At 33.7% G+C, this 72,089-nt stretch overlaps 6 protein-coding genes across 8 annotated transcripts; 1 reads left to right on the forward strand and 5 right to left on the reverse strand.

Moving 5' to 3' along the window:
• The first annotated feature begins 281 nt into the window (after positions 1-281).
• On the forward strand, positions 282-1,008 carry LOC108661391 (uncharacterized). The gene is made up of 2 exons (XM_018117821.2): positions 282-687; positions 950-1,008. Exons 1-2 carry the CDS (start codon positions 282-284, stop codon positions 1,006-1,008), a joined length of 465 nt encoding a protein of 154 aa, XP_017973310.2.
• Positions 1,009-1,440: 432 nt separating this feature from the next.
• MCM2 (minichromosome maintenance (MCM2/3/5) family protein) lies at positions 1,441-7,641 on the reverse strand. The gene is made up of 16 exons (XM_007049940.3): positions 7,125-7,641; positions 6,552-6,730; positions 6,292-6,481; positions 5,901-6,120; positions 5,603-5,810; positions 5,198-5,332; positions 4,919-5,110; positions 4,617-4,789; positions 4,342-4,530; positions 4,090-4,206; positions 3,719-3,803; positions 3,480-3,626; positions 3,255-3,380; positions 2,982-3,164; positions 1,979-2,140; positions 1,441-1,883 (listed from the first exon to the last, which is right to left on the reverse strand). Exons 1-16 carry the CDS (start codon positions 7,513-7,515, stop codon positions 1,758-1,760), a joined length of 2,823 nt encoding a protein of 940 aa, XP_007050002.3. The 5' UTR covers positions 7,516-7,641; the 3' UTR covers positions 1,441-1,757.
• Positions 7,642-21,413: 13,772 nt separating this feature from the next.
• LOC108661813 (transcription elongation factor) lies at positions 21,414-22,248 on the reverse strand. The gene has a single exon (XM_018120303.2). The coding sequence runs from the start codon at positions 22,151-22,153 to the stop codon at positions 21,617-21,619; it is 537 nt and encodes a 178-aa protein (XP_017975792.2). The 5' UTR covers positions 22,154-22,248; the 3' UTR covers positions 21,414-21,616.
• A 9,206-nt stretch (positions 22,249-31,454) lies between these two features.
• LOC18612949 (uncharacterized) lies at positions 31,455-33,259 on the reverse strand. The gene has a single exon (XM_007049943.3). It carries the CDS (start codon positions 32,711-32,713, stop codon positions 31,901-31,903), a length of 813 nt encoding a protein of 270 aa, XP_007050005.1. The 5' UTR covers positions 32,714-33,259; the 3' UTR covers positions 31,455-31,900.
• Positions 33,260-34,151: 892 nt separating this feature from the next.
• On the reverse strand, positions 34,152-35,814 carry HYD1 (C-8,7 sterol isomerase). Of its 2 annotated transcripts, XM_088807620.1 has the most exons (5): positions 35,583-35,814; positions 34,952-35,098; positions 34,733-34,841; positions 34,496-34,602; positions 34,152-34,391 (listed from the first exon to the last, which is right to left on the reverse strand). In XM_088807620.1, the coding sequence occupies exons 1-5, from the start codon at positions 35,713-35,715 to the stop codon at positions 34,333-34,335; spliced, it is 555 nt and encodes a 184-aa protein (XP_088663746.1). In that variant the 5' UTR covers positions 35,716-35,814; the 3' UTR covers positions 34,152-34,332. The 2 variants fall into 2 exon arrangements, with proteins under 2 accessions (XP_088663746.1, XP_007050006.1); XM_007049944.3 differs by having other exon boundaries at positions 34,152-34,602; positions 35,583-35,811.
• Positions 35,815-38,499: 2,685 nt separating this feature from the next.
• EMB2785 (elongation factor family protein) lies at positions 38,500-54,433 on the reverse strand. 2 transcript variants are annotated; one of them, XM_007049947.3, is made up of 19 exons: positions 53,999-54,433; positions 53,824-53,898; positions 53,197-53,347; positions 52,932-53,000; positions 52,633-52,805; positions 52,300-52,437; positions 50,769-50,894; positions 46,516-46,614; positions 45,686-45,806; positions 45,480-45,543; positions 44,527-44,581; positions 44,325-44,449; positions 42,895-42,968; positions 42,210-42,259; positions 40,887-40,973; positions 39,867-39,917; positions 39,699-39,782; positions 39,199-39,249; positions 38,500-38,865 (listed from the first exon to the last, which is right to left on the reverse strand). In XM_007049947.3, the coding sequence occupies exons 1-19, from the start codon at positions 54,317-54,319 to the stop codon at positions 38,782-38,784; spliced, it is 1,998 nt and encodes a 665-aa protein (XP_007050009.3). In that variant the 5' UTR covers positions 54,320-54,433; the 3' UTR covers positions 38,500-38,781. The 2 variants fall into 2 exon arrangements, with proteins under 2 accessions (XP_007050009.3, XP_088659093.1); XM_088802967.1 differs by having other exon boundaries at positions 39,699-39,917.
• Positions 54,434-72,089: the final 17,656 nt, after the last annotated feature.

Genomic DNA, 72,089 nt, shown 5'->3' on the forward strand with positions numbered 1-72,089 from the left:
AAAGAAATTTGATCATTGTTCTCACTATTGAAAAAAATAGTTCATGTGTTAACCACAAATTCACCTAAACTTCATAAAACTGATGTCACAGGTGAACAAAAGAATGCATTTAACAAGTGGCATGAGGCAGCACCCGAGCATTTGTCTCATTGCTTGGTGCATAATCTCCCTGCCCAAAGAGCAGGGTTTGAATCTCCCTTCCCCCAATTATAAAAAAAAAAACAAAACAAAACAAGTGGCATGAGGCAGATGAGATAGCTAAATGCTACATATTAGCTTCAATGACCAATGTGTTGCAAAAGCTGTATCAAGGCCTAGCTACCGCCAAGGATATAATTCATAACTTGCAGGAGATGTTTGGAGAACAAAATCGTAGTGCACAACAAGCAGCTATAAAAGGCCTTAGGTCCACTAAAATGGTGGAAAGTAGTCCAGTTTGGGAACATGTCTCGATGATGATTTCATTCATTAATGTACCGGAGATGCTTGGTGTAGAGATGGATGTTGAAACAATGGTTGATGTCATCCTATTTTCCATACCAAAATCCTTCAATCAGCTTGTTTTGAACTATTACATGAATAAGATGGTGGTGACACCATCTAAGCTACTCAATATGTTGCAAGTAGCGGAGAATTTGATAAAGAAGGAAAAGCGTACTGTCATATTGATTGAAGAGGCAAGTGGCTGTAAGTTCAAGGCTAAAGGCAAGAACAAAAATAATAAGTTTAATAGCTATAAGTTTCTAAAAAGAAAAAGGATGGAAAATTGAACTGAGAGGAAAAAAAAGTGAAGGAAATTGTTTTCATTATGACAAGCCTGGTCATTGGAAAAGGAATTGTCATCATTAGTTGACAACTTTGAGGAAAGACTAACCTCCAGAAGGTATGTTAATTGTGCTTAATACAAAAACTAATTTGACTATTGATCCTTCTAATTTTTGATGGGTAGATTTTGACACTTTTCATATTTGCAATATGTTGCAAGGGCTCAGAGAAAACCCAAAGTAAATGAAAGAGAGGTGATCTTATGCTGAGAACATGTGCAACCTTTGGTAATAATTTCCATAAGAACTTATGTTTTGGAATTATCTCACAATAAGACTACTGTTTTAAAAGAATCCAATCATGCTCCCGGTACTTATAGAATCTTGATTTCAGTTTTAGAACATGAACTTATTGATTATTCTTTAAATTTTACTACCAAAACTTGTGATTAAATTTAATAATAAAATTGTGATTTCTGATTTTCTATAAAAATAGGAATTATTACTTAATTGATAATGAAAATTAATTTCAAAACTATTAAATTAAAAAGATATACAGAGAGACATTTGGATTATTTTTTAAAATATTTTTATCTTGACTTATAATTTTTTTTATAAAAAAATCCTTGACTTTTATATCAAATAACAATTATCGTTATCGTATGAAAAATTAAAATAGACAGAATCAGCATTTAGGCATCGAAAAAAATTGTGCCAAGTCGACAGAATCATTTTTGAAGGTATTTTCGTTGCTAATGAAACTAACATCCATATAATATATTAGCCAACAATGCTCACAATTGCACAATCTTAGGTTTGTGATTTGCGAAGCGTCAGCCCTTATCACTTGCATCATCGCAAAATTTGGTTGGCCTTCCCATTCACATAGTTGTCACCCAGTGGCACCACAGGAGCTATATCATCTGAAACGGCTGCCTAGGAACTTTTAACCTTAAGAACCATAAGGACTGACCTATCCATCCAATGCCACAGCTATGCTTTGTCATCATCTGCAAGGCGATGCCTAATAACTCTCCTTTGTTCATCCAACTTGTAATAGGCTTTAAATTCAGAGCTAGAAAAGAAGGTCTCCAAATCCGTGATTTCATATTCTTCAGCCTGCACAAAAGTTCAGTAAATCCAAAACTTAAATATGGTCAAAAGGCCTACAAGTCCATCACCATTACTAGGGAAAAACCTGTAAGTTTTAGTACCTTGGCTTGCAGATCTGCTACTTGCACATCAACATAGCTAAGCCCTGAAGTTGATCCAGAGAGTATTTCTTCAAAGCGCATAGCATTATTCACAAGCTCCCGAAGAAGTACAAGGAGCAGTCCGTGGTAGTCCTTCTTGAAGGTTATGTATTGCCTAAAGCTCTGCAAAATACATATCAGATACTTCTCAGCCTATTCCATGACAAATGAACTGTCTTTGAAATAATGAAACAACCAATTGTATATATATACCAGGAGAGATATGGAGACGAGAAGTTTCAAAAAAAAAAAGATATGGAGACAAAAGCATAAGCAAATTTTTAGGTTTGAACACATTAGATTCCTCTCAGCCTAGTCTGTCACAAATAAATTGCTGACTTTTCATATGATATGTGTACCAAAATAACAATCAGCAAATTCAGTGAAGTACATAAAAAGACAATTTGATGGTTTGAATTCAGATACAGCTTAAACAGAATTGAGTAAAGCAGTAAAGAATCATATAAGAAGCTCTTAAAGAGAGCTTTCAAGGACATGAAAGATTGTATTGGCAAATGCCCAGTAGAGCAATGCCCATGGATGCATATGACTCCCAAATATAAGTGAAAGCCTAAAAATATGCTTGACATAGCTTGACCCACAGAATAAGAAGAGATCAATTTAGACTGCAATAAATTAAAAATACTATACCAACCAGTACTGAACTTGTCAATACATACATGAGGAGGCCCAACTACATCAATTAGCAATTATAGAAATCATCAAAATAACTACATTAACGTACAAGTGTCATGCTTGAAAATGCAGGCCTTGAGAATACTACCTGTCACATCTTATTTATACTCAAAATAGAGATGAAAAAATAGAAAGAAATAGCATACTCGATCTTTGTGCGTAAAAACCTCGTAAGATAATGAACATACTGCACTAAGGTATATTAATAGAGGTATTTTGCAACTTATGGAGAAAGCTTTCGTAAGAGGATGTGAACCTCTTCCTATACCTTTCTTAGGGCTTTTTGTACCCCAAACTTCTGTGTTGAAATGAATGATTCAAGAAGAACCCGAATAGCCATGTCCACATCTTCTTCTGTGACATGCGGCCTATGGTGCATTCTGGCATGTGCTTCAGACATCCGGATCATTGATTCTATATGCCTCACTGCTATCGGGACTCCTTGTCCACGCTACACAGGCAAAATGAATACGAATCATTGCAACATCAAAGTAAAAAAAATTTTCAAATCCACTCTAGCAAACGAGAAAAGGAATCTTACAGAAGATTCTCTTCGCAGATCAGCATAAACTTTCGTAAGCTTAGCCATATCTTTATCATGGAACCTCGGGAATACATTCAACTTGGCATATGTTACATATTTCCTTAACAATTCTTGAGGAAGTATCTGAAATGCAAACATTAAAATCCATATTGATTAGTTTTAGGACAAGGTCTCAAAATCACAAGCAGTTTAGAGAATGTAGATAGGATCCTGAGTATGAACCTCATCTGGTCTAGCAGACACTTCAGTCTCTTCTTGGGATTCACTGAAGGCTTTGTCATCTATATTAGCACCCTTAGGTTGTGACCTGAAGTGGCTGTCAACTACAAACTTTGCAAGCATCTCATCTATTACAGGGTCAACAACATCCTGCATTTGAAATCAAGGTTCCTATACTATTAAGATCAGCTAGCAGAAATTTCCAATACAAAAATTTAATATTGAGGGAAGAAGAGAATAACCTTAACAACACACAGGATGTCAAAACGAGAAATGATGGGATCCGTCAACTCAACATTTTGAGAAAACGTTTTTGAGGAATCATATCTATAAACAAGCATACAATATTAGTTTTTAGAATAGATTCCTTACTAAAATATGATAAAAATTTGCAGGGAGAAAAAAGATTACAACCAAAAAGAAGGGTTCTAGGCTGGGGGGTGGGTTGTCATTTGAATGGCCAAAGATGATAAGTACACAAGAATATGAATCCTAAGAGCGGATTCAGAAATCTGCTTTTAGGTGCATCCATGGCTAGTGAAGGATGTTCTAAACTCTACAATGAAGACATTCACCAAATCAACATCATATATATAAACCATCAACTGCATACCTTCCTCCAATTGGATTTGCTGCAGCAATGACAGAGCAACGAGCCTGGAGAGAAGTAACGATCCCAGCTTTTGATATGCTAATGCTTTGCTGCTCCATTGCTTCATGGATACTCACCCTGAATAAACAGATGTTTCAATGATTTTATTGCTCAATTAATTCCCCTCTAAACAAGAAAAGAAACGCAAAGGTGGAAGGGTGTTTGTCAAGTTATCTAATCATATTGCCAACGTTTATGCTTGCCTTCCCTTACCTATCTTGATCATTCATTTTATCAAACTCATCAATAAGACAAATCCCTTTGTCAGCTAGAACAAGGGCTCCTCCTTCAAGGGTCCACTCCCTAGTGACTGGATCCTTGTGCACTGCTGCTGTGAGCCCTACAGCAGAAGCTCCTTTGCCAGTAGTATAAACAGCTCTCTGCCCAGTCTTTTCAACATACCTTAGAAAAAAATCCTTCAAATTGTAAATGCATGTCCATTATTAAAGGATTGGAGTCACCTAAAAATCGAGCGTGCGAGCTCTTACTTAAGGAATTGTGATTTTGCTGTGCCTGGATCACCTAGAAGTAGTACATTTATGTCTCCACGAAGCCGATGTTTCCCTTCTACATTTTTCTCCTGGCCTCCAAACATGGCAAGAGCTATTGCAGTTTTTATGTCTTCATGACCATAGATTGATGGGGCAATGGACTTGATAATCTGAAAAATAGCTCATTAAAGCAATCAAAATAGATATTGCCCAAAAAAAAGCATTCCAAATAGATATTGCAAAATTATATGACAGGGCCACAGTTTACAAAAACAGAAAAATATTGTAAAATAACAAACCTTTTCTCCGATCCGTGGATCCTTAGCCAACTTCTCAATCTCTTCCTTATCTTCCTGAGTGAGTTTGTAGGCAGAAAAGAGATCCTGCTTCTTTGTAACATAGTTTGCCTCAACCACAGTGGCAAAGACAGGAAATCCATTTTTTGTGTTCAACGACATGTCAAAGTTGTTTGTGTAAATTCCTGTAACCTCCTGGAAAAAGTGACATGGGATGAAAACAAAATTAGTGTTCCTATCACAAGAATTAGGTACGAAGCAATTATATCAGGAGGATCCTACAATTTCTTCCCCAGGACGGGCACAATCAATCAGATCATTGAGCAATATTATTTCCTTGTATCTTGGAAGCCGTCCTGCAGGCACAATTCCTGGGCTTTCTTGGAGTGTGAGTTTCTGGTAGTTCCTGTATACCGTCTACAACAAAGCAAGGAAAAATATACAATGAAAATCTAAATCTTAAATTACACTTTTAATCTATATTGATTGGGACAGGAAATTTATTAAAATAAAATAAACACCTCTACTAAGATTAATCAAAACTTATTTGTGGTTTAGGTGGGGGTGTTTTAATTTGGAATAACAAATAGAAGCTCAAAAAAAGAATCTAAGTTATAATTCTTTCTTTCCCACAAAAAATATACAGAATTCAAATGCAGGAACACAGAAAGAGAGTAAGAACTTCACCTGCTCAATGTTGACAGTGAATGGCCCTTTTGATTGGCATTCAGGGCAGGAACCAACTTTGACCTCTGAATATGAATTTTGAAAGAATGGTCCCAAAATTGCTCCACACTTATTGCAATCATATTTTACCTGTTGCAACTGGGGAAAGACCCCTGAGCGTCTGGTCACAACACCTCCAATACGAACCATGGTATTCAAATGGATTTGCCTGGAAATAACCAAATGAAAAGGTAAAACTAAAGCTATAGAGAAAGTAAAATTATCAATGTTGTGATCAAAAGTGAATATTCCCCATTACCTAATATTCCGAATCTGATCATAAACTGGAAGGTTTGTAATGCGGACATATATCTTTTGGTGAATGTTCTTGTAGTTTGGATGCAAATCAAAGACCACCCTTTGGGCAACATCTTCCATAACTTCCAGGACAGATTGAGGGGCATCAGCCAGCCAGATTGCAATATTGGGGTGTACATAAATGAACTGTTTGTAATCAATCTCCAAGCTACACTTGTTAGCTGCAAAATGGAAGAAAGAGTAAGTCAATAAGTAAAACAATTAACGATGTGGGCATGGAAAGCATATGTAGCACGTACAGAATAAGGAACGGTCATTTTTAATATTGATCAAACTTTGTTGTGCATTTAAGCTTTTGGAAACTTGAGGCTAAAGATGAACTGATGCTTTACCTGACACCATCTCATTTATGAGGCGTACATATTCAATGTCCCCATGTCCATTCTTTGGGTTCACATATGTAAGTAAGAAATCCCTGAACTTCTTGAAAATGAAGCGACGCACTTCATCTCTAGTAACCCACTCTCTCAATGTTCCTTGGACGCGGTACATCTCAAACTCAACTTGATCATCATCTTCATCCTGGATATAATGAGGAGAGTTAGATGCAATTTGAAATGCCAAATGATTGAAGTTGAGGAGAGGACAGAACCTCATAGGGGTAATCATCAGTACGATCAGTCATGGGCACATCGTCCCTTGAGTGGCCTTGCTGTGACCTTCCTGGTGAACTCTGCATGCCATCAGTGTCATCATAGCTTCTTGGTGCAGCTGGAGGTCTGAAATCAGCTCTTGATCTCTTAGATGGCCTATAATTGTCATCATCTGTATCTGCAATCATCATTTCAACTTCATATACAAACTACTTTATATACAACGAGAGAAAAAGTTAGACCAGAAACAGAAAAATGGTAGGCCATGGAGCACTTCATATGATTCGAAAAGTCTTGTTTGTATTGACAAGCACCCCTCTTCGTTTTTTCTTACTGTTAACTTTTCAAGTTTTAACTGACAGAGAGCTAGCTAAACTAGTCATAAACGCATTGTATTGATTGGAGCAAGAAGGCCTAAAATGGGTATTATAGGAGAGTTAGATACAATTTTGAAAGGCCTAAAAAGCATGCTCGGAAATGAAATAGGTAGAATAGTCTAGGAACATGATTTCTACTACATATCGTTTAGTGCAATGAAATTTTTACATATATATTATATTTGAAACACCAACCTTGGTCATGGAGAAGCTGGGGGAGCTTGCGATTGGAGAGGCGAGCATCACGGGCTTCAAGCTCCAACTCCGCAGCCCTACGATCCTGCATGATCTGATCCAAATCTCTCTCATCCTCCAGAGAGTCATCCAACCCCATCGACTCGTACTGGTCATGCTCATTCATCCTCCTATAATCATCCATGAAATTATCATTGTAGAGATCTTCTCCTTCGTCCTCCTCTTCCTCCACCACATCCACCTCGTCTCTTATTATCTCTGGATCCACCGCCGCCTCTTCCTCGTCCGATGAGTGGCTGCTGTCATGGGGCAACTGATCCGTGTTAAACCCCGCAGATGTCGGCGATTCTGGCGTCGACGGCAGCGGATTCCCCGAATCTTCTCCCGCCATTCTTCCCCGATTTTCTTTGGCCACTCAGCCGTATCAGAATTAGAAACGAAAAGGGAAAATGAGTCTCTCTTTCCGCAGGGCACCCAATACGCACACTATGGTAAAACCCTCTCCATTTTGGCGGGAATGTTTGGCGCCAAAATGGGGTACGCGTCATACTGCTTATCCTATCCAGACTTCGACTTGGCCCAGCCCAACGTCTCGCTACTTAATCACCTCTAAATGGTCTGCTCGGCTTGCAGCCTTTGATAGGTCAAAGTCTCACCGTAAATGAGTTTAGTCTAATTTTATATTAATTTTATTTGAAATGTTAATTGATTTTTTTGTTAATATTATATATATATATATTAAAACTTATTAATTTAAATATGAATGTGATTATAATTTCTACTCATAATTTATAAGCCCATCAAATAATTTGATAAGTAATAAAATTTGTACTAATTAATTGTAATAGTTGAAAGAATTAGTTACAATAAGAAATAATTTGAAAATATAAAATAGTACTAATAATTGTTTAATTATTGCTCCCTTATTTCATTTTTATGGTCACTTCCATGGAGCTTTTTGAAAAAAAAATTTAATTTTACTGTTTTTAATATTAAATTACATAGAGTAAAATTTTGTTATTTAAATAATTTTAATTTATAAAATTACTAATTATAATTTTTTTTTTTTGAAAACATTATATTTACTGCTATGAAGCTTAATATATGTTAATATCAATATAATTATATGGTAATAATAATAATAATAATAATGATTTTACCGTATCCAAGCATTTGGTTAATTCATTAATATATGATCTCTCTACTTAAAGAGTATGAGTTCGAATTCTCTTCCTTAAAATAATAATAATAATAATAATAATAATAATTTTATCAACAATTATATTTCTAATAATGAAATAAAGTTAAAGTTAAAAATAAAATATATTGAAAGTAATAGTTCATAATCTAGATAATTTTTAATATTGTCTTACTTTTGAGTTTTTATAGTCAAACTTTTTCCAATTTGACCCTAATTAGTTTAAATTTTTTATTAAATAAATTTTAGCAAAAATATATTTAAAAACTACTTTGATTAAAAGTTTTGAAAGAAAGTTTATTCAAATTTTAATTATTAATAATTTATTAATAAAAGAAAGTAAACGTGAAAAATGTGATAAAAAAAAAAGTTAAACTCAATAGTATAAAATTTGAATAAAATCATTTGTTTGATCCGATTCAATTGAAGATTGACATATAGTTGGTATGGTTGGAAGAATCAATCAAAATGCAAGTAATCTGATTAAGTAAGAATCAATCAACTTATCAATTTGAGTAGATCTAATTGGTTTTTTTAAATCATATTTTACAATTTAATTGTTGTTTTTATTTTTAAAAAAAGTTTCATAGGTGGCAATTTTTTGAAATAAGATTTTACCATTTAATTGTTGTTTTTTATTTTTAAAAAGCTTTTGCAGTTGGCAAGATTTATCTATTCTTTTTTTAAAAAAAAATTGACATAACATTCAAAAAAGTTTCTAAACTATTAAAAAGAATTCAAATAAACTCTTTTTTTTTTACTACATTTAATTAAGTCATTATATTTTTATTTTGAGTTAAATAAGCCTTTTTAACTAATGATTAACTAATTGTCATTAATCGAAATATCACTTATTATTTTATATTCATATGGCACGTCATTATGTTATCATGTCAAAATAATATATTATGTCATCAATAATTATGATATGTAAGTATACCACATTATTATCAATTATGATATATTAGCATACCACGTGACATAGAATAACAAATGATATTTTAATTAAGTCAATCATTAGTTATAAAAGCTTATTTGACTCAAAATAAAAGTAAAAAAAAAAAAACTGATTTAGTTCAAAATAAAAATATAAGGACTTGATTAAAAGCATTAAAACTATAAAGGCTCATGTGAATTTTTTTAAATAGTTTAGAAGCTTTAATATATATTATGCCTAGATTTTTCAAAATTATGTTCAATTTTCCTTTTTGAACACCTAATAATGTTACTCTTTTATATTTCAAAATTTATTTTTTTTATTTTTTGTTACTTTTTGACATTAAAAGCTATGCAACAAAAACATCAATAAAAGAATTTAAAAGTTTTAATATAAAATACATAAAAATAAAAAGAAAATTATCTTCATAAAAATAAAAATTGAGAAAACAATTTAAGATGATGATAGTAATGGAATTGTTTCATTTAATACTATTTTGAAATAAGTAATGATATTCGATTGTACACATTTGTCTGTACTATATATTTTGCTCTCTTGATATGACAATATTTCATTGGATAATCTAAGATAGCTTTTGGTATGAGGGAAGTGAGAGCACATTCTTTGTAATGTGCCTAATTAAATTACATTGCAAATAAGATTGCAAAATAATTACATTACAACCAATAGATGTAATGTGATTGCAATCCAAAGTCAATAGAATCAGATTGCATTGCACTCTGTAATGTTATTAAAAACATTTTTACCTTTCAATTTTATTCCTTTGTTAAAGACACTTTGTAATATTATAATTTATTTTTTTATACTTATAAATTTCAACAGATATCTCTTTGTTACTCTTAATAGTCATTCTCTATTGGATAGTGGATGATGACTGTCAATAAAATTTATATTGTCTTTTAAAAGAAAAATAAATTAAAATAAAATATATAATATAGAATTATATTAAGAAATGAAAATAAAATATATAACATTAAAAATATATTTCAGAGATAATATTATATAAAAATTAATAATAAAAAATATAAATATTTTAAACATTCATTTTAATAAATATGGGTAATTTTGAATATTGACATTACATTCCCAACAAAATATTTATAAATCAAACGCTGCAAATTTATCTTCTTTACATTTTAATCATTACTTTACTTATATACTAAATACTGCAATGTTAGCTTATCTACAATTATATTACTTGCAATTATATTACCTATAATCATATTGCATTATAAAGTACCAAACGTCACGTAAGAATAATAACCAGTGGCTAAAGGGGTTGGTGGTGTGCTTTGTGATAGTAACGAGGTTGTGTCTTAATTACCTTTTCTTCCCCAATGGATGATCTTGATGCTATAACTGCTATAAGGTCGGCTTCACCATAAAGCCACCAAAACCCTTACTTTATGACACACAATTTTATAATATTCTAATTAATTATATTAAAAATATTCAAAAATTAAGATAATTAATAAAATATTTCTTAAATTAAGTGCCTTACAAATATCTATTTTCTCTAACTTCTCACATTTTATTAATTCTCAACTTTTTTTTTTTTTGAAAAGCATAAACTTTCATTAAAACAAAGGGCATGAAAGGCCCTTGGACACAAAAACATGGCCATGAAGGTCACAAAAAGCTTAAACCTTCCCAGAAGACCCTGTACAGACACCATTGCCAACTCCAATAATCAAGTACCACAAAAAATCAAGGTGCCTAACCCATAAAAGTCCCCAAAAAACCAAAAACAAAAACTCATGTCCACCGTTCAGCTCAACACCATGTAGGAGCCAAAAACACCTACCCTATCATTTACAGCAACTATTAACCCAAGATCCATTTCTTGAAACTGACACCATCCTAACTCATCCGAGATCATTCTAGAGCCAAACCACAAGTGTCATCACCACCAAACAACCACTCTCAACCAAATCCCAACAATTCATAACACACAAATCCAGCAAAACCCAAGCTCATTGACTCCCACCACTAAACCAGCATCCACCCAGAAAGCCATAACCCAACAGAAACAAGGACATTAAACCCAAGCACTTACAAGAAAATACGCAAGGAATCTGACTACAGATCAACTCCTTCCTTTGCTAGTGCAGTAGCCCTCTAGTTTCCTTCCCTCTTTACATGTTGAATTTTCCAATCATTAAGTTTTTCTCTCAACCTTTCAATTTGAAACAGCCACTTCCGTAGTCTCTAGGGTGCCGTTTCAGAATGTTGAACCCACTTCACTACGTCACAAGAATCACTTTCTATGATAAGCTTATAGTGATCTTTCCACCTTGATGCTACGAACACCACAAGTGCTTCCCTTACTACTAGTATCTCAGCAAGGTTGGCATCTCATATTCCTACTGATTTGGAAAAAATAATTTTAACATCACCCTGGTGATCTCTCAAAATGCCTCCTATCCCTGCAGGTCCAAGACTTCCTCTTACTGCACCATCGACGTTTAACTTCATACAATTGCGAAGGGGTTTCACCCATACCACTCCTTTTCTGCTTTGGACAATTTTTTGTTGTTGACATTTCGTTGGAGGTTGTCGATACGAGTCAAGAACTAAAGGAAACTCCTTTGGCCATTTTGCATTCACTCAAGTTGCAACTCTGATTTTCACTTGCTCAAAACATTGGTTTGCATTCCACTGTTTCCCTTCGAACACCATCTTATTCTTGCACTTCCATATTGATCGAACAATAGAAAAAAAATCCATATTCCAAATCCTTTTGTCAAGCTCTCCCACATGGCATCCATTCCATGCCAGTAGCAGCTATTTAATCGTCCCTGGTGACACCCAAACACAACCCCAGCTTTTACACCACTCTGACAAGACCTTCCATGACTCAACACATTCCACAAAAAGATGATCACAAGTTTCCCTAGCCCTATCACATAAAACACCCTGTGGAGTCCGATTGACTTATAAACCCCTTTTCACTAATTCATCCTTAACCTTCACCTTACCCTAGACTAATTGCCACACAAAAGACTCCACTCTAAATGGTGCAAGGCTAACCCAAACATATTTCCAAATCTCATCATAATCATGGTTAATGGTTAAGACATACTTACAAAAAGACTTTATAGAATAATTATCGCTTGCCTCGCATTTCCAAACAAGCTCGTCTTTGAGCTCCTTACTTAATTAGAAATCCTTGAGCACCAACATAAACTGCTCCCACTGCTCACCTTCCCAGTCAAACATCTGCCTTCTTAATTCTACATTCTAAACCCATTTTTCATCCTCCCATTGTCCAAACTCCTTAATCTTGCCAAGCTTATTGGCTGCCAAAGCATGGATTCTTGGAAAGGCATGGGCCAAAGTAATTCCCTCAATCCATTCATCTCTCCAAAACAGTAAGTTCTTCCCATCTCCCACAGCGTACCCTATGTTAGCATGAACTTGTAAAAAAATTTGTTAGAAGGGGAAAGGGGTTGGTAATATTTGTTAGAATATGCCATTTTCTAAGATCTCATTTTCCATTAAAAATATGTAAAAGTCAATATAATTAATAAAATGGCATATTCTCTCACTTTTCTTAGTTATCTAATTATGTGTCTAATAAATTTCTATTTTTTATTATTTTTTAATTCCTACAATACTATTAATTTTTAATTTTTTTTTATTTTCAATCAACTAACGGCAATATGTATTTAATGATCTCCAATTAATAGTAAATTTTTTTTCTTAATTTTAATAAAAAAAGCTTAGTTTAAATATTTTGAGACTTTAAACTTTTAAAGTTATTGAACCTTTTACTGCTGAATACAAAGCCATTTGCAAACCTATGTAGGTTTACATCGCTTCAAGGTGAACTTCTTGTAAGGTAATCTTTGAAAGCTGACTCTTTAAATATTGTAAAATGGGTGCTCAATCCTCATGACGCTCCCTGAAGCTAAACTCAGTGACTACACGTATTGATTTTCTTAATTCCAGACTTGATAACTGGTGCATTTGTAAAATCCCAAGGTTAGCAAACGAACTCGCTGATTCTTAGCTAAAGCTGGGGCTCAAAGAACTGATGAACTTTTGTGGGTTTATGGTGACAATGATAATGACAATTAGTCCGGGGTGTTGGCGTTGTTGTGGCTTATTCCCCTGTCATCTCTGTTGCTGGTCTGCGTACTGTGAGTTGTCATGCATATTTACTGGGGTGGCTTAATGATTCCTGTGACAGAGTCTTTATTGATGTTGGGAATCATTTGCCGTTGGGTATTGTTGTGAATTAATGCTACTGTTGATACATGCCTGTATGGTGTCCTTGGTAGAGTTTCTGTTTACCCCATATTATGTTGTTCGTTGGCTTTCGTTGGGGCTGTGTTGAGCTGGTTGGCTTGTTTGCTTTTTCCTATTTGGGGTGTTGGGGTTGAGCTCGTTTTGTGGTGAATTTTATGGATATGGAGATGCTATGGATCCTTTTTCTTATATGTAGCTTTCTCTGGATTTAGGGGTGGCTTTCACCCCATTTTATTTGTGAATAATATTTCTTTTTTTTTTCTAAAAAAAATAAAACCTAAAACTAATAACTACGATTTAATTTTTGACAGGTTAAGTTATTCATAAATATAATGTTAAAAATTAATCAATGAATTTTTATTACGTTAGAGGGACAAATAGCATGAACAAATACAAAGACGGTTAAATATCCTCAAAGACTTAAAACGAAATATTTAAATGAGACATTTTTATTAAAATTAAGAAAAAAATTTATTAAAATTTTATTTTTCTAACTTTTTGAGATGCAAAATTTTTAATTAAACTTTTATAATGTTTCTTTATCAATTAATAATATAATCAATCCATTTAATCTTTCTTGAGACATTGTTGATTTTAAATAAAATTTTATTAATTCTCACTTTGAAATTTTTTTTCTTCTAAAGCAATACTTACTAGAATTGTTAACGTTATTCTAAAACCAATATATGCATTTGGAAAAGAATCGAATCTTTTTATATAATTCTATATGTATTGGACTGTTATCTTCCATTTGTATAATTTTTTTAAAATTTTTAATTCTAAAAATAAATCTAAACCATCAATATCAGATTTGGTAATATTTTATCAAACTATTATCGTCTTATAATTTCAACTTTTTTACCTCGCTAAATAAAAAACCAAAAATACTTTCATATATCTTAAATTGTTCAAATCTACTTTGAAATGAAAAATTACTTGATCTAATATATATAAGAAGTAATTAGTTCTAAATAATTCTTTAAGAAATCTTGTTATTTCATTATCAACATTCTCATCAAATTGTTTTTTGCTATGACTGATGCATGTATCACGAATTTAAGTTCTATGTTTATTTTGCATGCAATTTCTTTAAAAGAAATCATAACATAAGCAAATCCATCTCTTTTGTCACGACCCGGAAGCTCTCTCGAGTCCATGACAACCGCCGCGACATCTTGATTGACACTTATTATCCGGAATGCCAATCGAAACCTCGCAAGTCTTACGTATCAATTTCTTGCCTTTCCTGTGAGCAATCGTTGTTAAACATTCCGTTTTAAACAATTACCAGTCGTTTCCGACTCAAGTAAATCAAAAGACAAAAATTATTTTATTTTTTATTTTTTATTTTTAAAAGGATTTATAGACAAATATTACTATTCAAAATATTGATTAAAATATAGCATTTTTATATAAAACAATATTTATAGAAACACGTGTAAGTAATCTTTTGTAACGTGGAAGTAAAATAAATTCATACATACAATAATTTACAAAGTTATAATGTACAATAATAATTACAATGATAAGTGGCCCATAAATACACCAAGTGTTGGTGATAGTAATCAATTGTTTGTGAGATAGAAGGGTCAACTGGAATCCTCGATAAAATCGGGTATCTATAAGCTACCACAAACCTGAAATATTTGGAAAGGAGGTGGGTGAGATTTTGCAATCCCAATGAGTAAACAGACATTATTATAAATATTTAAAGGCCAGTAAAATGGAGGCAAGTTTAAACAACAAATCACAAACCATTTCATAAGGTTTTCAATTTATTTCTTAAACCATAAAATATTTGTAATTTACCAAAACAGTTGTTAAGGCTTATGACTTTTATTAGAAATAGGGCTCAAGCCAAAAATTAGTCCTCAGAGATACCTTGGCCGAGGCATCTAACCGAGTCTGCCAAAGTTGTTAAGATATTTACATGTTAAACACATGTTAGTTTTGAAAACAAGTCGTTCCTTGGCGTTGCCCGAGTTACACATTCACGTGGGGGTTCGACGTGAAGTGAGCTCTAATACTACCCCCAGGGTTACCCTCCTTGTCTCTACAATCGGAGTAACTATGCAACCGAGCTTACCATACCCCTCTTGTCACGACCTGAAACTCCTATCGAGCCCGTGACAACCGTCGCGACGTCCCGATAGGCACTCATTACCCCGAATGCCAATCGAAACCCCGCAAGACTTAGTATCAACTTTCGCATCTCCCCAGTGAGCGACAGTTATTAAATCTCACATTTCAAAAAAATCATAAGTCATTTCCAAATCAAAATAATAAAATATTACTTTTTGGCTCACAAGGGCATTTTCGTCATTTTTTTCGAAAATACCGAAACTCGCCAAAAACATGGTGTAAAAGTTAAATATATTCATACATACTTTAAATCAAATAACTGAAGAAAAAAATTACTTTTACAGTGACACATGGGCCCCCAACTGACTAAGAAGATGTAGGGCTACGAACCCTTACTTTCTAGGATGCAACTCTGAGATTAATTCTCGTCTTAATCAACTATCAACAAATTGTCCTGAGCCAGAAAAATAGATAGGAAGAAGGGTGAGATTATGATTACATAATCTCAGTGAGTAAACAATTACCATCAAAAGCATCTAAAGCCGAGTAGATTGAGACAACATAAAAACATTATATCTCAATAATGTTCATAACGCAAAATTTGTTTCAATCTATACCAAACAATTTATTTTCATCAAAATTTCCCAACTTATGAATTTCTTAAACTTGGCCCCTGCTAGAATCATTCTCGCGGGTACCTTCGTTAAGGCATCCCACTGAGACCTCCAAGGCTGTTCAATGACCCATACCCATAAACATGTTTTCATATCTGACACACAGCCGTTCCTTGGCGTTGGCTGAGTCTCACTCTCACGTGGTGGCCCGAACGTGAGGTGCACTCAAATCATACCTCAAGAGATACTTCACCCAACATCTCCCCCCGGAGGTAAATATATAATTGAGTTACCGTGCTCCTCTCATAGGCAGTCCACGGAAACCCCCACCATTGCAGTGACCGTGAAGTGCATTCAAATCTTACCTAAGGAGATACTTTATCCAACATCTCCCCCCGGAGGTAAATATATAATTGGGTTACCGTGCCCCTCTCATAGGCAGTCCACGGAAACCCCCACCACTACAGTGACCGTTTAATATACCACCAGACCCATAAAAATTTCAGTAGCATAATATGGCGAATAAAATGTAATCCAGTCTACCGAGACTAATCCAAAACTATTCATATATTTCATGCCAACCCAAAAAAATTTAGCTATCATGCTACCATAGTGTCATAAGCCACAATTTCAATAACATATAAAATCATAAATTTCAACACAGTCTCCATATACTCAATTTTTTCAAAACAATATTTGATTTTAAAACCAGTATAAATCTCATTTTTATTAAAAAACATTTTAATTGGAAAACATAATATTTTATAATTTAAACTCACCATTCAATAAAAGCATCAAACAAGTATAATAACTCTAGATATTTAAGACGATAAGTTGTCCACTCACAGTTCTAGGAGTCGATGTACTCCTAATCCCAGTCTTCAAGCACAATCTCTGTACTTTTACCAGTGCAATTTGCTCACCACCTATCCACAATGTACAATACATAATTCACCACATCAATACTTGACCATTATAAAATCAATTCAGGCTCGGTATATATGCATGATATGACATGCAACTTATCCGACTACCGCTTAAATGTGGTGCTGACCTAATTCGGTCTATTACCCGATTAAATTACTAACGCGTCCAATTTAATCTCAAATTAATTTTTTTTCAATTTCTATACCTCAATTTCACCCAAATTGACTTAATGTTCCTCAGTGTGGTGCAAATTATCAGTCCCGATAGCAAATTACGAAAATACCCCTAGTGGGTAAAAATTCGTATTTTTGCTCCGAAAATTCTCATTATTTTTCTAGACTCATAATTCATCATTATTCATCATAATTTCTCAAATAAACATCAAGATCATCAGCCAATATTCCCCTAGAAAATTCAGCCAATAATGGTGATGGAGGAAAATGAATTCTTTTTTTGTTGTTTTGTTTCTAAATATGCTAAATTAACTTAAAACACTAACATAGTTCAAAATCAAATTAATCTAACAACTTTCTCTCTCCTAACCCATTTTTTCAGAATTGAATTCATCCTCAAATCACATCATTCAACCATGGAAAATGATGGGAAATGCATGGAAATGATAAATCTTAAGCTAAGCTTGAAAAATCATACCTTTAAACACTTGATTCCTTGAAAAATCACACTTTTTCTTTGAATTTTCTCACTATAGGGTTTGTTCTTATTTCTCTCTCTCTCCTGCTGGTTTTGGCTGACCATCCCAATGAAGAATTCTGAAATTTTCAAGCCTTTTAATAGGCTTAATAAAATATTATTATTTTATTTACCTTTTGAATATTTTATTATTTTATTTTTTTCTAGCCATCTTTTTGACTTTCTTTTTCTACCACTCAATCCTCTTCACTTATCCATGTCTTCCATGAAATTTCTAGACTTTTCCAAAGTTTTGGTGGAGCAAATTTTTAAAAATTACACTTTTACCCCTGTAAAGTGAAAAATTACATTTTTACCCCAAAAACTGAAAAATTGCCCAGACATATTTTTCATCCCTTATACTCATACCATTCTCCAATTTGTCAAATGTGATCTAATTCTCTCAAAATCCCAAATTTTGTCCGCGATTGGAAAAATTACGATTTTGCCTCTACACTCTAGAAATCACCGAAATTAAACTTTTTTACTTCTAAACCTCAAATCATACTCCAATAAGTCAAATGGACCAAAAAAATCTTTTCTAAAAATTTTCATTTTATCCTCAAGTGGCAAATGACCATTTTACCCCTAGATAGTAAAAATTTCGGTTTGACTCCAAATTGATCCTCGAACTTAAAATCACTATTTTAAGTCATCCCTGGACCATGAAACTCTTAATTTCACCTTAAAATTTCTATCTAAACTAGTTCGAGGCTTAATCGACTTAATGATACCATTAGGGACAATATCGTCTTTCAACGATTTTCTCAAACTTCCTAATATGTAACCATTCTATTGAGCATGTAAATGACGTCGTAATTATTTTATAAAATAGGGTTTGACACCTCCAATAGGCAGTCCACGAAAATCCGTCACTGCAGTGACTAAACCCACCAATTTTAATAAAATTTCGACAGTATAACGTGACTTTTATTTATTTATCCAGCCTGCATAGTAAAAGACAGCTTACATAAATTCCCAATGCAATTATAAAATATAACCACATATACTCATATATCATAAGCCATTCATAGGAAAATATATTTTTCAAGACCATTGGCAGCCTCCAATTACTCAATTTCATGATCAAAAGTTTCTTATTTCAGATAATCAACACAATATATTTATTTGTCACATTTATTTCTAAAACATCAAAAGTCTCATTTTAATCTCATTTTCGTTTCATAAAATACATAAAGAGCATTTAAAAATAAACTCTAGATAATTTACAATAATAATAGGTTTACTCACAGTTTGTACAAATTAAATGCTTTCTAGGTGCCCCGATCACTGTTCGTTGGGTACGACTTCCTTGCCTTTACCGGAAGGCTCTCCTCTTAGACACATTGCAAAAATTGCACAATTCACCACATTGATGCTAAATCACTATATAATTGACTTAAATCCAATACTAATGCATGGTATGAAATGCAATAGCCTAAAATGGCTTAAACGCGGTATTAACCTATTTTTGACACTTTATCCGATAAATTGCTAACGCGGTCCATTTTAGCTCTAATTTGTCTCATTTTCTCTCCAACATTTCTAACCATTAAATATCAGCCAATAACTCTCTAAAATCACCAAAATCAGCTCACTTTCTTCCTTGAAAAATTCAGTCAAAATGCGACATTAACTTGATTAATTTTCCACTTTGTTTTTCTATCACATTTAACCATTTTTCATCATTTTCTCTTCATTTCTCTTAGAATAAAAATCAGTTCATCATCATTGTACATCACTGAATATTCAGCCAAGGGTGGGTATTGTGAGAATTTCATGCTTTCTTGCCCTATTTGATTTCTATACACATTTAACTAATTAAAACTACCAATTTAACTAAGAATCAAAACATAAAAATTTCAAAATCGTTCCCCTTGAAATTCGGTCAGCCCTTGGTATCACTTTTTGATCTCTCTCCTCAAGCATGCTAAATGGAAATAAAGGCATAAGAAAGGTAGAAATCAAGCTAAAGTTGAAAAATCTTACCGTTAGACTCGTAAACGGACGAAAACCGCGAATTCCCCTTTGAATTTTCTAGTTTTCCTTTGGTTTTTCTCTTTTCTTCCTTTCCTCTCTATTTTCTCTCTTATTTTCTCCTTATGGCCGACCATCACCTGATGTGGGGTGTAAATGAGCTGATTTTCCTTTAAAATAATATTAAATCATTAAAAAGTGCCATGTATCACTTTTCCATTGGTCCGTTTTTAAAATTTCAAGTCTTTTAAACTTCAATTTTTTCACCACTTAAAATACTATAGTTATTCATACCAAAAATAAATACATCCTATAATTTTCACAAATTTTGGGTGGTGAAAATTACTGTTTTACCCCGGGGTGACAAAATTATCGTTTTGCCCCTATGTTTCGAAAATTACCGGAATTGAAAATTTTCACTTCCTATCATTAAATTATACTCCAAATAGTTAACCTTGGTCAAAAATTTCACTCCATGATCAAATTATTATCTTAGGTGGTAAAATGATGATTTTGCCCCTAAACATCAAAATTTTTAATTTTTTCTCAAATGAACCATCGAACTCCGAAAAATCATTTTTAGTCATTCTTGGACTGTAAAATATTAAATTTCATCCTACGATTCTTATTTGAACTAGTTCGAGGTTAAATCAACTCAAGTGTACTATTAGGTACAATACCGAGTTTCGTCTATTCTTAGGGGCTTTCCTAGTGTAATAACATGCTACTCAGTGCATGTATGTCATGACATGTGTTTATAGGGTTGGGTTTTACATCTTCTATATATATTTTTAAAAAAAGACCTTTTAAATAGAAGAAATAATTGAGAATTAATAGTATTGTAGGAATTGCAAAGTGATAAAAAGTTGAGATTTATTAAGCACATAATTAGAGAAGTGAGAGAATATGTCATTTTGTTAATTATTTTTTACTTTTATATATTTTTAATGAAAAATGAGATAAGTAGTTGAGAATTAATAGGATGTGGAAATAAGAGAAAATATATATTTATTAGATATGAGAGAATAAGTAAATATTTTATTAATTATATTAATTTTATATATTTTTAATATAATTAATTATGTTATAATTTTTATAAAATTATGAAGCTCTCCATATTTGAGATCTAAAGTCTTTACTTGGGTGGCTTTACCCAAAGGTCGACCTTGAACAAATATATAAGATGTAAAAAATTTATTTTGCATTTGACGTACATAAATTTTTTGGGAATAATATACGTTAATTCCGGTCTTCAAACTTTATCAAAATGTGCAATGTAACCGTTGAATTATTACTTTTGTGTAATCAATATGTGAAACTATAATTGTTTTTTTCAAATTGAGTGTCTATTCATATTTATTATTTTAAGATAAAATAATATTTACTTTCCCAGAAATTAAAATAAAAAAACACTTTAGTAATAATACCCTTAAGTAAACTACTAATTTTAGATGCTCTCTTTAACTTTTACAAATTTAAGGACAATAAATAATTGTAAAGCAAAAGCAAGATACATAATTTCTAAAATTTTATAACATTTTAATTTTAAACCAATAGAAAGTATTTTATTTTGGTGCAAACAAAGGTGGGAGTATGAGTAACTGAAGTTCATGCCAATTTTTTTATTTCACATGAAAATTTTACAAACATAAAGTCGCAGCTTAATTTGTACTAAAATTGAATTGCAAAGAAATTGGAAGGAAAGTGAAGAAGGTTAGCCAGAAAAAAAAAAAAAAAAAAAAGGTAAAAGTAAAAACATAGTGAAAGTAGTAAATTGTGTCTAACTTTCAAGTCTCTAAATGCTTCTCTCCAGCATTTCTTGATGCCTCTTGAAAGACAAGAGCTTTTGCAGGCGCATTTGTTTGTAAAACCTGGTTATGAACAAGTCTGCAACGTGATCAATCTCGTCTTCCAAGCTGAAATCTTCTCCTTCCTCTTTGGAGTTCCTCACCATGTCAATGATGGACCCACCCTGAGCTTCGGCCTCCAACTCCAGTTCCTCCTCATCAAACAAACAGTGGGTCAGATCAGGGTACTTATCCTCATCCTCGTTCTCCTCTCCATAATAATTAGCTGCCGCATCAATGTATGGAACTATGGCTTTGCTTTGGTGGTCTTCGCCACTTTCCTTGTCGCCAAGGAGTCCGTGAATGTTGTTAGAGATAGCAGTAAGCAAAACCGCCTTCTTGCTCTTCATCAGAGTGAACATGACAAGCCGGGCCTTGGCTGCACTCATTTTGCCCTTCACTGCCAGGGATTTGGCTCTGGAAATGGAACTCACCCACACCGAAGACATGACCTGTTTCAAGAAAACAGATGCCTTGTTCTTCATTGCTAATATTTGGGTTGGCAAGTGCTTTAACTGAGCATGCAATAAGATCTAAGGACGAGCTTAGCATTTGATGGATTTATAGAGTCATATCATAGACGTGGAAAGGCGAGTCCCCTGCTTTTGATTGGCTTTTGGAGTCCAAAGCAGCACTGTAGAAAAGAAAAAGGAGAACTTCTCAGGACAGCAATCTCATGTAACCCGAACACGTGGTGCGAGCTACATCAACGGTGAAATTATCTTTTCTCGATCGAGTTTTACTTTATTTCGGCACTAAAGAAAAAGTTACATACCACGAAGCTGCAGGGGATGCACAGTTGTAATACCGAAACAAAATAATGAAAGAAATTCCCAGTGGAAACGTGAAAGTTAATTAAAAGCCTGGACAAGTGATGGGGGTTTCATTTAATAATTCTTACTTCTTTTTTAAAAGGACAGATGTTCATGTTTAATAGGAAAAAAATGTGAAGGAGAGGAAGAAAAGTTTTTTTTTTTCTTTTTATTTTTGGTGTTTGGTATGAAAGATGGAAAGAAAAAGATTTAGGGATAAAATTATAAATTACATGAATAAATATTGGTAAACAAAAGGGTAGAAGAATATAAGAATATTTCATACATTTATAATATATATAGAAGTACAAATACTGATACAATATTTTTATTAAGAAAGATAGACATATTTATTCATTATATATCTAAAATGTCGATTTTTTTATTAAATGCTAAAGATTTATCTAATTTAAAAATAAAAATTCTAATTGCATTGAATGCCTTTTATTACAAAAGTTGTTAATTCTAATCATATTTAATATTTTATTAATATTATAAATTCCCATTAATAATAGTTCAAGCTTACACTTTCAAAAACATTTGTATTTATAGATAATTATCATTTAAAATTAAATGAATAAAAATAGAAGCTTCACATACCATGCACGTCGTAACAAACACTAATAACTTTTAAATAAAAAAATTAGGATTCAAATAACAAAAAAAAAAATCAATGCAAAAATGTAACCATAATTATGTACAGTTGAGAAGTGTTTGATTTGGAATGACTTGGTTTCTTTTGTGTATTTCCTTTGAGTTGGAGGCCGTTTGTTTAAAAATAATATCTTTCGTTAGATACATAAATCCTATTGTTAGTCAATCGTTAATTTTTTTATTACTTTAATGATGTATCGATATTTTTAGAATAATTTTATCTTTGTTTCATCTTTAAACCAAACAGAAGTTAAAACTCTCTCAAAATTAAGGTTTCATTCTTAAAGTGATTTAGATTTGTTGTTGATTTTTGGCACTCCGGCTCAAAATCAAAACCATAAACCGATATTTGATTTTTTGTGAGTGATTCAAATGAGGGTCGAAAGGTGGGAAGAGAAAATGAAGGTTGAGTTATTAAATTGATTTCTTTTCATTTGTTTATGGGGTTAAAAACTATAAACCTATATTTGATCTAAGTTTTGAGTTTCAAAACTTGTTGTGAGAACTTGACATTCTTGAATCGTGAGATTTGAAAGTATTTGGCGAAATTCAGCATTCTACGTGTATTTTATTTATTTATTTATTTTCTTTTTCTGGTGGAGTTACTGTTAGGTATTGAAAAGAAACCCACAAGCAAAGAAAACACCGATGGTAAAATGGGGAATGGATTCATTTTATGATGAATAGTTACTTCTTCAGGTTTAGTTAGATGAAGGGGGGGGGGGGTTGTTATTCTGAGAGTAGGCTCCGCCCGCGTGAAGAACATGCCAACCACCGCTGCAACAGGGAGGATTGTGCACCTAGCTACTTTAACTTATCTTGATTTTCATAAATATTGGTTGTTTCTGGGAATCTTTAAAGGGGAAAGAAACAATCTGAAACAATGCAATGGGACCTTTCGTTGTCACTTTAAAAAAGCATACTTCTATATATAAATTCACAAGTTGATATAGTATTCTTCTTTTCTCCAAAGTGTTTTTTTTTTTTTTTAATTTTTTTACAATACTTTTTCTACTAATTGGAGGCCACCTTAGATGAGAGGGAATTTGAAATAAGGGCGGGCATCACAAGTAATTAATTTCCTACTATGAATATCATATAATAATTATTAGGATGAAAATGATAAAATTTAAAAAATTACCAGAAAGGAAACCAAATGTACTCTTTTTATCTTTGGTTTTGATGATTGCAAAATCCTTTATGATAAGTATTTTTGGCCACAGCAGCAAACTCAAAATATTTTTGTTTCTTTACTCCATTTTGTATTACCCCCAAGGGGAAATGGAGCCCGACAACTAATGAAATTGGAGGTGTCGAGGATACGGAGAACCCCAATTTTTATAATAACAAAAAAAAAAAAAAACAACAAAGACTTGATTGTTTTCAAAACTTATGTTGTTTGAACTTGAGTTGACCTTATTTCTAATTAATAGAGGTGTTTACAAATTATGTCTAATTTTTTAAAAATCAACTCCAAACACGACTTGTCCATATTTATATATCATTTTATTATTAAAATTATAAATATGTTATTTTCATATTAATATTTTAAAACATGATTTTAAGTTAAAATAATACAAAAATATATTATTTATTAATAATTAAAATAGTCAAGTTATGCAGCACAGCACGACCTCAAGAAATTATGAGTCAGCTCAATCCTAACTCGAATTGGACTAGGCTTCAAAGCCTAGGTGAATAGCCCAACTCTTAAGACATTTCTATTTCTAAACCTTTTGTATAAGTGCAATTTAAATTATTAATGATATTTTACAATAATATTCTAAATTATGACATTGTGTAACAGTACGTCCTTCCGAGTGATGCACAAAAATCAATTTAAGTACTTGGTAGCTTTTTGTATGAGCTCAAAATGTGTAGTTTAGTCTCTCTATTCCAATTTTGAGTGATTTAATTTTCATATTCATAAATTCGTATCTAATCAAGTAAAAATGATAGCATTGTTGCTTCTTGAAACAAAACTATTAACTATGCTAATATGTCAATGGTAAGGCAATGGCAAGGGCATGGATGCTACAGGCTATGCATGGGCCGATCTTCAAAATTAGTTTACAAAGCCAATCCTAACACAAAGGTTATGAGAGGGTATACCATAAGAAATTTTGGTCAACGGGTAGAAAGGTTAAAAATATTGTCACTCAGAACTTAGGAACTCAAAGAGACAACTTGATCCCTCATAAGGAACCTAGCTCTCCATCTTTCCTCCTCAAAGATGGGTCTTGAGGTACTATATGAAATGGAACTCAAGTCAAGAAGCTTGTCTTTTATTTGTGAGACCTCAGTTTCTTATTTCTTATAAGGGTAGAATCGATAATTCTTTTGATGAGCTTATAAAATATTTATTTTGAAGTAACCAATATGAAATTTTATTGAGAAACTCGTGTTTTAAAATCTCTAAGTATGTCCAAAGGAAAAGAGGTGGAGATAAAACCAAAAAGCGGTAAGTTTTGGCAGGAAAAATGCATTCTGTTGCAAAAGTATCGATACTTGAAGTCTAGAATGCCTTGGAAAGCATTATGTGTAAAAGTTATTAATACTTCAAGAAGATGTATCGATACCTAGAGTCCAAAGTATTGTAAGATAACATTTTATGTGAAAAGTATCGATACCTGGATTAGAAGTATGGTACTTTTACCATGATTTGCAAAAACTAAAAGAAAGGCAGAATAAGGATTTCACCATGGGGTATATACGGTGCCACTTAATAGGCCAAACCTCGTTTTTCTCTCATTTCACACTTTCCTTTCTTCAGTCACCTTAACTTGCAAATTTCCTTCCTCCCATTTCACTACCATCTTACAAATTCCTAGATTTTACCTCAAATTGTAGGTTCCAACTCAATTAAGGTAAGATTTTAAGACTACGGGTTTTCAAATTAATTGCTCTATCTAAAAAACTTCATTCTTCTCTCATGTGTTAGGATTTCCCATTTGGATTTCTTAAGATAAGCTCATTAAAGTAAGTATAAGTTGGAGAACAAGTGAATTATGTGATAAATTATAGTTTGAAAGAGGTTTATGAGCTAAACCTTGGTTTAAGATAATAGGTATCCAATGCTGGAAGAAATTAGGTTTAGAAAATTATGAGAAATTAATTGTGTTATTTACTTGTTTTAGGTCCCATTGAAGCATCAATACCCATTGAGTATTGAAGTCTTGTTGAATTGGCATTAAGCTTTGAAGATGTGGCATTTGTGTAGTGAGTGGACTTTGCATTCAAATTGTTTTGATACGATAATGCATGAAATGTTTTAATGTGATGTTTCTAAGTATGATTATTACATGATTATTTCAAAATGTGCATTGGAACAAGCTTTTTGAATTTTGATGTTTAGTTTTGTGGTTAAATTGTGCTAAATTCTAAATATGATTTAAAGGTATTGTTGATAGGCATAGAAAATGGACTTAACATGATGGTGTAAATGAGATGATGTTCATTGATGATATGTGATGAAATCACATGTTTTGAAACTATGTGTTATGATAATGTGTGATAAGCTCACAAAGAGATCTAAAAGAGATTTAGTGCTTTAAGTGGAGCTACTTGAGTTAAGGATTTATAACTAGTAATAATATTCGTTGGTCATTGTGCACATTGTAGTTGCCCTAGCTAGCAAAAATTGAAATGAATGGTGCTAGCGATGTGTTGTGGAGGATAGCACATGACTTGTATTGATGTTAGTGGTTATATGCACTGAACTATGTAGATCTTGAAGGTTAGCACCTTAGTATTGTCCTAGATAGGGGGGATGGTAGTATCCTTTGGGTTGGAAATCCCTCGGGCTAATTTTAATACTTCTTAAGCATATTTCACTAGAATAAAATGTTTATTTAAGTTTGAATTGGAAATTTTGATATGATTTTGGGTTAAACTTTGCTTCAATTGAGATATATAAGTGTTTTTTGGTTTTTAAAGGCTTTGAGCAAGGTCATAATGCGAGGGATTCTTGTTGATGTGTTTTACTTTAAAGTTGGAACTCATAGGAAATGACTGTTGCAAAAAAAATTTGGAAATTTTGAAATAGGTATCATTATCTATGAAGGAGGTATTGATGCCTTTAAAACAAAAATGGGTTTTGAAGATTTTCTATTTAAAAGATACCGATACTTGGAAGATAAAAGCTTTTTGGATGAAATATATCGAACACCTCAAATCAAGAGTATTGATACTTCAATCTTGAGATTTATTGCCACTTCATAAGTGAGGAATATAACCATGTGAATGTCTTTGTGTTTTATCAATATCCATTTTTCTTGATAAAACTTCAAGCAGGAACAACTTAGAAATAATGCTTTGATACAATAAGTTTCTCATAATTATAACCCTTTATAATACTTTTTACAAAGCATCCAGTTTTTCGTGGACTTTATTTTACTTAATTGACATGTGCAGTCATTTTGGAAATAAAGAATGTCTTAGCAAATGCTCAAATACTAGATGTATTTCTACACAATCATCAATTGGCTTATAAAGCATATAATTGCAGTGTCAATCATATATATTCATGTACCATATGATGTAATGGCAAGTAGTATCCAAATGGATGGCTATGGAGAAAAGCTTTATCAAGTCACCATCTTGTCTTTGTTTATAATCTTTAGTCATTACTTAAACTTGGTATGTCTATACATTCCTATCCATATTGATCTTTCTTGGCTTCTTGCTATTTATTAGAATCAACATCCAACTTTGCTTCGTATTATTTAGTAAGCTCATCTTCTATGAGCAATACATACTTAGTTCAATAGAAATCTTATTCATCTAAATCTTGATGTTTCTTATTTGATATCTAGAGTTGTCATAAATACATTAAGTTTCTAGTTGTGCATTTAATTCAATAGTCACAAGTTTAATGTTCATGGGGTTTCACTTTTGTGGCTATTTAACCTTTCAAGCACTGTATTATTCCCACTACCTTTTCTTAGTAAGAGCTCTTTCTTCTAGGAAATAGCTTGTTTCGAGACAAACAACCTATGCTTTTTGGAAAGTGATATCTAATAGAATTTTGAGGATATACCACAAATGGTATGCACACTTCATATAAGCTATGCAATACCAAACCATTAAAATGTGACAAGTCCAATCTTGTACCTTTCATATCCTATATGACATTTTGTCAACTTAATTTGGTTGGAACCTTATTTAGGAGTATTATACCAATCTATATTGCATAGCATTGAAAAAAAATTGGTGTTTGTTTATAGTTGACCAATTGTCCATTAGTAGATTGCTTTAATATTGAGCATATTCAATTCGAGCTTATAAGATACGTAAAACTCCAAATGTAATTTAGAAAAATTATAATGATTCTTATAAATTTTAAAGTGAAAACTTCATAAAACATCCAAATGTAGATAAAGTTTCAAAACGATTGGGAAAAAACAACAACCTCTTAGTTCCTAAAACTATGTAGTTTGTATCCTAAAGATGATGGTCTTCTACAACTTCATGTAGCAACCTTTTCTTTATTATGTGATTTTTAGGAGGATCTCATCCTTTATATCTATTATTCTTTAGCCTCTACAAATCATCACATAAATGAGAGTTGTGTTAGGTATCCCATATTTACAATAGATATCGAATACTCAATCATTAATTTTACTTGAAATAAAGGCTTCACTAATCTTCTTTTCCTTCATGGTAGATAAATAAACTTTATAATTTCTCTTCTAATGGCCTTTTTCACTAATTTAGGTGCAATTTGTAAGACTTCTTCCTCTTTGTTGATTTTTAGGGGTTGAAACAACAATTGTCCAAACCTTACTTAGAACAAGGAATTGAACCAACTGACACTAATGGGAGTAAGAAAAGGCAAGCTAGACTAAAGAAGAGAGTCAATTGGTAACACATAGGTGAATATGGAATCACAGGGTTTGCAACTCTTTCCATTTTCCTCACTTTTCTCTCTATGTTTTGTGGATTTAGTGTAGTAGCCTTATAGTGCTAGACGTGCTATTATATGTCTCTCAATGTGCAATATAAGCCTCATAACTATAAGCAATTAATCATAATCTTTATAGGACTTTGCATAACTTTTATGCTAATTGCATAATTACCTCAAGACTAATTAAATTGTTCAATTAAATCCCTGAAGTTCTCAAATTCTTCCAATTAAGTCGAACTTAATTAGCTCCTTTTTGAATTGTCAATTGACATTATTTAATGTGTGTGACCTCTTAGGTTCCTAACATGTTGGAAAATATAAACTATAATTAATAACTCTATAACTCTATGTTATAGAGTTATTTTGTTACATTTTGAATATAAAATTAGCTAAGTTTTTTAAATTTAGTTTAGGAATTAGGTATTTTTATGTATTTGTCTTAGTTTAGTAAATCATGTTGGGTTGATTTAATTTAAGTCATTTTATTTTAGTTTGATGATAATTTGCTTTTAGTTTAGTTATTATTGAATTAGTTTGTTGCTGTGTAGGTATGCAAATGAAAAGGGCTTCAATTGTTAAAGAAGAGTGCATTAATGGCCAAGTGCTTCTCTTGCACATGCTCTAGTATTTTGAGCATAACTCTCATTCTAGAAGTTCAATTGACGTGATTCTTAAGTCAATGGAAAGTTAAGAGATAGCGCTACAACTTTTATATTTATCACTTTACTAGTTAAGCCCAGAAGAAAGATAAAATTGCATCACAAGTTAGAGGAATGTAGTAGAGAAGACAACTCATCATTAGAGAGTGGACAAACCCTTTGTCGACATCTCTACTTGCCTAGGCTTATGGCTTCCATGAGTTATTACTTATCAAGGTACAATGCAATAGTCCCCTTAGTCTCATTTAACATGATGAATCCTCTTTTGATTATTGATTTGCTCTTATGTGTTTCATGATATACTTGATATTCATCCCTTTTTGAGCAACCTTGATTATGAACACTTTAGATAGTATCAAAAAATAACATTCCACATAAGGTAACTTAATTTTTTAAGAAGCACCCACATGAGAATTTGTTCCGTAGACATTAAGCAAAATACCAAATGGAATTCTCATGAAGAGTCATGTCTAGTAAACTTGTTCTTGTAAGAAGAACCCACATGTTATTTCAAGTATCTTTATACTTTGATTTATGAGATCAATTGCTCACTTCACAAGTGGAGAAGATAATCATGTGCCAATCTTCATTCCTTATCAATATCCATTTTTCTTGAGAATAACATTAACTAGGAACAATTTAGAAATAATGCTTTGATCCAATAAGGATCTCTTAATTATAACTCTTTATAATTCTTTTTGAAAAAGCACATGACATTCTATGGACTTTATTTCATCCAATGGATAGTTACAAGTCTTATGCAAATATAGAATGACTTTTGTTAATTGTAAATGCTTAGAGAATAAAATGTATCTCTATACAGCTAACCAATTGGATTTTAGGACATACAATTACACTATAAAAAACAATAAAGAAATCAAATTAAATAAGAAATCCTAATGAAAATAGGAGTGAATGCATAAAAGAGATAAAACCGAAGTTGTAACCAACTAAAACCAAATTTAAACGTGTAAGAGTTTAGTGAACCTCCGGTTTTCCCAAGAGTGATTGAACTTAGATTCATAACAAGAAATAGGAGTGAATATAGTTCAATTTTCAATGAAAAATTACAAACAATAGCTCTTTTAGAAAGCCGAAGAAATCTAAAATTCCGATTGGGTGAAATTGACCCAGATATACAGATAGGTCATTCAGTGCAAAGTAGTTGAGTAAATAAAATTTCCTCCCGAAGGTCTATTTTCATCAAGAAATACTCTAATTAAAAATTATGAAGAACAAAATACTTTGCTAAAATGTTTCACTATGAAAAGGATTTCAAGGCAGCTTAATTGATGAGATTTTCCCCATTTTAATTCCCAAACAAGAAAAGAAAATGAGATGTTGAAAATGTTGTGAATTCTAATTTCTTCCGACATGTTTTGAGAAGACTTTTAGATGAAGATATTCGGAAAATAAACCCATTTTAATGCCATTTGATTCCTCAACCACCACTGCTTTGGTTCGTTGGCCCCTCCCCTAATTTCAAACTCGTGCAGATTGACCACTCAATTGTCCGGTGCCATGGTTTACAAAAATTCTAGTCCTTGACGTTCCTTTGTGAATGTTTGAAAACAAAGAAATCAATGGGACCCAAAAGAGGTGTCGTGATACCAACCTCCACTCACCTCCAGCCAACGCGATCATGGCTTTCTAGCGCCACTTGTACATTGCGTTCAAAACTTGGAATTGACTTGACCTGGACAACTCAAGTCTTTCCACAAACTTTCTAGACTCTCTCTTCCAATTTCTTGCTTGATACTGTAATTCATCCATTCATTCATTCGCAATTTCAATTGCATCTTCAGCTACAACATTAGTTCTCTCTGCTATCTGAAAACAAGAGCATTAACCCACAACCACAAGCGGCTAGCCTAGGCGCTATATTACAAAGCGCTGAGAATAGGTCCCAGCTAATTCTTTCCTGACACAATATTAATAATAACATCTAAATTTTGTGGAAGAGAAAAACAAGACAAATATTGTCCCAAGAAACCATTAAACAAAAAGGAGCTGAAGCCATCAAACTGATGGAATGTTCAACTTTCAACATGGTGCTTCCCCAGACACTGTAACTACACTACCCTGTACCGGTAGCTCACTTGCCCTGCCACCCTTGTAGTCTAGGAAGCTGAGGGCAGGGAGCTGGATCTTCCATGCCTGGCTCAACCTTTCAGGCATCGCTGCCAAACAATCCGTTGCTGATTACCCTAGCCCATTGAACCTCTGCAGGCCGCTACTGTAGCACGTTGACTCCACTCTGTACCAATGTGTCTCAGAAGGCTGCGCCACTGGTGATGATCTTGAATATTGAAGGTATGTTCCGGGTACAAACCGCGGCAGGGGAACCTGCATTGGCAACTGAATTGCTGAATTCCAACTGTAATACCCCGGTGTTTGACATTCCAATACTGGAGAAGGGAAACTAATCTGGCGTTGAGGATTGCAAGCATCATCTACGGAAGGATAATGAACATATCTCGACTGATTATCTAGTTCCACCTTGGGGTAAACCACTTTTTCAGAGGAAAATTGCTTCTCAGATGACGAGTCAACTTGTGGAGAAGCATTGCCACTGTTTTTGCTTCCCCCAATCAACTTATAGGAAAAATTCAGTACCCCGTTAGGCTTCCCATCACTGTTTCGAACCTGGTAACTCACAAATCTCACAACTCCACAGAATTCTTCTATCAAATCCTTTAACGGAACACGTACTTCGCCGATGGTTCTGCCAACTAAACCTTCATGACGCAAATCAAACTTGAGAAAAAGACGATCAGTTTCTTCTGAAGGTAAGCTCTTGAGATCGAACTGAAATACATGATTCCATTCAGGGTTCTTGCCTCCTCTGTCGATAGATGTTTTCTGACGCTGCAGACGTTTGTGTTGCTCTTCTTTCTTCTTTGCTTGTTCATTCACAATAGAGACGACTGAGTAGACTGAGAGTTTCTGGAAGAAATTGAAGGCCTTGAGATCTTTGCAGGAAATTACTTTGAGCTCCAGAGAACTCCAATCCATATTATTTATTGCTCAGTTTCAGAACCCAAATCTAGTCTTGTATTGGGACGAAAGCAAGTGAGAAGAGAAGATAATATAAGAAGGTTCAGGGGCAACGACAAAGTCACCAAAAGCATAAGGCACACACAAAAGAAAGAGAGCCCTGTACGCCTGACAGACCTTTCATCCGACCCAACTAAAGTACTCCACCAGCCTAATAGTAACAGGTGCGACACGTTATTTCTCTGGCTCCACCACAATAGAAGACCGCTATTGAATTACGCAATTTTCTTTTTGTAACCTAGTCAATTCAATGGTCAGTATAATCCAGAGATTCACTCCTTTGAACTGGCCCCAAAAGTAGTCCTAGAAAACGATGATCAGACACAGGTTAATTCTTTTGTACTTTCGCATCTCAGCCTTGAGCAGCCCACCTTACTCCATCCAACCAAAAAAGAAAGGTTCATCACCATGGAAAAACGACCATTGGCAGGGTTCAAGATGACTGAATCATCCATCATTTAGATATGTGCCAGAGGCCATAGTTGAAGCCAACATATCTGTGGATCTTTTAAATTATGAGAAAAATTTTCTGTATTTAATAGAACAGAAAAACAAATTAAAGAAGCCACTGACACCATTTGAGTGAAGGCCATAGAACTTGCAATAGATAAGCACTTGAGCACATTGCTCTAACCGGAGTTGAAGGAACAGAATTACAAATAACAAGCAGCCATACATGTTTGAAAGGAAGATGGACTTCCTCAAGGCTACTGAAAAAAAATAAGGTGGGGTGGGATTGGGGGGAAGGAAGATGGACTATCAATTCTTTTACCAGAGTTCTTTTTTCTTGGCCAAGATGGCCATCATGGATTCATCCTTTAGAAGTTCGGAATCAACTCTTTGCACCAAAGAAGCATCTGAGGTCCAGATGCCCCAGAGCAGAAATGAAAGAAAACAAATAAATAAAGTACTAAAAAGAGGAAAAAAAAAAAAGGCCCATGTCAAGCCATGCTACTTTGCGGCAAAGCAGAGCACTGGGTTGTTTGCCATTTTCAGATCCATATTCTCAGGAAATAGTTTAGTGGAGAATATCCAGGCACCAACATGTATCCAAATGACAAATTAACTCTAATAGAAAGGAAAGACTAGGAAAAAGATAAAGGAACATAGCTTGCTGTGCTACAAAGAACGAGTGTAGCTTTCTCGTTTCAAACTTCATATAGTTCCAAAGAAGATGACATTTAAAATAGCAGCAATTAAGCAGCTGAAGGAAGTTGAAATTGCATAATGAAATGCAATGCACCAGCTAAGAACCAATAATAGTCAAAGCTTATAGTAACAGACCTCCTGCATCATTTTTGGCCATGTAAGCCGGTGATTGCTTCCACTAGAAAATAACTGTCCATTCAGGCAGGTTATATAATAGCAACATTGTGACAAATTAAATTGAAGAAGATTGATACTGAAATGTATGCATTCCATTAAAGGCAATTACCAGTCATTTATGGAAAACACCAAACCAAAAAAGAAAAAAATGACACTTTTCTAAACTGGAATGCTTAGATTATTTCAACATTGCCTGCTCAAGTGCACAAATTAAGCTAATTGTGAAGCAAAGAGACAGTATATTCTGCAGACTACCTCAGCGAACCTTGTTCTTCTTCTGGCTTTGGCCCTGCACCGCCAGAGAAATTTTCTTCCAACACCGGACAGCAATGAGTGAGGGTATCAGAACCCAGAAGGAATTTGCCAAAACATAGTATGCATAATAATAAAATGGGCTAGCAGCAAAGTTATCACCATCCAAGTAAGCCGTTATGAAATATACAAGAGTTCCATAGAGCTGTCCCAGGGAGATGGCAAACTGGAGTGTGTAGCTGTACCCCTTCCCTTTGGCTATAGCATACCTGCCAAATAATCAACAACATTTTACAATGAGAATAATAAAAGCAGAAGGGAATAAAAGGCATTGCTAAATTGAACTTGACACTTGAATCCTGTATTTGTATCGGGCTGTATTGTAATGCCAAATCTTACACTGCTAGAAGGCTAGTAGGACCTTCCAGAACTGCAGTTATTCCTTCAACAGTAACAATTGCGGCATCCCTCCCTGCATATCTTGAGTCACCTTTGCTGTATTCTTTCCCTGCCAGCTTTTAATCGTGAGTAAATTGTACAGTTAAGGCCAGCAGGCAGGTTAGAGTGAGTGTTGAGAATTGCTATTATCATAAAAAGAATAAGGGAAAAGGAACTTACAAACTTCAGCAAGATAAAATCCTGCCTTGTCTTTGTAGAATTCAGGAGAGAAAGCAAAATAACCTTCAAGAATCATATGTGTAAGTCCAGTGAAAGCCCACCAGCACATGAGGAATCTATCAAGGTTAGATACCTTGCGCAATCTCCCTGGTACAAAAAGCAATATCTAAATGAAACAGCGAGTTTGCCATTCCTGAACAATTAACATGCATTTATTGTCTAATCAGTAACCATCAAAATCATCATCAGGCCGGTTGGGTCAGGGTTTCTCCTAAAATACCACAAAAAGATGTTCCACTTAGCCAAAGCAATGTCTGTTTTGGAAGCTTCAAGACAGTTTCAGTCTCTTCTCTTACTAGATCCAGATAGCATCATGTTCTTGTGGCTTTTTCAATGTATTGTTAACAATTATCACTAGCTAATAAAATTAAGATGCGCCTTAGTGTCAATAAGAAGGAAATTTACAAAGTCAGGCGACTCTCCTTTTCACTTGGTATCAAACTCATACGTAAACCCAAATATATACATTCGCTACTAGTATTTTGGGACTTGACAAACATGTGAAAGAGCAAGAGCAATGGATATTGTGATAAAAGGCATCAGGAAGAATAAGTAAGAAGAGGGGCCAAACCAGAGACGATCCACACAAGCGAGACGACAAACAGAGAAGCCAGACCAAAGACGCCGAGAATGGTGGACTGCGATAGGGAGATGGCGACATATCCAGGCAGTTGCAGATCTCTCGGCACGTATGGATGCTCCATTCTCTCTCGCTTCTCTCTTCTACTAGTGTGCTACAACACAAACTCTAGTCAACGACCAACCACTCAAATCTAGCTATTGACACCGGAGCTTGCTTGCTATCCATTAATGGGCCATTTTTTATTAAATGCTAATTTAATGTATTATTAGGCTTGGCAGTTGACAACTCGTATTCACATTTTTTAACGGTACATAATGAACACACTCATATATTGAAAATCTAAATATGTATATGAAATATTTACGAAATCTATTTAACAAATCCAAATAAATTTAATTTTATATAACAACACGCAATTGACAACTCATTTAAAAACGATTGAGGAAATAAATTAAATTATTTTTTGTTAATAAAATATATAATTTTATTATTAACATTTAAAAGGAATAAAATAAAATAACTATAACAAAAGGATGTGTAAATGTATGTCATGTAAGCTAGTTATTTGGTCGTAGAGATACCCTATTTTATTTTAAGCATTTGATTTTAATATTAAATTTTCTTTGTTTTTTTTATAATAATAATTATTATTATTATCATTAACTAATAAGAATTATTTTTTTAAAAAGATAGTACTCCTTCATTCATAATTGAAGCAAGAATCAATTTCTACTAATTGCAAGGTAATGTACAAATTGTTGGTCTATTTTAAAAATAAAAAATGGTGTCTCTTTATATAAAAAGTTATGAATGAAAAGTTATGTTTTTTTATATAAAAAGTTGTGACCATTGAAAAGTCAAATTACTTGAAAAGGTTATGTCACAGAGTATGACTATTGGATTATAAATCATCTTTTAATGTGAAAAGTTAGTGATATTTGAAAAATTATTTTTAAATCCAAAAATTATGAAACAGTTGAAAAACACTACTCAAAAGTTTTGATATGAAAAATTATCTTTTTATATTGAATTTTAAAAGTTATGCCTTATGATATGATTGATTGTCTTTTTATAAAATAATTATTATGACAATATCTTTATTTAAAGATTATGTCTTGTAACATGCAGAGTGTGTGTTTAAGATATAAAAGGTGCAAGGTAGACTACCCTTTTTCCATTCCTATTCCTCATTGATATGAAAACAAAATCAAAGATTTGTAAGTATTTTCATAAGGTAAAATAGTTGTACCTTTTTAAGTTTTAATCGAAATTTTGAGTGGATCTATTAGTTTTTGAAATGAATATTGTTCCAAAAATATATCTTCCGCTAGACACATAGGTTCAGCCATTAGTCAACTAGTGTTTCCGTCAGTTTAATGACATAGTAATATTAAAATGACAATTTTACTTTTTATTAATTTAAAAAATTACTATTATATATATTTTTATTAATTTAAAATTAATATTATTATCTTTTTTAAAAAAATAAAAAATAGAGAGCACTGATCAGTGTTTCCCAAGGGAGGGGGCGAGGGGGCACCAGCTTTGGTGCTCCCAAAGTGGGGACCAGTGCTCCCTTATTTTTTCAATTTTTTTAAATATAAGAATAATTATTTAATTAATAAAGAAAAAAAAAGAACATTTTAATTTTGTCATAATTTATGTTATTGGTGTTTACATTTTTGGGATGAAGTATTCATTTCGAAAACTAATAGATCCGTTTGAAATTTCGATTAACCATTTTCATAACTACACTTGTATGGTTTGATCAAAACAAACTAAGTACTACCTGTTTTTGTCTTATAATTTTAATTATTTATCAAACTCAATTCCAGTAATTTAAAATTTTATTTTGATATTATTTGTATAATTATTTTGGATATCATGAGATAAAAATCATAATTATTTCTTTCTATTTTTTTTATTTTATTGTTTTCTATTTCTAGGATCATCCATTAGTGGTCACATCAGTAATTTTTGATCATGTCAACAAGTGCCGATCAATACCGCATTAGCATGATAAATGCCATGTCAATGCCATGTCAATATATAGTTAACACAGCATTAGCAAGATAATACCACACTATCTCAATTAGTATCATGTCAGTTTGATCAAAATGTCATATTAGCATATTTAATAGTAGAAATGTAAAAATATTAAGATTTGAATTGAAATTAACAAATTAAAACAGTACATGGACTCAATTTACATAAACTATTATATAGAGACTAAACCCACCCACGTTATTTTTTATAAAGTACAAAAACTAATGGCATAATTTAACCTTTTTCTCTTCATTCTTCAGCTACATTTGCGTCTTCCGTCAATGGCAGAAGCAGGTGCTTCTGCATGTAATCATTAAAAATCTAACAGCGGTTTGGGTCCAATTTTGGGTTTAGGCATTGGGCTCAGTGCAGGTTTACAAATAACAAGCATTGTGAGTTGGACAAAGGTTCAAGTGATGTTATACTTAATGTCCTCGCAGTCGTGCTTTGAATCCCAAGCAAGATGATTATCGTCGTCCTTGCATTCATGCTTTGAATCCCAAGCAAGATGGCTTTTACCAGGCAGAGGCACACAAGAAGAATTTCAGTGCTTTGCTTTCAACTAAATCTCCTGAAATTTTTGTTGTTTCATTGATGCCAGAGCATCCAAGTCGGACAGAAAGAACATCATCTCTGCAGTTTCTCTCAAGCCATTGAGAAGAAGCTGGCTCAGGTAGTCTCAACAAGTTTGATGGGACCTCCATACTCTGGTGGTTTCACAAATTGGCAGTAATCATCACTCGTCAACAAAAAGTATCCCTTCTTCCAATCCAAACAGTCTGGTTTCGTAAGGCCCTGGGCAGAATTGTAGGATTGTTTTATGGAAAATTTTCCAAAGTCAGGGCGGTTGTTCCCGTCGAAATAAATTGAGTCCGTACAATTAAGTTTTTACTACATAATGTTGATATATATAAATTTTGACAGGTTGCTTTAAATAATAGCAATTGTTGTTTCTTGGGAATTATACAGACAAAAACATGGACTCTCCTTGCCCCCTTATTGTCAACAAAAGTACCATATAGTTGATATCCTATAAATAAATTATGGAACCATATTAATGCCAACTAAAGAATTGGGTGTACTTTGGTACACTACACTACACTACACTGACAAAGTTACAAAATTGTATTAAGGAAAAGGCTCAGTCTTTTGGCCTTTTGCTCATGGCTTTGCGCTTGTTGACATCCAGATATCTCTTCCTCAATCGGATGGCCTTTGGTGTAACCTGCATGTCAATCGTATAACACACACAGGTATCTCAGACCTTTTTTTTTTTTTTTTTGATAAGATATCTCAGACTTAAATACAAACCTATTTAGCTAAGGACATGACTAGCAACAACAACGTATGTATTAAGGCACAAAAAAATGCATATTTTCTGCTATTGTATTGGCAAGAAATTGGTATTCGTAACAACTCAGAAAACTCCACAAAAGGAATACACATCAGTCATCATTATTTGTAGGACTTGACAATTCAATAACTTACATAATAGAATACTGGAGAAATATTCAACTATTAATCCAAAATGGCAAGTACAATGTCAAGAGTTACTTACCTCTATAAGCTCATCAGAAGCAACATAACCGATGGCTTCTTCAAGAGTCATCTGGACACAAGTGCATCAAATGTCACAAGTCAAATGTAAAGCTCAAATGATGTGTAATTTACCATGTTCTAAATTATTTTAAAATGTTCTATTTCAATGTTTTATCCTTAAAATCTTCACAGTAAAGTAGCTTGATTGATTTGACTAAGGTCAAACTGACACAGAAGTGTTCACAATATTACTTTGAAGGGCTTGTGAAAAATATAAATTACCCATCAAGATACTTTGATGATAACCTTGACCAATCTGGGTGCAATCCAGCACCTTACTATTTAAGTGTTATAAATGCTAAGGAAGAAGAGCCGAAATTTCACACAGATAGAAAAAAAAAAAACATGGTTCATTTCAGTAAAGTGCAGCATGATGTGTCTCAAGAATCAACAGATAAAAAATGAAACAAAGTTAGAGGAAATAAAACAAAGTAATTTAAATGGTTGACAATCACATACAAGTCTCGGAGGAGATAGTTTCACGTTTTCATCCTTGCAAGCAGCACGAACATTTGTAAGTTCTTTGGTCCTAACTGGATTTACCTGCAATAAGGCAACCATTGCAAAAAGGTCAGTCATCCAGATGCAAAACAAGGCGTGCTGCAAGGGAACTAGATTTTTTCTTACATCAAGATCTGTATCGCGCGAATGTTCACCAACAATCATGCCATCATATGTCTGTTAGCCAACAAATAAACAATAATTAGTGTTTTAAAGTAGAGCTGGCACAAGTGACCCAAACACAAAAGAACTACCCAATTTGCCCAACCAGAACCCAATCCAACTGATTGAACTCTAAGGGTCCACAACCCAAACCTGAATCAACCCAAAACCCGGAACATAAACTAAGTAAAATACATATTTTTTTCTTTTCTTAAACTTCATTTTAAAAATGACCTAAACACAACTTAATTTGAATTAATTTTTTAAAAAGTCAAAGACATGAACCAACCATATTTGAAACTTGGAAGTGACCTGAACCAAATATGACTCAAGCCTGAAGTGACCCAAATTTGAAATGACATGAAATTTCATTATCCACACCTGACCTGACCCAACATATGCCCAATTGCCACCACTGATAGAAGCAACCAGATTTAACTAATGAATTGGCTGAAAAAATGTCACAGTTACTCAAAGAACCGATATATATATATATATTATGAATTACAAAAACAAGAAAATAGGGACAAATCTGTCATGTCATCCTCAATTCTTCTCACTGCCTTTTGATAGCATCAAATGAGGGTCGGTACTACTTTTAAACAAATGGGATCACCACCAAGGTATATATTGTTTGGCCATAATGTTGTGTCTCATACTATTAATTGTAATATGTGCTATGGACTTGTTAACGTAGACATAAGTTACAATCCATGAGAGTTCATTTAGAATAGACCTATCACAGGGCATACAGAAATGAGCTTGTAGCCTAATGGTATCACCTTCCTAAAATAAATTCAAGTTCCTGGGTTCAACTCTGGTTTAGATAGGGTGAGGGACTGGAAAGAATTATCTCCAGTTGCATAATAGTGCCATGAATTTTGAAAAAACCATGCATTGGAAGGGCAATAACTTATAGGAATTACAAGCATGCAGAGGCAAATAAGCAAGTAGTGAAATTATTAATCTCAACAAGGAAACAACCTCCATCCCAGGAGTCACGAAAAGAGTTCCACGAGCTTCTAAACTCATCAATGCATGAGCGGTGATTGTACCATAACCCATTGATACCTGTTTAGAAAAAACAATATGCATAAGGTGGCAATAGTTCAGCAGCAATTATATACATTTTGGTGAATAAAATATTCAAAGCAGTAATTATATGTCAGATTATCTTAAAAACAAGTATTCTCATGCTTATAATAGGGTCTAGTGAAAGCCAAATGCTATATAATATGCCTATTTATTTCCAATGACTGCTTGTCCTTATCACGATGTCAGATTTTCTGCTCCATTCTTCTTCCACTATTAAGAAATGATATATAATATGCCTATTATATTTCCAACTCCAACGAGATATGGTTTCTTTTTCATTTCATCCTGCAATTTCTAACATAAACCGTAATTTTTTGCAAGAATATTCCTAAGATTTCAATTCCACTGATATTTTTCTAGAAATATTGAGACATAATGGCCCTCAGTGATATGGATGCTCAGGTTGGGAAAGCTCATATGTCAAGTAGAACAACCAAGACGAATACCTAAAACAAACTAGAATCTAGCTTTCAAAAAAAAAAAAAAAAACCTAAAATTTTTAGTTAGACACTATTCATTTGTTCTCCTTTATTCAGTTCAGTTTTGATTAGTAAAATGTAAAACCCAAATAGGGCAGTTTGGTTTGTTTGCTTCTCAATATCCAAACTGAATACACCCCTAGTGCTTCTTTGTCTACTGAAGGTTTATGCATATGTAGTTCCCCTTAACAGCAGATTGTATAACTTAAAAGAATCACAAACTAATCCAGAGTACAAATAAACAAGCCTAAATAAAAGAGGAGGGTAGTGACAAACAGCATAAAACTTAGTCAAATCTAATGAACATGGATCATAATGGAAATTAAGCTAATACTAGGGTGTCCCTACAAGCACCGCACTCTATAGCTAGAATACAGCAAGAAGTAAGCAAGGCCTGCTACATCAGTGCCCCAGTGTAGTACAAAACTATACTATTAATTCCAGTATGTTGAATCTAACTATTTTAAATTATATTGCAGAACAAGTTCTTCGATATATAGTAACATCTGATAAAAAATCTATGATGCTATAAAAGATTTTAAATGTTGAACATATGAAAGAATGCCTGCCTCTTGAATCTTACTTTCAGCAGTCATCCTACCAATAAAAGAAACATCATTCAAAGAAGCTTTTGGTTTTATGTGTTTTACACAAGAACAAAAGAATAATTATCTACACTAGAAGAAAACTTTACGGTAGTTAAGTCACAAAAAAAGGTATTAGGGAAACATACCAATACTCCTTTCCTAACATTTCCAAGAGGACCTCGAAATTTTTCATATGCTGCAAAACACAGATGTAGAAAATGTGAATAAAATTAGGAAAATTATCATATTCACTGGCGTTAGAGTTCTTAAACTCCACAAGCAAGGTTAGAGGGTTGACACGTGTCCCGTCAGGATATATTTATGAAAATTCAAATCAATTTATTATTAAATGGACATACCAAAACTATCTAACCCTACTTTTGGAGTTTAAAATTCCACTGCCAGTGTATAGAATTAAAATCAATGAGACAATTAGTATTCAAAAAAGAAAATAATGAAAATATTACTACATCCAGCTGGAAACAAGCTAGCGCACACATTTCTTAAGATAAGCTACCTCAAAATTCAGTTATGTTCCTAATATGTATATGATTTGTTAAAGTCATTTATGCGAACAATGACATGCAGGTTGAAATCTTTTATTTTATATTTTACAGCACAGATGGTACATACAATCTATAAATAAAGAAAGGCCAAGCTCATTGAATATGTTGTCATTAGTGGATCAAAACCAGGGAATAGAAACTCTATTTTCAGACAACAAAAAGATTCTATTTCCAGCGAATCATGACATAACAACAAGATGCAATTGAAACAACAAAGAAAACAAAAGAAAAGGAAAGAAAAGTATCTCTAGCAGGACATGAATACTTAGAAAAGCACGATGCATAAATCCAGTTCCACGTGTATCACTGCTGAACACACTTCTGTAACCAACCAGGCCCCTGACATACAAAATAAAGGTAAAGTTATTTTTTCCCCCAATTCTCACTAAAAAATAAGCCCAGCAAAACTGCATCCTAATAGAATTTTTATGAAAGAACAATCATGTCATCTCAGCTTATATATGCTTCCATTGAGTTATATGGTACAATCTGCTCAACTACCCTCAAACTGTCATCATCTTCAATAATCACAAATTTCCAGAGAGGAAAAATCGTTCTTTAAATTAAAACCACCTTATCAGATAAGCTATGCTTGAATTAAACCATATCCGCCCTAGTAAAATTAGTTTAACAACATGCCCTTAATCCCACCAAGAAATCCCAAAAAAGACACATCTAGTGCATTAACTTTTGCAAGTCTGCCTGTACTTTATTATCTTCTGTTGCTCGTTACAAAGATTTAACCACAAGATCTCATACTGCACTCTCTTAAATGGGGAGTGCATGACTTGACGGCAAAAGCCCCAATGGCCAAACATTAAATTACAAGATGCATTATGAAAGATAACATACTGCTCTAATTACCATGAGTGATTCTAAGCTTTATTCTTTAGCCTTTGGCAGTAAAAGAAATAGGTGTCACTTTATCAGTATGTCAAAATGTTTATGATTTTTATTCCATTCCATGAGCACAAAGGTGAAAAGGCCTTTACATGGCAACATCTTTATTTTGGTTTTCCAATTATTTGTAAATGTTCAGTCTTTTATTTTCAATAATCTTTTTTTTTTTTTTTTTCCATCTTACTCTCACGTTAATATAGGGCAGATTTGGGGAAGTCTGCCGACTTGGGGAGACAGTTGAAAAGTTAGAGAACTTTTGGTTTAGGGCTATGACAGAAGTAAAATGAGAGTTTAGAAATTAGTTAGGCCTTCGGATTGGAACAATAGAGATTTTATCTCAAAAGAATGCTGATACTGAAGGAAAAGGTAGACAAAGATTCTGGGCAGAAAAGAATATAAGGGTTTAGTTGGGGTATTGAGGGATTTAGCAAGTGGGAATTAAATATGACATATGTGACAAGAAATAGAGTTGAAAATACTAGATATGGAATGTACTTTGGGTTGCAAAGAAGAGAAGCACTAGACATGGAATGTACCCTAAACCCCTGCCAAAAAAATAAAAACCAAAACGCAATATACGTGTACCCATTTCATGGAGAAATCATGATTCAAAAGGTACTGGGTTGAAGAAGAATTTCATTTTCCAAAAAAGAAAATCATGCCTTTGGACCCACCCCAAGTCACCCCACCTCCCCCCCCCCCCCCCCCCCCCAAAAAAAAAAAAAAAAGTAAGAAAAAAACACATTCATTTTTCACAGCCCAAAGAGAATGTTCACAAGAGAAAAGAAAACTGACCTTGATGGACAAGTTAATGACAATCTAGTTCTACCAACATTTCCAGCAACAGGACCCATGTCAGCAACCTCAGCTCGCCTATGAGACAGAGCTTCCATAACTAACCCCACGTGCTCATCATTCACCTGTAGTAACAAATTAATGAGTTCTAAAGTATATAAGAAATGGAAAACCAGTTCATGCCTAAATCTGCAGTTCTCACCTCAATGGTCACTTCCTCAATTGGCTCAAGCTTTAGGCCATTCTCAGTTTTATACCTGATATAAGACAAGAATATTTCCCAGAGAAAAAACTATTAGTTTGCAAATGAAAACCAAATACATATAATTGGTAATAAATTGACCACATAAATCAGAAAAGTCATCTAGCCAGGATACGGATTTAAGGCAGAAATAATGCATTCAGCTTAGTTTCTTATAGTTTTGGCTGTCAACTGGTACCAGTTGCATGTTTACAGAAAGAATGTTCCCATTAAACTCAAAATTGCTACAAAAGGCATTAGTATGAATTTGTATCAGAACCTTCAAACTTCAATGTCACAAATGTCAATAGCTAGCATCATGATAACCTTATTTAGCTTTCCATATTCACAATAAGTTCTATGAATAGATCAACAACAGTTTTGGCTGTCAACTGGTCATACTTTACACAAAGAATGTTCACGTTAAACTCAAAATTGCCACAAAAGACATTGGTTCAAATTTATATCAGGACCTTCAAATTTAAAGTCATAAATGCCAATAGCTACCATCATGATGAACCGTATTTAGCTTTTTAGATTCACAATAAGATCTACAAACAGAACAACCATAAGAAAGCTGGCTTCAGGGTCTGATCAACAGTATTAATCAAACTATTAGAAAACAGTTGACAACTGAGTTTGGTTTTACAACTAGAAAACAGTACAATTAAATAGGACTAGCCAAACATGCAGGATGTACTCCCTTGATTACAAAATTTTTGATCCTTTTGTTATTGCTGATTGTAGAATGCTTCTCAATGTTCAAGTGAAACAGGCAAGTTAATGAACATGCTTTCCAAATCCAGACATTTGCCCCTGATACTATCTTACTACTATGGTAACAAGTTCATGTTTTATCAGAAATAGAGACTGACAGAAAAAGGGCCTCAGTTGAAGCATCCTAGAAAACTCACATGACTTTCGGGGGTGAAACAGATAGCTCAAATCCTTCACGTCTCATATTCTCAATCAAGATCCCTGTTATGCATGTAAGAGAATTACATTCAGCATGAAAATTAGCCAACAACATGTTGAAGTTAAAGAAGATGCAATTTATTATGTGCTATATAATTAAATCGTAAAAGAAATGAAAGCATAGTCCTAAGGTTGGATTACAAACCCAGCTGAAGTTCTCCCCTCCCCTGAACCTCATAAGATTCTGACAAGCCTGGAAGCACATTTATGGCCAGATTTGTTTCAGCTTCAGCCATTAGTCGATCACCAATTTTTCCTCCAGTCAACTACAGAAATTTATCAGCACCCTATTACCTCATGTAGATTGGATATGAGTTGTAGCATAGTCTAAGCACCATATAGACATACTTAAGTTTGGCAAATGGATTTCAAGAGGCCGTTCAACATAAAGATCAGAGACAACAAACCATAAAGTACTGAGTTAAATAAAGCCCAACCCTGATCTAAAATTTTTAAACATTCATTTCTAATAGTTCAACTTGCATAACAGATGAACAAGATTCAAGTGGCCATCTAACATAAAGATCCAGCATAGCAAAGTACAAAGAAATGAAGCTCAGCCCTGTATCTGAATTTTTAAACATTCATTTCTAACAGCTCAAATAGAATATCATATAGTCCAACACCCGGTAACATACATATAAAATGAATTTCGAAGTGGAGGGAGTTGACCCCTTCTCTTTTTTTCTATTTCTGTAAAAGATATCCCCTTTTCCATTATATTATGATTTTCTATAAGTTTCCACAGAAAAAGGAATATATAAATTAGCCATGAGAATCTGCAGTCATGACTTGGTCATCAAATTCTTTTTCCTTTTGTATACTATTTTTATTGGACTAAACAAAGTTGCTCTGGTTGTGTATTTAAGTTCAAATACCGTCTAAGTTATATTAAAATTAGGACATGGCGAGCAAGCCAATACATATAGCAAAATTTACCTATTGATGAGGTAAGCAAGCAAGGATACAACTTACATGGGTACCATCACGACCTGCTAATGAAGAATCATTGACACCAAAAGTCATGGAAATGGTTGGAGGGTCCAACACAACGGTTGGTAATGCAGTCATAACCTAAAAAATATAAGCACAATCCAATTTATATATAGCTCCAAGCTGTCAAAACTTTATATGAGATGGAGATGCTAAATGTAATATGCAACATGTAACGAATCTTAACTATTCCATTACATAGGCATTCATGTCTGAGGGGCCAAAAACGTATAGTAATATTAGCCATCCACAATGAATTGAAAATCCTATATCAGCACAGTAATTAAAGGTAAACATCAGCTAAAATGACATTGAAGTTTGAATATGGTCCCTCTAATATCCCAATTCAATGATTTTAGTCCTTTTACATCAATTGAAAATCCCCACACTTTCATTGAAAGTTGATTTAAGAACAATTGATAACAGCGTTAAATTTTACTACTAGCTTGGATGACATGGCATTTTGGTGAAGACATAACATGATGAGGTGGATTAATTTTTTTATCACATGGTACATGTTAATATAAAAAATCATATTTTATTTTAATTAAATAATAATTAATATTGTTTTAGATTCTAAAATAAACAATGGTTAGTATATTTTATAAAAAATAAAGTCTTTTTGTGTTAATGTGTGCCACATGACCAAAAATTCAGGTTGGCATGCCACATCATCAACAAAAAAGTCATGTGGCCAAAGTTAAAAGCAGAATTTTAACACCGTTGTCAATTATCCTAAAATCAACTTTTAGTAAAAGTTTAAGGAATATATTCATTAAAATCAAGGTAGAGGACTAAAACCACCATATTGAGATGGCCAAATGAATGTTCCACAATACAGTAAATTTCAATAATACTGGTGAAATCTGAAATGACGAGTTCTCCTTCAATTAAGCCTTAAGTGCCACATTTTCTCAGATGGGGTCACTTCAAGTTCGTGTTGTTTCAAGTCACTTAAAGTTCGGATCATTTCAGGTTTAGGTCACTTTGGTTTCAAGTCATTACAGGTTTTTGTAAGTCTTGGTTGGGTTATTTGGATTGGGAGTCTTGACCTTTAAAATCAAATTAAAGTGGGCTGGCTTGGGTTCAGATGGATCATTCAAGTTGAGTCAGCTTTTATGAACCCTAATTAAGTTATTCAAGATCACATTTTGCGAATTCGCAGTGCATCTACAATTTTGGTTTGTGATATCATAAGGATGAGAATCTTTTTTTAAAAAAATCATTAGATCATGTAAAAAGACAAAGCTAGCAAATTACATTACAAAATTTAGTTATTTACTAATTTAGAAGAACACTAGCAAATCTTCTCGCGCATTGCAACTAGATCACAAAATAACATAATATTACATTCATGTTAATTGAATATTACATTTATTGTGAATTCAACAATAATTAGAAATATATTTATGATACTCCGCGCTAATTAATGTATTTCACAAGAACATATTTTATTTTTTATTTTCTTTTTGGAATATCTTTTTATCTCCTAACATACAGTTTCCCCTCTAAATTGAATGCCTACTTTCCAAATGGCACAAAATTTTAAAAATGGGATATTTTGTTCCTTACATTACAAACTTTACCCTTTAAATGACAAAAAAGCTAGAGTGTCCCACCAAAAGATAGTATTTCAATGATAAACTTGGAAAATTGTTTTGATTTTGGGGAAGTGTACACTGGACATGGAAAATTGCTTATAAACCATAACTGACCGTGGTAGCGGACATCGAGGAGGAAATCAAGCCTAACACATAGAATTGGTTGAGTTGAGGGGTACGATTGAATATTTACCGCCGGCTGTGCAAGCTTTCCAATCACAGAAACCAATGGGAGCCCATATGGAGAATCCAGAAGGCGACCATGACCCTTTGGCTAATAGTGGTCTTGAGGATAAAATTGAATAGGGAGAGGATGAAAACCCTTCACATAATGCTGGACCAGCAAATCTTGCTGTCCATGGTGAATTGGAAGAGCGGTTATTACATGATTTAAACTTGAAAATGTGTAGAGTTATGATAAAGGTTGATGACTTCCAAGGGAAGAAAATAGCAACTTACTGAGTACAAAACAATTCTGGTACTAATAATTTTAAGGCAGAATGTGAAGAAGGCTACGAGGAGTAATTATTACAAACAATTTATGATGAATATAACAAAGATGAGGAATCACAGCTAGTTTATGATGATTATGATGAAGACAATGAGGTTGATGTTAATCCGATTCAAGGAGAGCTTGTATCAATGGAGAAATTTAAATTTGAGAGTAGACAAAGTGGAATTGTTTATGCATTAGTTAGCGAGTTTGTGCAGCATGACCTGAAGGGTGAATTACCAAAGCATCCTTTTGAAGTTCAGCAGTTGTTAGAAGAGTTTAAGGTGCTCACTAGGAATTACCATCTGTTTTAACAATAATGATTAGCAACCAATACTATTGATTTGGTCTGAGGGATTCATTACCAAATATGCCAGTTTATAGAATGCCCACATTGCAGCAAGCTGAGATGCAAAAACAGGTTGAAGAGTTGCTTACCGAGACTTTGGCACAGGAGAAGAAACCGCCCAACAAACAGCAGATGGCTTCTATGAAAGGTTAATGATGCTTTTTGGTCTCTCTAATGCTTTAGGTACATTCATACAAGTTCTGACTAAGGTACTAAAGCTTTTCTTGAACTTTTTGATGAATGTTTATCTTGATGACATCTTGATTTATAATATATCTAATGAAGAACACTTAACCCACCTTTGGCAAGTTATAGTAGTTCACATTAGAAAGAAAATCTTGAGCTATGAGGTTGTGTTTTAGGATTTTATTGTCTCGGTGGAGAAATTGAAACCATATCCGGAGAAGGGTGTCCCATTAGGGAATGGACAGCACCTAAATCAATCAAAGTCAAAATTTTCATGGGTTACCATTGTTTTCTGGGAGTTTCATAAGGTATTTCAATTGCATTCTGAAGCCAATCACTAAATGCTTGAAAAGGGACAACTTTCAGTGGCCAAATTCTGCACAAAGAGCTATTCAATAGATTTAGCTTTTGATATGATAGAGGCAATGGTTCTTGCACTACCAAATTTGAGAAGTTATTTTGGTGAAGTGTGATGCATCGCTTGTTGAAATCAAAGATGTTCTTAGTAAAGTTAGGAAGCCAGTGGAAATTGTAATGAGCAATCAAAGTAACTGGTTTTGAAGAACTAAAAGTTCAGTACTCAAGTGATCTTTACTTCAACCATATTATGGAGGACAACAGTAAACCAGCTAGAGAGAGTAGTTGGATTGCAGAATGTGAATTGAAAAGGTTTGATCCAGAAAAAGTCTATGCTAAAGCTACCCAAGTTCTCACTAATAAGGAGGGCCTTTTGTCAACTCGAGGAGATTGATGTGGGTGCATCCTAGAATTTATCTAATTGTTTATCTTGATATGTTTTCCTCTATGTTTACTGTTTTACTGTAGTTATTAGTAATTATGTTTTTATTTTATTATGTGATCATGAGACTAGCATGTGATCTCTAAATGAGTTTGAATAGCTAGAATTAGATGGGGTTTATGTTTATCCAAGAGTTACGATTAAAAGCTATTGTAAACATAGTATAAATAGTCCTTTAGACACATTAGGCTGCAATGTGATATTGGACTAATTTCTGTCAAAGGTCCTACAAATATAAACCCTAGTTATTTTGTTTCTACTTCGATTTTACATCAATTTTACCCTTGCACTAGTTTTTTTTCAGTGTTTTGCTTTTCTTTATATCTTTTCTACTTCCATGCTACATCAGAGTGGGTTTCAGAAAATTATCTTTTGGAAAAAAAAAAACAAAAGACAATTTCCAAATTTTAAGCCACAGTTCTCATTGACAGGAAAAAACTTTTCAATTGACTGAATTTTATTGGCTTACCAAACATTGAAAAGTGAGGGAAATCATATTCCTTGTTACAAAACAGAGCCTAAATGTTATTTGGTGGGCCTAAATCCCAGACAGGTGCCACCAAATGGAAGGTAGGTACAATCTACTTTGAAGAATATAACAAGGAGTCATGTCCTACATCCATCACAAGCACTTAAAAAATTTTTTGTATATAATGACCCATGCCAACTTAAATAGATCACATTTGGTAGATTTTGCCTTACCCAAGAAGATTAACAAGACTAACTTGAACATTCCTGGTTTACAGTAAAACTAGTAAAGTCAACACAAGCACTCAACTTATCTTTAACACAATGATAAAAGCATACCTCTGTATTTGCCACTGTATGGCCAATTGATGGACTAGCCATCCCAGCCATTGATATAATATCACCAGCTCCTGCACTATCAATAAGAACCATGTTTGTACCCTTCTTTTTCATTAGCTTCACAACCTACAGGACAAAGATTGCACAGTCAATATGCAAAATTAAACTATTGCTTATAAGATTAGAACAAGAGGATCAGCTTATAAAGACTTCAGAGAACTTTGGCCTAAAAAAAGAGTAACTCATCACTTAAAAGTTCACTTACATTGTTTATGGGTGGAGTATTTCAAAATTTCTTAGAATTTTTTATTGCAGAATTTAAAATCCTACAATAAAATTTTTTGGGGGAATTAAAAATGGGTTGTATAGATTAATATTTTGAAATTTGAAATTGCATTTCCTTCCAACCTCAAAAAGAAGGCAATTATAGCTTCAACCTCAAACCATTGCACCACCAACTTTTGAAAATCAGAAAATGAAATCACACTATGCCCATTCATCTCAAACTAAATACCAGCAAACCTTCTATCCACACCATTCAACAATTTTTATGGCCATTAAAGTTGATCTTGAGGTTTGGAAACTAGAGATCAAAGAAAGTCAGGTAAAAAAACAAAGAAGATTGCAGAGAGATAGAATAAGGGATGAGGTGCCAACCATTATCAGCACTGACCTTGGGATGAAAGGAGAATATTGAGGGAGGTTGTGATGATTGTCTACTTGATCCAAGAACAGAGACAGAACAAGAGAGATAGAAAAGAAGCGAACAAAAAGGGCATAGATAAGATAGAATTGTTAACAATGACTATTTAGGCCAAATTTGGATTGGGAAATTTGGCTTTTAAAGACCCTTAACAAATACCCAAACAGGTTTAAAATTCTTATTAAGTTCCCAAATAGATCATTTTATTTTTGGAATTTAGAATCCCTTTTTAAAACCCCTCATCCAAATGCACTCTAAATGCTAATTGTGAAATTAACTTTCGAATATGCATACGCATTCCACACATCTGATGAAAAATACTCCAAGAAAGCATGCTCTTCAAGATCCCTATTGCTGTTGCTTATCAGATTAATAGTAATCTGTCCCTTACAAAATGGATTACAGAATGACATTTAGTACTAGAATTGTTCCTCATTATCTTCATGAAAGTAGAGGTTGAAGAAAACACCAAGCGGACTTCTAATGGTCAGCAAAATCTGTGAAGTTCAGCATCAATAAAATAGAGCATAGAAAATCACTATTAAAGTATAAAATCAGAGATCAAATTTAGTTTTAGTTTCGTAAAGTAATTCCTTCTTGTAATGTATCATAGAAACCAAAAATATCAGCATATTTTAATCCCAAACTTCAGACCAGGATTCAGGTAGTAAATGGACACTTAGATAAGCATCATGAAGCACAAAAACATATAAATGATAAACAAAAAACTCAACAAAATGTAATTTCAAAAATATTATCTAGATGATGATTTTAAGTCAAACTTTTCCTCTACTTTCAATCCCAATCAGGCTATGTAGAAATACAAACCTTTCCTTCTTCAATTTTCTCAACACCAGATTCTTTGCTTCGTAAGCCATGTATTCTATCACCAACATGAATGATTCCAGATGAAACACGCCCTGTTAATATTCGCCCTAGATAGTAGTCTTTTTCCATCATGGAAACCTGAAATACTTTATTGATTATCTTTCTAGATGTTCACATAAAAAATATAGCATGAAAGAAATGTGAAAAGCAGAAAAATAACTAGGTGCAAATGAACAACACCTAGAGGGGTGCACGCTATCCAACCCCCCTCCTTTTCTCCTTATGCAGACACAAACACACATGTTTAATCAACTATCAGCACTGAGTACCAACCAGCATTTGGAAAGGTGCATCAAGGTTCGCTTTTGGTGGAGGAACATGCCTTACAATGGCATCAAGCAACTGTGACATATTCTTTACATCAGCAGGAGGATCTTTCGTGAAGGTTGAAGATGCCCATCCTTCTTTAGCAGAAGCATAGAGGACTGGAAAGTCCAGCTGCTCCTCTAGGATGAAATCATGTGAAAATATATTAAAATTATACCACTATCCAGATTAGGAATAAGGCTAATATCAAACACATTTAAAGAAAGTAAAATCATCTAACTTTTGTCATTCCTATATTGCTTCACCTGTTGCACCAAGATTTGCAAAAAGATCAAATACTAGGCTCTCGACTTCATCACATCTCTCCTCCGATACTGCATCAATAACAACCAGGGACATAAGGATTAAAGCTTCTTTCATTTGCAAGAAAAAAGTATTAAAGAAAAATCCAGAGAGTAAGTAATTTCTCACCAACAGGAATACATTCTTGCAATTGAAAGAATCATGAAATATCATTTCAGTTCCCAAAATAAAAAAAAAATGAAGCATAAATAATTCTTGAACTTATACCAGAAGGTCGATCAACTTTGTTCAACAGAAGAATAGGGCGCAGCCCATAATTCAAGGCTTTGGCAAGAACAAACTTTGTCTGTGCAAGTGGTCCCTCGCCAGCATCAACAACTAATACTGCTCCTTCAACCATGCCAACAACCCGTTCAACCTGAAGATTAAGCAATATAATTAAGCAAAAACTGGTAAATGGCATGTTTTAATTATCAAAAAAGTGCAAAGTCTTGGCCTTAAAATAAACCATACTGATAATCACTAATAACAGTAACTTTATAACTTATAGACTATTTCATTATTATTCAACCCTTTTTTACTGAAACTAGCATGCTGTTTCTTCCATGAATAAACTGTATTAGAGTTTTCAAACTACAGGCTTTATTGTGCAGAAAGCAATTTACTTGCAAATGGTAAAAATACATGAAAACATATATATCATTGTGTACGCCAACTATTTGCATTGTCAACGCCACGTTGTTGCTTTGCAGTATATCACTTTTGCATAATTAATATTAGCATATAGAAAACAGAGAAAGTGGCTGTAGTTGATGATAAGTATGATCCAGAATTAAATTACTACAAGCTATTTTTTGTACCTAGATATGTAAATTGCAGCTCAGGTGAACATACCTCACCACCAAAATCAGCATGTCCAGGCGTATCAACCATGTTTAACTCATTTTCTTTCCATGAAATACTAGTAACCTGCAATTTTTCATTGTAGAATTGAATATATATGTTACTTAATGTGAAGAAAGTCCATCTCATGATTTGTAGTATGTAAGAGTAAAGAAGAAGAGAAGACCTTAGACGCAATGGTGATGCCACGCTCACGCTCAAGGCTGATGGAGTCCATGGCTCGCTCGTGGGGGATGTCGGCTCCACACTGCCTCAGCAGCCGGTCCATCAGTGTGGTTTTCCCGTGGTCCACGTGCGCAATCACCGCCACATTCCGTAGCCTACTAGGCTCCAAAAATACCTTCGGATCTGTTGCGGCAGCGGCGGCGGCACTCGCAGGCCCTGCGGTGAATCCGCGGGAGAGGCAGGGCGGTCGGACCAAGTGCGAGGAAAGAGATTTCCTACTGCTGGCAGAGAAGAGAGAGCGGAGGAGCAAAGGACCCGCCATTTTCTGCTCTCAGAAATGGGTCCAGTTCCAAGGGTTTTTCTTGGCTTTCGGGGTTTAAGTTTGATAGCTTGCTCTTGCTTGCCGCAGTTTTTGGCCTTCTGCAAACCCTTTGAATATTCTTTTTGTTTTTTAATTTAGCTTTTACTATTGATATAATCAATCTAATATATTTTAGCAAAAACAAATTAATTTAATATAATATAAATATAAAAAAACACAAATTCCCTAATAAAAAGAGTTCTACGTGCATAATTTACCTGAATAACTTAATTTAATATCACGCCTTCATTATTTAATCTAATCTAATATAAATATATAAATGATAAAATATTTTATATTATATATAAAATAACCTAATTTACTATAACCCTGGTTTTAATTAATACTAGAGGATTGCTCGACACTTACATGTTCTGAGGAGGCAAGGGAAACAATAGAGTATAATTTTTGTTTGATAGTAATTAACATAATATGTGCAAGAACAATTGTTTCCTAAACTTGAAAGTCTTTGCATAATATTGAATTAAACATATTATAAACATAGAAGAAGGCAATTATACTAAATTGATTGGTTTATGATAGTAATCACCTCCTACCAAAGTGTTTTACATACAAACTTTTGTAATCCACCAAATGTATATATTTCTAAGTTGGTGGCTTGCATAAAATTCCAAAATTTGTTTCAAAAGTGCAACCAAATTCAGTGGTGGAATATATCTATATGAGTATAGAATTTAAAAACGATGTTGTTTCTCCTGTTAACAATAGAGTAAGATGAACAATTAAATATATATATAAAATTAGTTATATACAAAAAATTAAAGTAAAAACATACAAATATAGTAAAATAATTTGAGATGAGATTCTAAAAATAAATAAGTTCAGAAAATAAAAAGAAACAGAAGAAGAAGACCAAGAAAATGACAAAGAAAGCGATGAAGAGAAAAACTGATGAAAAAAAAGACAGACAATTTCAAAAACTCTAGAAAATAATGAGTTTACTGTCAAAACATAACATGTTGTTGCCAATGCTAAATCATATTAAATTTAAATTCTAGATTTTGTAAAATATAATATATTGCATTCACAAAACATCTTATGAAAGTGTCAAGTGGCAAAACAAACAACAACTTTTCATGAAGAAAGACTGTGAGCTAAATGCAATTATATAGCATGAATAGTCAAAGAATACGCACTCATAGTAGAACTTTTAAAATGCAAATAAGCAGAATATTAAATATACAATGGAAAGAAAGAGCAAATTTTGCAATAAGATCAAAATGATTAAATATACATTGATAGATGCTTCATATATACAAATGCATGCATACCCAACATATGTATGGAGGAAGAGAGAGATTGTTGGTGTATTTTCAAAATCAAAGATTATGTCACATAATGAAAAGCTATTTTAGCTCAAAGGTTAAGTCACATAAATTGGCATAGTGTGTCTATTGGATTATAAGCAGGTTTTCATGTGAACAGTTATGTCTTTTGGTAAAATGATATCCAAAAGTTATGAGACAAATTGAAAAGACCTCATAGCTCAAAAGTTAAATATGAAAAGTTATTGTTTCAAATTATAACTCAAAGATTATATTTTATTAAATGAATAGTTATCTTTTTCATAAGTTGATTATTGAAACAATAGCTTTATCCAAAAGTTATGTCTAGTAAAATGTAAATATGCCTTTTAGACAAAATGGTGCCTTAATGAAAAGGTTGTGTCCTTGAAGAAGAGACACTTGCAAGCCTATATAAAAGGCTTGTTGCCAACCATTTTAACATATCAAATCAAAAACAAAACAAGTACAGAAATATCAAGAGTAAGAAAAGTGTTGTGTTCTATTAACATAAACACTTAAGTTCCCATCAACTACAAAAGTGTCCAAATTCCTTATTGTCAAGCCTAGCTCTACAAATATGTTTATTATGCCATTCTTACATAAGAATGCATGTTTGCTTACTTGGGTACCTTGAAAATCGTTAAAGGACGGTATTATACCAAATAGTACAATTAAGTTGAATTAAGCCTCGAACTAGTCCAAATAGAGATTTTAAGATGAAATTGAGAATTTTAAAACCCCAGAATGACTTAAAATGGTGATTTGGAGTTCAAGGACCAATTTGGACTCCAATTGGAATTTTCATGACCTAGGGGCAAATGGTCATTTTGCTACCCGAGGTTAAGATGTGAGTGTTGGATGAAATTTTTGACTAATATTGATCATTTGTAGTATAATTTGAGTTTGAGAAGTGAAGAATTTTAATTTCGGCATTTTTTCGAGCATAGGGGTAAAATAGTCATTTTGCCACCCCAGGGTAAAATTATAATTTTACACCACCCAACACTTGTCCAGCACATGAATTTCACCCATTATTATCATGGATAATTGAAGGATTTTATGTGGTGGAGAAAGAAAGCTTAATAGTTAAGAATTTAAAAATGGACCAATGGTAAGGTGACAAGTGTCAAGCTTTTATTTCTTTATTCTTTTCCTTATAACTTAGCACAAAACCAGCCCATTTCTCTTTATTATGGTCGGCCTCACCAAGGAGAAGCAAGAAAAAGGAAGAACAAAACCTTAGATGGAAAAATTCAAGGGAAAAGTGTGAAAATTCAAGGAAACAAGTGAAAAAAAGGTAAGATTTTTTCCATTAAGCTTGAGATCTCTCTTTCTTAAGCATTTTTTCTTATTTTCCATGGTTGAATCACATGATTTCATGATGGGTCTCTTGCTGGCCGAACACTTAGAGAGAGATTTTTATGGTTGTTTTGGTTAGATTTTAAGATATTTTAGTGTTTTTAGTTGATTGGTGATGTGTAGCATGAAAATCAAGCAAGAAAAATTCATGTTCTTCCATAACCCTCATTGGCCGAATTCTCCATGTGGAATATTGATGATGATTTTGATTTTATTTCAAGTGATTTGGTTAGGAATTAGTGATTTATGGTGTAAGAATCAAGCTTGAAAAATTATATTGTTAGTGAACCCTCCATGGCCGAATTTTCCAAGAGAAAATGTGAGGATGATTTTGCCATATTTCAAGTTATTTAATTTGTGTTTGATGGTTTGGAGAATTGGAAGAAAAATGGAGTTAATTGGAGTTAAATTGGACATATTGGCCAATTAATCGGGTGATAGATCGAATTAGGCCAATACCATTTTATTTAGGTACATAATTGAATTTATATTGAACATCGTATTTAGATAGTTACCCGAGTATTTCACATCCCATTTCATGCATTAGTATAAAGCCTGAATTGGTTTTACAACGGTTTTGCACAAATGTAGTAAATGGCTTATTGTGCATTATGTCTAGTTGGTGAGCTTTCTAGCAAAAGTAAAGAAATAGTACCCGAGGATCAAGAATCGGAGTACTTGGAATTCGACTTCCGAAATAGTGAGTAACCTTATTATCGTCTTAATTATCTAAATTAGTTTTTATTGGTTTTTTTGTGATTTTATGGAAAACGAGTTCAAATGGTAAATCTTTATGTTTTATAAGCAAAATGTGATTAAATGAAATGATTTTATAAAATTGTCTTGAAATTAAAAGATGGTTTTGAAAATGGAGTAATTGGAGACTAATTGTTGTGTTATAAATCATGGTTTGAACTGAATGGCTTATGATAATATTGGCATGAATGGTTGAATTGGTAAATGTGCTGAAAATGTATAAACTGTTGATTTGCCTTGAGAGGCTGTAAAATAAAATAATTGCCATGTCATGCTATCGCAAATTTTATTGTATGGTGGGTTTAGCTTGCTGCGGTGGGCGGGTTCTATGAACCAGCCTTTTTGAAGGGCATGGAATTTCGTTATATTCTTACCTTGATTGGGGAGGCGCGTAGGGTAACTCCCAAGGTACAACTTTAGAGTTCACTTCACGTCAAACCACCACGTGAGGGTGAACTCAGCCAACGCCAAGGAACGGCTATGTTTTCAAAATAAAAACATGAGTTATGCGTACATGATTTTTTTTAACAGCCTTAGCGGACTCGGTTGGGATAGCCCTAGGCCAAGGCATCCTTAATAACTGAGTATGAGAATGATTTTGGCATGAGCCAAACTTTTCAGGAAATCATAAGCCTCGTTGTTTATTTTGGTGAAATGAATCTATTTTATCTTATTAAAATGAGTTCGTAATGCTGTGAATCATTTTTATGCTAATATATTTTATATCTCTATTTACTCAGTTTTAGATATTTTAGATGTTATTTGTTTACTCACTGAGATTATATAATTTCACCACCCTCATTTTCACCCATTTCAGGCTCAGGATAGTCGGTAAATGGCTCATTTCGTTGAGGGCTACAGTTGGACTTGCATCCTCAAAAACTGCAGGTTTACCACTTTTGATACTTTTGGTCGTTCGTGGGCCCACGTGTCACTGTAAATTAAATCTTATGCTTTGGTTATCTGTATTATAGTATGTATGAATTTATTTAGTTTTTACGCTACAAAAATTATTTATCGGTAACTCTATAAATATTATTTTATAATAAAATAGAATATTTTTATTACATTCAAATAGTTATAATTTCACTTTAAATCAATGTTTTAGATATCTAAACTTATTTTTTATTATGAAATATGTGTTTTCCACTCGCATACTACATTTTTAACTGGTTCTGAAATTTTTGAATAAAATGACCAAAATACCCCTGTGTAGTTGAAACTTCTCTTTGACTGTTTTTGAATTGAAATTGGTTCATATCACTTTAAAACATGATTTTAATAACTAATACTCATAGGGGAGACAAGAAAACTGATATTAAAGCCTTGCAGGGTTTCGGTTGGTATTCTGGGTAATGAATGTCTATCGGAATATCGCGGCAGTTGTCACGGGCTCGAGAAGTGTACCAGGTTGTGACACTTATAATCTACTTACTACAGAAAGTAGGCTTTAAGGCCAAACAACTTTGCAAACCCTCAAGTGTATCTAGCAGTCTACTCTCGTAAAGTGCAGTATGAAGTTAGACATTGGCTTCATTGTATCCCTAAGACTATTCGCATTATTCTCCTTTGCATATCGAGTGGTGGAGGTGAAATAAGTCTTAAAGATAGCGTCTATTGAAAGGCTCACCTTGAAGTCAATTTTACCGATTCCTTGAATTCCATCTAAACCCCGTTTGCACTAATAATTTTAAAGACTTATTTTCGTGGTCTTCAAAATGGCTTCACTTAAAGAGATTGCTACCAACATCGTCAAGCTAGACCGCTTTAAGGGAGGCAACTTTATTCATTAGCGAAAGATGGATTTGATTTGATGGTGACACAGAATGTGACAAAATGTTTTCTTATTAGATTACAAGATAAGTTTTCTTTCCTTACTTGATATGCATGATATTGTATTAAATATCCATGGAAAACGTATATTGGTTGGAAATAAAGATTTTGTTATATTCATATATGATCTTCATATGAAAAAGGTTATTGTTGTGTCTTTTATAATTGACATACTTCTCCCATCATGGACAGACACTAAGAAAACTCTAAAGTATAAAAAAGAATATATGTCTTTCGAGGACCTTGGTAATCATCTTTGAATAGAAGAAGATTATTGCAAACAAGAAGAAGTCAAGCAAGATAAAAAAGAAAAAGATTCTAATGAAAAGAATCTTGAGACTTCAAAGGTCTATATAATGGAACACAAACCATCAAACAAGTCGGTCTCACATAACAAAAGAAAACATTTCGTGGGTATAAATGATAAAAGTCATAAGTTCAAAAGGAACAAAAAGGGGCCATGTTTCCATTGTAACAAACTTGGACACTTTAAAGCGGAATGTAAACTTTTGAAAAATAAGACACAAGGTGTGAACAACAACAAATTTGTGGCTATGATTTTCGAGGTCAATGTTCTCCAAGATGATGAAGCATGGTGGATTGACATTGGTGCAACTAATCATGTATGCAACAGCAATAGTTTCTTCAAAACTTTGGAAGCAGTTAATGATGGAAACATGCTATACATTGGAAATTCCTCCACTACACAAGTGAAAGGAAAAGGCATCGTGGAACTTATGTTTACTTTTTGAAAAATACTTGTACTAAACAATGCTTATTATGTACCGAAAGTAAGAAAGAATCTTGTGTCAAGTGGTTTGTTGAATAAGTATGGCTTTAAATTAGTATTTGAAGTAGATCAATTCATCTTTACAAAAGGTGGACATTTTGTGGGAAGTGGATATTTTTGTGAAAACATGTTCAAACTTAATATTAATAAGAATATTACTAGTTCTACTTATATTGATGCCTCGTTTAATGTTCACGATAGTAAATCAATTATGTCTAATTTATGGTATAATATATTAGGTCATGTTCATTATAAAAGAATGCATGATATGGCTAAATCAGAATTAATACCCAACATTGAAGTAAATAATGATATGTGCAAGACATGCATGGTTACTAAAATCACAAGAAGCTCATTTCCTAAGGTAGAAAGCAACTTCAAATTACTTGCATTAATACATTTTGATGTTTGTGACATGCATAGTACTCTTTCTATTGGTGGAACGAAATACTTTGTAACATTTATAGATGACTTTTCTAGATATTGTTATGTTTACTTATTGCATACTAAAGATGAAACAATGGAGAAATGTAGAATTTATAAAAAAAAATTGAATTGTATTGTGAATTGCTTATCAAATGTTTATGAAGTGATAGAGGAGATGAATATTATAATCCCAAGTATTTTGAGTCCACTGGTATTATTCATGAGATTATCGCTCTATATACACCAGAACAAAATGGTGTAGCGGAACGTAAGAATCGAGTTTTTACGAAAATGGTCAATTCTTTGCTTTTTAATTCAGGTTTGGGAAAAAGATTCTTGGCGAAGCCTTATTAACGGCTTGCCATATACTTAATAGAATCCCAAACAAAAGAAGCAAAACTACTCTTTATGAGCTATGGAAAGGAAGAAAGCCAAACCTTAATTATTTAAGAGTTTGGGGATGCCGAGCCATAGTAAGAGTTCCAGAACCACAGAAAAGGAAATTGGGTGAAAGAGGAATTGAATGTATATTTATAGGATATGCTGAACACAGTAAAGCATATTGTTTCATGGTGATAAAGCCCAATGATTCATATTCCATTAATACAGTCATAGAATCAAGAGACGCTTTGATGAAACAAGGTTCAATTCAATTCCAAGACCTAAAGAACTAGTAACAAAAGGTAATAAACTTTCAGAAAATGACAAGAAAACTATTGAGTTTCCAAAAAGTAAAAGAATTAAAGTAGAAAAGACATATGGATTTGATTTCCTCATGTACTTAGTAGAAGGTACAAGGGAAGAAACATGTGAATACTTACCTTACTACTTTAATGTAGAAGGTGAAGGTGATCCTCAAACTTATGAGGAGGCAATGAAGTCTCGAGATGCTTCATTTTGGAGAGAAGTAATACAAGATAAGATGGACTTGATAATGGGAAATAAAAAGTGGAAATTGGTAGATCTTCTACCAGGTTCCAAGCTAATAGGTTCTAAGTGGATTTTCAAAAAGAAAATGAAAGTTGATGGAATCGTAGAAAAGTTTAAAACAAGCCTAGTGGCAAAAGGCTTTAAACAAAAGGAAGGTGTTGATTATTTTGATACATATGCATTGGTAGCAAGAATAGCTACAATTAGAGTGCTAATAGCACTTGCATCTATACATAAGATGGTAATTCACCAGATGGATGTTAAAACTGCATTCCTAAATGGTGAGTTAGATGAAGAGGTGTATATGGAACCTTTGAAAGATTTGTTTTTCCTGGTTAAGAAAGGAAAGTATGTAAGCTTGTAAAGTTTTTGTATGGATTAAAATAAGCACCTAAACAATGACATCAAAAGTTTGATGAAGTTGTGCTAGCTAACGGTTATAAAATTAGTCAATCTGATAAATGTGTCTATAGTAAGTTCCATAATGGTAGAGGTGTCATCATTTGTTTATATGTAGATGACATGTTAATCTTTGGAATTGATGTAGAACAAGTGGAGAACACAAAAAAAAAATTCTTGTCACAGAATTTTGACATGTAATATATGGTTATGGCGGATGTTATTCTTGGTATAAGAATAATGAGAGACAATAATGGCCTAACAGTGTCTCAATCTCATTACATTGAAAAGATTGTAATGAAGTATGGTAAATCAAATTGTATGCCAATGACTACGCCTTATGATTCTAATCAAAAGCTAATACCCAATAAAGATAAGCCAATAACACAAATTGAATATGCAAAGGTGATTGGATGCCTAATGTATGCCATGGTTTGTACAATGCTAGATATTGGTTTTGTGGTTGGGATGCTAAGTCGATTTACAAGTAATCCAAGTTAAAAACGTTGGTATGCTATTCATAGAGTTCTAAGATACTTAAAGAGTACAAAGAATTATGGCATTTGTTATTTAGGTTTTCCTTCAGTTTTATAAGGGTATACAAATGCTAGTTGAAATTCAAATAGAACGGATCATACATCTATGATTGGTTGGATTTTTACAATTGGTGGGGGTGCTGTTTCTTGGGGTTTTAAGAAACAATCTTATCAAGTGGACTCCACTATGGCTGCTGAATTTATAGCTTTAGCATCTGCCACCCAAGAAGCGGAATGGTTGAGAGATTTACTCTATGAAATTTCGTTGTGGCTTAAACCAATGGCACCAATCTTGATACATTGTGACAATGAAGCAACTGTATCAAAGGCACATAATCAAGCATACAATGGAAAGAGTCGATATATTGGACTTTGACATAGCATTGTAAGACAAAGAGTTAGTGATGGTATAGTCACTATAAGTTATGTGAGGTCTTATGAAAATTTAGCGGATTCGTTTATTAAAGGTCTAAACAAGGACTTGGTAATAAAGACCTCAAGAGGGATGGGTCTCAAGCCTATCAACTAAATCTCCAATGGTGGGAGCTCACCTCAATGCTTGTGGTCGACTTGCAAGTCTTGGGTACTGACCATTCTACCACATGGATGATTGCAAGCACTAATTTATATTTTCATCCCAAGGTGTATAGTGCTTGGTTCCTGTAATGTGTAAGGTAAGGTTGAACAAAAGTTCTTAATAGACCCATAACATGTATATGTTGAAGTACTATAATTACGGAGTACTTCCGATGGGAGCTACCTAAGTGAGTGGAAGTGTGGCCACTTCTAGGAGCTAAAGGCTTGACTCTAATAGCACTCATGAATGGATGCAAAACACAAGGCCATAAAACGTGTTGACAAAACTAGATATAAAGTGAGCAAGGAAACTTATGTGTGTTTAGTGGCCGGACTAGTCAAATGAAGAATCGATGGTTCAATACTTGGTCAACCACTCAATTCAGACTATAACCAACCACACTCACTGAGTGAAGGTTCAAATCTGCAGGATACCTTCATTTATTCACAAGGCTCCCAAAGTTGTTGGTATTTGGAAATTTTGAAAATGGTGAGGGATTGTTGGTGTATTTTCAAAATAAAGGTTATGTCACATAATGAAAAGCTATCTTTGCTTAAAGGTTATGTCACATAAATTGACATAGTGTGTCTATTGGATTATAGGCAGGTTTTCATGTGAACGGTTACGTCTCTTGGTAAAATGACATCCAAAAGTTATGAGACAAATTGAAAAGACACCATAGCTCAAAAGTTAAATATGAAAAGTTATTGTTTCAAATTATAACTCAAAGATTATATTTTATTGAATGAATAGCTGTCTTTTCATAAGTTGATTATTGAAATAATAGCTTTATCCAAAAGTTGTGTCTGGGAAAATGTAAAGATGCCTTTTAGACAAAATGGTGCCTTAATGAAAAGTTGTGTCCTTGAAGAAGAGATACTTGCAAGCCTATATAAAGGGCTTGTTGCTAACCATTTTGACACATTAAATCAAAAACAAAAAAACTGCAGAAATATCAAGAGCAAAAAAAGTGTTGAGTTCGATTAACATAAACACTTAAGTTACAATCAACTACAAAAGTGTCCAAATTCCTTATAATCTACTTGCTGTAGAAAGTAGGCTCTAAGGCCGAACAACTTTGTAAACCTTCGGGTGTATCTAGAGGTCTACTCTTTTAAAGTGCAATACGAAGTTAGACGTTGGCTTCATTATATCCCTAAGGCTATTCGCATTATTGCTTTTTTCATACTGACTGGTGGGGGTGAAATAAGTCTTAAAGATAGCGTCTATTGAAAGGCTCACCTTAAAGTCAACTTTGCCAGTTCCTTGAATTCTATCTAAACCCCATTTGCACTAATAGAGATAAGATAAATTATTGTTGGTCCTTGTTGAAGGTTGGCAGGGGAGCATCTTCGTTGTTGTAGTGGGTGACCAAAATGTTGAAGCAGTCAACAAAACAATAATTATGAATGAAATATTTGATTAAATTATTGTTGATTCATCTTTATGCACAAAAATTTCATTATTTATTTATATAATTTTTACCATGCATTCCATAAACAATCCATAGACAGAAAATTAAAAATTTCAACCTTAATTGATGGTGTCAAAAGACTCAACACCTCAAACAAACTAAGCCAGCAAGACACTAAAGGCTCTCCCTTTCTCCCACCACCCTTTAAATTTCTTTCCACTCCACTGTAAATCCGCTAACCACATTTTCTCACCAAAAAAGGTTTACAAAATCCATGACTACTTCAAACATGGACATGTAAAAAAAAAAAGAAGTGATCTATCAACAAAAAACTCAGAAACCCAAACAAATAAGATAATAAGACCTAAAAAAAGTGAAAAAAAAATCATAAGTTACAAAAAAAGAAAAACTAAGAAAAATGAACCATTAGCTACAAAGAAAACATTTATTTAGTTAAAACCCAAAGAAAAGCAAACTCTTTCAAGCCATCCATGGGTACATGGGCTTTCATGATAATTATGCATTATTTGTAATAAAAAAACAGCAAAACAAAATAATAAAAGGAGATTACCTTGACAGTGGTGCTATATGTCATGACTCAGCCTTGTCTCGGACTATGCCAAGTTAGAATTGTATAGGAGATTGAGTCTTTTGTTCTTATGAGGGAAATGTCCTCCTTTCAAACATTATAATAGCTCGTGGTGACACCTCTAGAAATACTTATTAAGTTATTAGGGGGAAAGACCTTGTAGGAAAAGAATATTTTTATTTCAAGCGTTGTAATGGCTATTGGTAGAATACTTGTAAAATCTCATAAACTCTTTATAAGGGTTGAGCAGTTGATGGATTGTTGAGATATCTCACTAGTAAAGGTATATTTGTAGTGATCATTTAAGGTTACCCCTATGGCCCGAAGATGGCATGTCTTGGTCCCTTTGTACTCATTTTCTTATTAATAAAACATTTTCTCTTATTTGGTTCCAATGGTTGCATATATAGCATTCGATATACCCTATGATTTCGATATGCATTGCTTTAGTCTAATTTGTTGCTATGGTTGATTTTTGATCAAATATAAACAAGTTATTGGATAGTTTGCATGGATGCGTTCACTCAAGCACTGTATAGACTATCACATACTTAAGTGAAGGAGCGTGGTTTGTGAAGTTGGTATCAGAGCATGGGTGAGACGTGCTGAGCTAAAGAGTAAACATGGTGACCATACGAAGTTCACCAGAGGACTGTTAGAGGATTGATGAGCTAGAGACCGCGGTGGTTGAAGTAAAAGCTTAGATGGTCCCATGCGAGCAGATAAATGAAATTGAGATAGTCCAACAAGAATTGTCCGAGATGATTAATACCTTGAGTGATGAGACTAGGGATGCGCTGAGCACTCTCCAAGGCGAGATTGGAGAATTGAAGGCTTAGGTAAATATTTTGGTTATTGCCGTAGGTAATGCTAGTGCAAACTCCGAAGATCAAAGTAAAAGGGCCAAAGTGCTAAAGCCTAAGCAATATGAAGGGGCCATAGATGCTAAGGAGTGGGAGAACTTCCTTTTTGATATAGAATGGTATTTCTGAGCTGTGCGCACAGAGTCAGAGGAAGACAAAGTGGCGATGGCTTCAATATATCTTGTTGAGGACGCGAAGTTATGGTGGCGTTTTAAATTCATTGATGGTAAGTGCCATATCAACACTTGGGGTGACCTCAAACAAGAATTGAAGAATCAATTTTTCCTTGAGAATGTTGAGTATATGGCGTGATGGAAGTTGCAGGAGTTGTCACAAATGGGATCAGTACGGGAGTTCATGAGGAACTTCTCTACTTTAATTCTAGATATTAGGGATATGACCAAAGAAGATAGATTGTTCTATTTCCTTGAGGGTTTGAAATCATGAGTGAGGACAGAGTTACAATAATAGAAGGTATAAGATGTGACTTCGGCAATGGTTGCTACCAAGCACCTTATCGATTATAGTGAAAACTCCAACAAAAGAAAAGACCTTTCATATAAGACCAGTAGCTCTAGCTCAAATAGTGGGTAAAATTTTTGAGAGTCAGTAAACTCTCAAATGGGAAAGGTGATAGGAGACCATCTACTAGAGACTCACCCTAATTGAGAATAAACAAACCATGGAACTTCAAGCCATGACCTCCGATATCGTGTTTCTTATGCAAAGAACCACATTGAGTAGCTAATTATCCTTATCAAGCAGCTCTCAGTGCAATATGTGCTGCCAATGTTGAGGTACCACCACCTTACACCACAGTCGAAGAAGTCGAGGAAGAGCTAGCATGAATGGGTTCCATTTTCCTTAGCGCCTTACAAGCGCAATTAGAAAAGATGGAGAAGGAGCCCTAACGAGGTCTAATGTATGTAAAAGTGTTGTTGAATAAGAAAAGAACCAAAGCCATGCTAGACATGGGGGCCTCAGACACCTTTATCACCCCGAGATAGGAAAAGAGATGCGATATTAAAGTTGAGAAAGATTTTGGGTAGATGAAAGTAATTAACTCGTTAGCTTCAGCTATTATGGGGAACTCCAAAGACATAAAAGTTAAGATTGGCTCCTAGGAAGGGAAGGTGAATATGACTGTAGCCACTATAAATGACTTTGATTTTGAATTGGTCTTGGATTTTATGACAAAAGCACAACCCATCCCTTTCCCTATTACGAGTTGTCTAATTTTTTGGAGAAAAATCATGTGTGGTATTAGCCACAATTCTACCCAAGAGTGGAAAGAGGATTATATCAGTATACAGTTTAAGAAAGGGATAAAAAAAGTGAACCTTTTTACGTGGCCATGCTCATCTACAAAGGCGAAGATAACATGAAGTCAATACCTGAAAAAGTGAAACTAGTTTTGAAAAAATTTCAAGTTATGATGCTAGAACAACTACCTAGGGTCTTATTACCTCGTCGAGCTGTCCATCACGAGATAGAAATACTCCCAGCAGTCTAGCCGCTTGCAAAAGAGCCATACAAGATGGCTTTCTTAAAGTTAGCAAAGCTAAGGAAAATAATTAAATAAGCTTATTCAAGCCAGATTTATCCAGCCATCAAAGGCACCTTTTGAAGCCCTAGTACTATTTCAGAAGAAGCAGGGTGGGAGTTTACGATTGTGCATAGATTACCGAGCTCTAAATAAAGTCATAGTTAAGAATAAATATCCTATCCCTCTTATAGCAGATCTCTTTGACCAGCTATGTGGTGCAAAGTACTTCTCCAAATTAAATTTAAGAATGGAATACCATCAAGTAAGAGTGGCTAAGGGAGATGAACCAAAAACCACCTGCGTAATGCGGTATGGTGCATTTGAATTTCTTGTTATGCCTTTTGGACTAACCAATGCTCTTGCTACCTTTTGCACATTGATGAATCAAGTGTTCCTTGATTATCTGGACAAATTCGTGGTAATCTACTTGGATGATATCTTGGTGTACAATTCAACCTTAAAGAAGCATCAAGGCACTTGCTGCTGGTCTTTCAAAGGTTACGTGACAACGAATTGTATGTGAAAAGGGAGAAATGTGCATTCACGCAAACCCAAATTTAGTTCCTTGAGCACATAATTGAATAATGACACATCCGAATGGACATGCAAAAGGTGAAGGCAATCAAAGAGTGGGCCACCCCTAAGAATACAACTAAGCTTCATTTTTTTAGGGCTAGTCAATTATTATCAGAGATTTATGGAAGGATATTCAAGAAGGATAGTAACATTGATAGAATTACTGAAAAAGGGATAAAAGTGGAGTTGGACGTTGCAATGCCAAGAAGCTTTCGAAGATTTGAAAGACACGATGATGACGGATCTTGTTTTATCACTCCTTGATATTGCAAAGCCCTTTAAGGTACAGACAAATGCATCAGACTTTGCCCTTAGAGGAGTGTTGTCATAAGAAGGACACTCGATTGCATTCGAAAGTCAAAAGTTGAATGAAACTAAGAGGAGAGACATGGCATAGGAGAAAAAACTACTAGCAGTGATTCACTGTTTATGGTCTTGGCGACATTACTTGCTAGGATCACAATTTGTGGTTAAGATCGACAACATAATCGTAAGTCACTTCCTCACACAACTGAAACTTACAGCTAAACAGGCAAGATGGCAAGAGTTCCTAGCTACGTTTGATTTCTCCTTCGAACATAAAGTTAAAAAAGCGAATCGTGTGGCATATGCCCTTAGCAGGATGGTCGAATTTGCAACTTTAAGGGTGATCGCACCAATGATAGCCAGCAAAGTGACCACAAATATCCTTAATCTGATTGAGAAAATCTTGCACCGAGATCCCCAAGCAATGGCCATTATGAAGTTGGTGGATAGTGGAAAATCGAACCACATTTGGAGGGAAAATGGACTCTTGCTAACGAAAGGACCAAACATATTTATTTCAAGAACGAGAGAGTTTAAACAGAAATTAATGTGGGAATGTCACAACACTGCTCTGGTAGGACATCCAAGTTGTTAGCGGATCGTTGCATTACTGAAACAAGGTTATTATTAGCCTCATATACGAAAAGATGTGATGGATTATATGAAAACGTGCCTCATTTGCCAGTAGGACAAAGTAGACAAACAAAAACTAACGGGAATGCTCGAACCACTACCAGTGCTGACCAAACCTTGGGAAAGTATTTTTCTAGACTTTATAGTAAGACTTCCTAAAGTAGGAGATATGACAAAAATCTTGGTAGTGGTGGACCGTTTCTCCAAGTATGCAACATTCGTTGTAGTGCAGAAATTTGGCTTAATAGAAAAAACAGCTTGTACAACTTTTAAACATGTAGCAAAATATTGAGGTATTCCTAAAAGCATTATCAATGACAGAGATCCAAGGTTTACAAGCTTTTTATGGAAAGAGCTTTTTAAGCTATTAGGGTTAGAACTTAACATATCTTTCAGTTATCACCTACAAATAGATGGTTAGACAAAACGTTTTAATGGGTTGCTAGAAGAATACCTATGACACTTTGTATAGGTGAACTAGAAGAATTGGCCAAATCTACTAGCTGTCGCTCAATTATGTTTCAATTCATATAAGAGCTTAACCACTAATAAAACCCCTTTCGAGGTTGTCATTAAACAGCAACCTAGACTTCCCCATGCCTTAGTGGAATTATATAGTGGAAAAAGTCCTTGGGCGTTCAACTTTGCTAAGGAGTGGAGACAAAACATTGAAATCTCTAGAGCTTATTTAGAGAAAGGCTCCAACCGCATGAAAAAGTAGGTAGATAAAGGTTTAAGAGAGTAAAACTTTAAGGTGGGAGACCTAGTGCTGGTGAAGTTGGTACTCGAACAACTTCAATTCCTAAGGAAGAGAGATCGAAGAATAGTACGAAAGTATGAAGGTTTAGTACTAGTCGTGGCTAAGGTGGGGAAGACTTCCTACAAGATTGATCCACCCAAGTGGATGAAGGTACACCCCGTGTTTCACATTAGTAATATGAAGTTGTTCCATGCAGATTTAGCAAATGCAAGCAAGAGTCGAGCCACAAGAGCCACTATCAGCACCAAGCCATCATCATAGCATCGAGTAAAGGAGATTCTAGCAGGGAGGATGACAATAATCAACCAACAACTGACACAAGAGTACTTGGTGAGATTGGAAGGTTTAGGGCCAAATGAGATCACTTGGGAGAAAGAAGTCGATCTCTGTGCCTTCCAACAAAAGATTGAAGAATTCCAAACCAACTAGTCAATAAGGACATCGATAGATGAACTAGGGGAGGATGTCATAAGCCAACTTTGTCTCAGACTATGCCAACTTAGAGTTGTATAAGATATTGACTCTTTTGTATTTATGAGGGAAATGTCCCACTTTCAAACATTGTAACTGCTCGTGGTGACACTTTTAGAAATACTTATTAAGTCTTTATGGAAAAAGACCTTGTAGGAAAGGAATGTCCTTATTTCAAGCATTGTATTGGCTATTGGTAAAATACTTGAAAAATCTTGTAAACTCTTTATAAGGGGTGAGCAGTCAGCAGATTATTGGGCTACCTTACTGGTCAAGGTATGTTGTAGCGAATCATCTAAGACTGCCTCTATGGCCTAACAATGGCTTGTCTTGGTCCCTTTGTACTCATTTTCATATTAATAAAACATTTTCTTTTATTTGGTTCCAGTGGTTGCATATATGGCATTCGGTATGCTCTATGATTTTGATGTAGTCTAATTTATTGCTATTGTTGATTTATGAACAAATATAACTAGTTATTGGCTGGCTTGAGTGGAAGTGTTCACTTAAGCACTGCAAGGACTATCACATATTTAAGCGAAGGAGAGTACTTCATGACATTGCGACGCTACTTTTTCAGTGTTATAGCACTTTGGCCCTTGGAGTTTGTGTGGTGCACTCCATTCATTTAGCGTCGAGGCCATGCTCTTCCAAGTGTTGCAGTCTTAACTTCCTCAGCGATGCAGCCTTGAATAACTTAAGGTTGCAGCCTCCAGTCAACATGCTGTCTTATGTAGAATTGTATCCATCCATCATCTTCTTACGTGATTTTCACCTTGATCAGATCCAAACTAGTAAACATGAAAGTTGTAACCCATTCTCTTAGCTTTCCAATGGATCAAGAATCGCATCAATTAGACTTCTGTTGCTCATGTTATCCTCGAAATATTTCAGCATGTATGATTGAAGCCATAACCATACTTGTGCAGTCATAAAATGAACCTTTTTCATTAAATATCTTACAAAAGTAATGAAAGAAATCAATAATAACTATGTTTATGTTAAATTCAAGCAAAAATAAAGTAGAATTAAATTGAAATAACTTAAAGTAACTACTTAACATGCAGTCCAACTTAAATTGGAAAAACATCTAAAGTGTTAAAATTCGAAACTAAAATCTCAAAGATCTAGCTACTTAAGCCCAAAAAAGTGTCAAAATAACTCCATATAATAGAATTATCAAGGGTTAAGAGAGATTTAAGACTAAAAAATCTTTACCTTTAGTTCTTAAAGGTCAAGATTTAATAATGGAGTTTAAAGGTCTTGAGAGTTGAGAAATTTGAGAGAAAATGAGTGGAAAAAAAAAGAGAAATGAAAGAAATGAATGAGGTTTGGGTTTTAAGGGTTTTAGGTTTTATTTTTCTACTATTGGGTTTTAGGGTCGACTACGTAAGGTAAGGGGTTGACTATGGCTATGATTTTGCTTTAAGATTGAGTACTTTGAAGGGGTAGTCGACCCTGGTCCAGAAAGTTGCCCTTGCTTGAAAAAATTCCTAAGGTTGACTATTCAAGGGCAAGGGCTGACCCTTCGACCTCCAACTTGCAAAATTTGACCTTTTTGAGTTCTAAATCAATTATAGTCCATATGAGAACCCTTAAGTACTATGTGAATGGTTTTCTCAAGGTTGGAAATTAAGGGACTTAAGCTAGTCAACACGTT

The sequence above is a fragment of the Theobroma cacao genome, chromosome 1 (assembly GCF_053813885.1).
Source record: "Theobroma cacao isolate CCN51 chromosome 1, ASM5381388v1, whole genome shotgun sequence".
Lineage (NCBI taxonomy): Eukaryota > Viridiplantae > Streptophyta > Magnoliopsida > Malvales > Malvaceae > Theobroma > Theobroma cacao.

What these genes read in the sequence shown, in the direction of transcription:
- LOC108661813 (XM_018120303.2), bottom strand. Translation starts at nt 22,153, where the DNA reads ATGAAGAACAAGGCATCTGTTTTCTTGAAACAGGTCATGTCTTCGGTG.
- HYD1 (XM_007049944.3), bottom strand. Translation starts at nt 35,715, where the DNA reads ATGGAGCATCCATACGTGCCGAGAGATCTGCAACTGCCTGGATATGTC. An exon ending in GCTTGTGTGGATCGTCTCTG is followed by an intron (nt 35,099 to 35,582) that starts GTTTGGCCCCTC and finishes TTTTTGTACCAG; the next exon opens with GGAGATTGCGCAAGGTATCT. An exon ending in CCTACTAGCCTTCTAGCAGT is followed by an intron (nt 34,603 to 34,732) that starts GTAAGATTTGGC and finishes ATTATTTGGCAG; the next exon opens with GTATGCTATAGCCAAAGGGA.
- LOC108661391 (XM_018117821.2), top strand. Translation starts at nt 282, where the DNA reads ATGACCAATGTGTTGCAAAAGCTGTATCAAGGCCTAGCTACCGCCAAG. An exon ending in GATTGAAGAGGCAAGTGGCT is followed by an intron (nt 688 to 949) that starts GTAAGTTCAAGG and finishes TTTGATGGGTAG; the next exon opens with ATTTTGACACTTTTCATATT.
- EMB2785 (XM_088802967.1), bottom strand. Translation starts at nt 54,319, where the DNA reads ATGGCGGGTCCTTTGCTCCTCCGCTCTCTCTTCTCTGCCAGCAGTAGG. An exon ending in ATGCTGATTTTGGTGGTGAG is followed by an intron (nt 53,348 to 53,823) that starts GTATGTTCACCT and finishes CTTAATCTTCAG; the next exon opens with GTTGAACGGGTTGTTGGCAT. An exon ending in TCATTAACTTGTCCATCAAG is followed by an intron (nt 42,969 to 44,324) that starts GTCAGTTTTCTT and finishes TTTGTATGTCAG; the next exon opens with GGGCCTGGTTGGTTACAGAA.
- LOC18612949 (XM_007049943.3), bottom strand. Translation starts at nt 32,713, where the DNA reads ATGGATTGGAGTTCTCTGGAGCTCAAAGTAATTTCCTGCAAAGATCTC.
- MCM2 (XM_007049940.3), bottom strand. Translation starts at nt 7,515, where the DNA reads ATGGCGGGAGAAGATTCGGGGAATCCGCTGCCGTCGACGCCAGAATCG. An exon ending in ATCCACGGATCGGAGAAAAG is followed by an intron (nt 4,790 to 4,918) that starts GTTTGTTATTTT and finishes GCTATTTTTCAG; the next exon opens with ATTATCAAGTCCATTGCCCC. An exon ending in TAGCAGATCTGCAAGCCAAG is followed by an intron (nt 1,884 to 1,978) that starts GTACTAAAACTT and finishes ACTTTTGTGCAG; the next exon opens with GCTGAAGAATATGAAATCAC.